Below are 72,089 nucleotides of genomic sequence, written 5' to 3' on the forward strand. Positions count from 1 at the left end.
TAAAATGGCTATATTTTATTATGAGTTATGACTTATAATAAATCTTTTATGGGTAGCAAGCTATGAGTGGTAAACAATATAGAGGAGATAAAGAATAAAATATTCAAAAACTAAAATATGTTATTAAGGTTTTAGTATTTCTAATTATGATTAAGTGAAATGATTATCTTAAAAGAAATAAATGATAGTATGTGGTGGGGACTATACAATTATCATGCATATAAACAAATCAATATATCATATATCATATATATAATATATTTATATATGATATGTACTATAAAATCGGGTTCAGATTGGATTGGGTTGCCTGAGGAGTTAACCCTAAGTCAACCCGAAGTAAAATTGGGTTCATAAATATAGTAGGCACGTCAAAGAAAACATGTTAAATGAGCAATTTATAGGAGCCCATCCACGTCTCCTTAACCCCCAAATCCTGTTGACCTTGGAATTTGATCCCCTATCTCCGCTACTGCGCTACAAACATCGGGAAATCCCACCAGTTGAGCGACCATCAGTATGACAAATGTCTACCTTGGGTGAGTTGGATTTAGGGATGTAAAGGAAATGGATTTAGATGAGAGCACCACCATCCGAGTTGGATTTGGTCATATATTTATAGGATTACTTGACAGAGGTCATTAATTAATGTTGGAAGAATCATGCACGAATCGTACACTAATTTGTAATTTTATATAATTTACCTAGAGGAACCACCACTGCCAAGGGAAGACTTCGTTTGTCTGGTACTGGTAAGCAACCTTTTCCTAGTTTGATTCCGTCTCCATGGTAACCACTTGGGCAAGCACAATAATAGCTTCCTTCTGTGTTAATGCAAGTAGCTGCCGAATGGCAATTCCTTTTGATGTTTGGGTCTTTACACTCGTCAATATCTGTTTGCAATCACAGAAAGCCAAAACCATATATATAAGGATATAGAAGAAGAAGAAAGAAGAAGAAGAAGTTGACGAGTACCTTGACATCCAGAAGGCAAGTAGGGGTTTCCATGAAAGCCCTGAGAGCAATAGCAGTTGTACCCTGAGCCACTATCGGAGTCAATACAGTAAGTATTGGCATCACCACATGCATAAGTCGAAGAGTTTTTACTTTTTCGAGATTCTTCACATGTGCCGTTCCCTACCCCCCAGTCCAGAACCACAGGATATTTTTGATTGTGGAGCTCTTTATTATTGATGGAAAGGAATTTGTTGAAATCAGAGAAATCTCGGGCTGCCAGGAAAGCTACGCTGCAGTTTTCGGAGGACCAAGTCCTCTCATTGGTGTTGATGCTATGGATATACAAGTTGTAAAAATAGATTCCCTTGGGGATAGAAGTCCGACAGCATCCCAAGCCCGAACAGGAAGAAGAGGAAGAGTTGACATCCGGAATGGTGGTTGGGCAAAGAGAGACACATCCGGCCGTGTAGTTCCCACTATCATCGGCAGAGATGTAGGCAAGGATATCACAGCCGATGGCAATGAACTTATTGAGAGTGGCGGAGAAGGTAAAAGGCGTATAGTTGCTACTATGTGAGGAATAAATGGAGCCCTGCCCAGAATGACTATCGTAACAGTTTTGAGTTACAAAAGTACGAAAGATACGCACATAGTGTTGTTCCAGTGACACTTCAATAACCTCTTTGGAAGTGTGAGCTGCCAGGAAGGGTCTCGGGGGGTTAAAAGCAGAGCTGTTGCATATGATCTCGAACGGCTCGTCCATGAAACAACCACTCCCCATGCCAAATGGGTAGGGAATGCTCACGTTCCCACATCTATCTTCGCAACCAGGCTTTACCAGTTTTGCTGCTACTGCATCTCCTGACCCTAATAAGAGGAGAGACGATAGCAACGATGCAAAGAAGACGACAGCCTGGTGTTGTTTCGGCTGAAGAAAGACAAACAACATACCGAGAACGAAAAGAATCGTGATGGTGGGTGAGGGTGTCCAGTGTCCTAGCAAAGTGCAAAGCCAAGATAACACAGGCCGTCTTCTGCGTTCTGTATAAATCACTTGGATTTGACCAAACATGTGTGACGGCCGGGTTGTATTTTCCTGCTAACCCAATCAAATTCCACATGTTATTAGCTAGAAGAGGGTTTGGCTGGTGTAAGGAAATTAATAAATTAATAATAAGGACGAAGACTTGATCTTGACCCAGTTTAATTAAGAGGATTTTTTTTATCCATAAATGACGAATCTTCTTTATATAATATAATAGCCACTTGAGTGGGTGCCTATTGCTCTATTTTGTTTTTTTTTTTTTTGTAATTAATAGGAAAAAAAAGGCACTAACTGGCTCAATTTGGGGGGTATGGGCTTTGTATATGGCTATGTATATATGTCAAGACAATTTCTTAGGAAAGTGGGACACTTATATAATAGCTAGTTGAGTGGTGCCTACTATTTCTAAAAGAAAAAAAAAAAAAAAAGTCCCGACAGGCTCAATTGGTAAGAACTAGCTGATTGTAGCGGAGATTTTGGAAAGAGTTAAACTGTTGACTTTTGGCAACCTTGCAGCACAAGGGCGACGCCTCAAGGTGGATCCTTAGGCGGCTGCATATGGAATCAGTATAAAAATATATTGATGACATTTTATATTGAATAAAAAAGTGATTGTTGCTTTTTTTTAATAGTGATGGGGAAGAATGTAAAGTTTTACATCGATAAAATTAATATAATTTTTATATCAATTTTATCCATATAAAACTTTAAAGTTGATGAAAATTTACGACAAATAATTTTACCTTCTTTCTAAATACATACAAAACCAAACCAACGAAAAATTTATATTGATTCATCACATCCAAATGCAGCCTTAGAGAAAGAATCTCTGATGCTCAAATCAATAACTGGCTAGGCCGAGCTAAATTGGGAAATTGATCTAACTGAAAGCGCTACTAGTCAACGAGAGAAAGAGAGCTAATTGGAGTTATGAGGAGAGTTAGAATGCAAGTGTGTAGAGAGAATTTTATTTTATTTTTATTTTTGGCATATCCATACCAAACAAGCTTATCGAATCAATTTCTATTCCAATGCCTTCCAAGGTACGTAAGTTGAAATAACTAATATGAGTATACACACCAAACCAAAAGAGCAATTAATATTTATTTCCCCCAAAAACCCCTAAACTCATCTTATTTGGATTATTCTACCCCTGAAAAACCTCAAAGTAACTAAAATACCCCACATTTTTGTCCAAAATACCCATGAACTCACTTCATTTAGATAATTTTACCTACGAAAAACCTCAAAATAACCAAAAAACCTCTCATCCTTCCTCCTACCCAAATTACCCTAAATTCACCTTTCTTAGACTATTTTACCCTTAAAAATCCTTTAAATACCCAAAATGCCCTCACCCTTTTGCCCAAAATACCCCTAAACGTACTTCATTTGGACTATTTTACCCACGAGAAACCTCAAAATACCCAAAAACCCCTCACCCTTCCTCAATTTCTCCTACCATAAATTCACTTGGACTATTTTACCCCTAAAAACCCTCAAAATGCCCAAAGTGCTCCTCACCCTTGATTTTACCCAAAATACCCCTGAACTCCCCTCATTTTGACTATTTTACCCCCAAGAAACCACAAAATACCAAAAACTCCTCACCCTTCCTCCTACCCAGAATATCCATAAATTTACCTTTCTTGGACTATTTTACCCCTAAAAACCTCAAAATACCCAAAATGCCCCTCACCTTTCCTAATACCTAAAATACCCTTGACTTCACCTTTCTTGGACTTTTTTTACCCTATGAACTCCTAAAATACCTAAACTACCCCTACTTGAACCCTATAAATAGGGGGTGAGGGGGCCCAAGGCATAGAAGCAACCTTAGGAAGTGGTCCTCTTTCTCAAACATTCTTGCTACATCACCCCTTCTTTACTCTCCCCCATTAATTTCTTCCTCTTTTATATCTTTTCTTTACTTTTTTATTTTCTCTTTTGCCAAAAAAGGGAGGGAAGCTTTGAACGTTAGGAAAGAGGGCAGCCATGGAAAAACTCTAAACAATTTGATCGAATGCTTTCTTTCATCCTCCAGTTTCAGTCCGCCATTGAAGTACTTTAACAAGTTGCATTTCACGTCTTGGTACTGAGTCCAGGAGCTTTACAAAGTAATTCAAGATGAACTGAAGGGTATCAGACGCCCAAAAGCTTCAGTATTCATTGTAGTGGTTCTCTCGTCCTCTCATAAGGAGCTCGCGGTCGTTGAATCCTCCCACACTGTAGCTTGAGTACAGGTAGGTTTCTTGGCTGTTACCATTGTTTTGGGATCCCTCCTTTCTTTTTCGTTTATTCTTAGCGGTTTCTTTTAGGTTTTCAACTCGGGAGTGAAGGGGGTTAAGCTCCGGCTTTGTGTTTACTCTTGTCGAGTAGATTGCTGACTCCAAGAGAGGTGTGAAGGGGGAATTTAGTACCACCCCACTCATTGGAGTTCAGTTCGAACGGATGAGCTCTAGCCACTTACGCTTAATCACTGGAAGAAAAATGACTTTTAGCAACAGTTGACTGCATTAAAAATCTCAGAAACTGCGGCAAGAGACTTTACCAGCAGCCAGCAAACCACCGATAAAAGAACTTTCACTAGACGTTCTAACAGCAGTTTTCTCGGCTGCCGGTATAAATTTTAAACTGCCGCCAAAAATATACTTTTCTTTTTCAAATAACCTTTTTTTTTTCTAATTTTCTTCAAATTACCTATTTTCTCTATATTTATTTAAATCGAAATGAAATACAAAAATAAAAATAAAAAAAAAACATCAATTACAAATAAAATCTAAAAATCCATTTTCCATTCAAACCATTCAAATCACAAATACATCTTAATTTCAATTAGGTAAATTCTTGGTTTGTACAAGAAATGTTCTCTTCACAGTGCAATCAGTTCTAGAGTCAGATTTGTCACTGCCTGATGTTGATGCATTTTCAATATCTTAGCTTTGTCATTACTGTAATTTCTCTCAGCTGAACAGAGTCATTACTGAATAGATTTGTCACTGCCTGATGTTCTAGAGTCAAGAGTCAGATTTGTCATTACTGAACAGATGAAGTACCCTTATACTTCACGATAAATTCATTTTCCATATCTTATCTTGCTTCTGTTGATGCAATCTCAAGCTCTGCCCACCAAAGAGGAGATAGTTTAGGTGTTTCTCCATCAGGCCCCATTGCTGTAATTTCTATCAATCGAGCAGTAACCTCTCTCATTGTTGGTCTGTGCTTTGGGTCAGGATGAACATAAGATCTTATAACCTTTAACAGTTTCTTGAGTTCCTCTTCTTGGAAAGCTTTCAGAGTTGGATCTACTATTTCCTTAAGGGACTTCTCCCCTCTAAATGCCCAGTCAATAAGTGGGCCATTGTCCACTGAGTATGGGAGTCTACCTCTTACCATCTCCAATAATATAACACTGAAGCTGTATATGTTACTCTCTGGACCAGATGGCATATCCAGGAGTTCCATGGTCGTGGATCCCATCTTGGAAGCAGTTGCCTCATTCCAAAAATTGAAATCTGAGATTTTGGCCGCATTGTCTTCAGTAAGATATATAATGGTTGAGTGCAGGTTCTTATGGATCACAGGTGGGGTCAGTTGGTGCATGTGCTCAAGGCAGTATGCCATTCCCATTGCAATCCTCAGACGTATTCCCCAGTCCAAGCGCTCTGCCTCTTTAATTGCATGTTCCCACCACAAATCTCGAATCGACTAAAATACAAAAGCATATAGGCTTCACTTACTGCATAACCAAATGATCAATACTTGAAGTACCGGACAAGTATAAATTGATCAGCAAGATGCATTATTTGAGAGAGAGACAATAATAAATCTAATTCATATCATTCTAGTCACACTACAACAACAAATTTATTATTTTCATATTATCTGGAAACTCAACTAGAGTGGTTACCTTGTACCAGACCTGAACAGGTTAAATATGGATATCTAGATTTTAAATCATGACATTAATGATTTCATACAAATCATAGTCTTACTACAAGCTGGGCTATAAAAAATTTAAGCCTAATCACAATTGATGGAATGGATGTCATGACCATCTAAATAGGCCATGATGGTCCCAGCCATCTGGGTCTTGGGAAGGGTGGACAGACTGGATACAGTCCTAACCTTTGGCATTTTTCTTTTCAAAGTGGCCTCTCAGCCTTGAACCTACGTTCTCACACTTGACAGCCCAAGATTTTACCATTACACCAAATAATGGCCCCTGATTGCTCATCTTCTTTCCAAGGAATATGTTGAAATAATTTAGTTATTTGTGTTAGGGTCTGTTTGGCTAGTTAAAGCATTTTTTTATTTTCTATTATTTCTGTTATTGTACTCACTTACAGCAGGGGCACAAGGGTCTTCTTCCTTTCTTTCTTCTCCTTTTCGCTCTTCTTCCCTTATCTTCTCTTCTTCCTCATATTTCAATTGGATTTATTGCCAAGATGGTATCAGAGCAAGGCTGTTGAATCTGGGCGACCAAGTTTTTTTCTCTTCAAGTTGCTGAATCTGGGCTGAACAGAGGACTGAATCAGGGCTGATCAAATCAGATCTGCAACTAGTACAACCCTAAAGTTTTCTTTCTTCTTTTAATACTTTCCTTGGTTGTGTACCAAGTGGAGAACAAATGAATCCAAACCATTGAATGTCGGCAGACTTCTGTGAGGGTTATATTTTTTATTTGTTGGATCGTGTGATCCTGTACCTATGAAAAGGTGATTGTAGGTCATAGATTACCTGTTTTCTCTACTCATTAGTCCGATTTCATGTGTGTTAGGATCTCTCTTGTTGATTAATGTTGTGGTGAAACCTACTGAAAAACCAATAGGTTGGAACTGTTCTTCATGCAGATCTAAAAATCAGTCTCGTCATAATTCTTCTTTGGAAATTGGTGCTGTTTTTTGTGTTCAGATTAAGTCCAGAACTGAATTGTTGTGTGTGGAGCTTTTGTCGATATAAGGAGGGATCCTAAGTTGAGAGTTTAGATAAAAAAACCTTATGTTTACCATGTCATCTGAGAATTTTGCTACTTCAGAGATTTCAGGGAGCCACAATGGAGTGAGTGGGGGAATGGATATGAATTTCCCCATGGCTGTTATTCCCTTTGATGGTTTGAACTACCTTGAGTGGTCTAGGGGAATAAAACTCTACATCACTGCTAGGGGGAAAATAGGATACATCAATGGGAGAGTGAAGGAACCAAAGAACGGAAGTGCTGAATATGATAGGTGGAAGACTTTTATGTGGGCTGAAACTGCTTGTGAGATATGGGAACAAGCAAAGTCCACCTATTCAGAGCAGAGACACTATGCCAAGATATACCAACTGCATGCCGAATTCTCTACTTGCAAGCAAGGGGAGAGGAGTCTCTTGATGTACTGTTCTGATTTGACATCGATATCGAAAGAACTTGATCACTACCAAAATGTGAATTGGAAGTGTGATGAAGATGCAAAGGTGTATAAGTCACTTGTATCTCAGCAATGGGTCTTTTCCTTCCTCCTAGGGCTGAATCCTTCATATGAGTCCATCAGGGTGCAGATCTTGGGTAGTAAAGACTTGCCATCAATTCAAGAGTGTATGCCTTAGTGCAGTCAGAAGAGAGTAAACGAAGTGTGATGAATTGTGTAGAGGGGGAGTCAGTTGCCCTAGCTATCTGGGGAAATTCATATACAAATGTCGGAGGTGCTTTTAAGAAGGTTGACTCTCAGAAGAGAACAGATGATAAGAATAAACTTTGGTATACTCACTACCAGAAGACAAGATACACTAGAGATACATGTTGGGATCTCCATGGAAAACCTAAATGGGCACAAGATTTGGGTAAGAAGTCAACACCTGATCAGGGCAAGAAACCAAGTCAGCAGAATCAGAAAAAGCATAACTCAGCTAATATGGTTTCGCCAAAGACTAGTCCATTGGTAACTCAGGAGAGGCATCCCAGTTCTGACCCTAAGGAAGAAATTATCAACTCCTTTCGTGACCATTTGGAATTGTATGGTAGGACTCTCCGCCAGATGGATTCTGGTCCTACTCCCTCTACTTCTTTTGCGTCTACATCAAGTAACGTTGCCGCTGCCTTCCATGTATCATCTCATACCACTGATTCTCCTTGGGTTATTGACTCTAGAGCCTCAAATCACATGACCAGTAAGTCAATTTTATTTTAGGCATATAACCTTCTCTCTGGGAGAGATAAGGTGAGACTAGCTGATGGTTCTTTCTCTACCATATCTGGCCAAGGTACCGTACCTCTCCCACTCGGCCTTACCCTTTCTAATGTACTGCACGTTCTAAAATTACCTATAAATTTGTTGTCCATTAGTAGTATAACTCACTCCTTGAACTTTTCAATCAATTTTTTTTCGTCTTCATGGGTGTTTAAGGATTTGGCCTCGGGGAAGACGATTGGTAGAGGAAGCCTAACAGATGGTCTTTACATGTTGGAGAATAAAGCTGGTTTTGTGGCTACAGAGTCCATGAGTTTGTCCAGTGAGAGTCAATCCTATTTATAGCATAGTCGTCTTGGTCATCTTTTTTTTGAGTCATTAAAAGTTATGCTCCCAAAGTTGTTTGAGTCCTTGTCAATGAGTCGGTTATAGTGTCAAACATGTCAATTGAGTAAACATTGTAGAAGTTTTTTACCTTTGAGAAATAAAATATTTGAATTTCCGTTTCATATTGTTTATTCTGATGTTTGGGGCCCTATTACTCTACCCACTAAGGCCAGATATAAGTACTTCATTACCTTGATTGATGAATACTCTAGATACACTTGGGTATACCCTATGTGATCTAGAGATGAAGTGCCAAAATTTGTGAAAGACTTTCAACACATGGTGTTCACTCAGTTCCAAACTAAAATCCATATCTTCTAGTCGGACAATGTGAAGGAATACTTCCATAGTGATCTCACGGAGTTTTTTGCTTCGAGTGGGTCACTTCAACAAAGCACTTGTGCCAGGACACCCCAACAAAATGGTGTTGCTGAACAAAAGAACCACCACCTTCTTGAAGTAGCTCGTGGCTTATTAATTCATATGAGTGTGCCAAAATGTTTTTGGATGGATGCAGTTTTGTATGCTACATACATCATCAACCGTATGCCATCTCGATTACTAGAGTATAAGGCCCCACATCACTTTTTGTTTCCTACAGCTCCGTTGTCCATCATTCTGATGCGTGTTTTTTGGTGTCGTTGCTTTGTCCATAACTTGTCCCCTACTCAAGGTAAGCTTGATTTTCGGGCTATTCCTTGTGTTTTCCTTGGTTACCCTTTATCTCAAAAGAGGTATCGTTGCTATGGTCCAACCTCTTGCAAGTACTATGTCTCCATTGATGTATCATTCTTTGAGAATCAACATTTCTTCTCGATTTCTCCTCAGGGGGAGAGTAGGGTTGAGGAGAATAGGCGGCTCAAACTCAACTACCTCCTTTACCCGATCCTCCTCCATTCCGGGTCTTTCATCATCGCCATAAAAGTAAGTAGAGTTTAAGAGCCGTGGAACTTGACACTATGCAACCAACATCATCGGATTCACCAGAGGCAGATCCGTCTCATCAGCCAAGTACACTTACTCCTATTGATATGCCCATTCCTCTCAATGTTGATTCCCCTGTCATCAATGATATTGATGTTCCTATTGCTAAGAGAAAGGGTGTTAGATCTTGTACCACTGATCATCCTATCTCCAATTTTGTGTCCTATGATCACATTTCACCTTCATTCTGTGCATTCCTCTCTTCTGTGGACAGTGTCCCCGTTTCTAAGAATGTGGCAGAAGCTTTATCTAAACCTTAATGGATAGATACAATGCAGGAAGAAATTGATGCATTACACAAAAATCGCACTTAGGAGTTGGTGGATCTTCCTGAAGGGAAGGAACCAGTGGGTTGCAAGTGGGTGTTCACAGTGAAACACAAGGCTGATGGAACTGTTGAAAGGTACAAGGCTAGACTGGTAGCAAGAGGTTTTACACAGGTATATGGAGTGGACTATGCAGAGACTTTTGCTCTAGTAGCCAAGATGAACTCTATTAGGATTCTTCTTTCATTGGTAGCAAATCTTGACTGGGAACTTTACCAATTGGACATCAAAAATGCTTTCTTGAATAGTGACTTGGAAGAGGAAGTGTACATGACCCAACCTCCAGGTTTTTGTGCCAAAGGCAGTGAATAAAAGGTGTGCAGGTTAAGAAAATCTTTATATGGGTTGAAACAATCACCTTGGGCTTGGTTTAGTAAGTTCCACTTAGCAGTTCAACAGATGGGTTCAAACAATGCCAGTCAGATCACACTATTTGTGAAAAGAGGTGAAGGAAAAATTGCATATCTAATTGTGTATGTGGATGACATAGTGATCACAGGAGATTAGGAGATTGAAATGCGAAGACTAAAAAAATTCTTAGCCACTCAATTTGAGGTGAAAGATCTAGGCCCCTTAAGTTATTTCCTTGGAATCAAAGTTGTCTGCTCTCACAAGGGCATCTTTATTTCCCAATGGAAATATGTACTAGATCTACTAGAAGATATAGGCAAGTTGGGGGTAAAACCAATTGACTCACCATTTGAATCTAATCATCAGCTGGGAGACAATCAGGGAGAGTTTTTGAAAGATGTGAAGAAGTTCCAGAGACTCGTAGGGAGACTCTTGTATTTGTCTATGACCAGGCCTGATATTGCTTATGCAATGGACGTCCTTAGTCATTTCATGCACAATCCTAGGACAACTCACTTTGAAGCTGCAGAGAGGATCCTTAGATACCCCAAGAAGTTTCCCGGAGCTGGAAGTATATACTGATGTTGATTGGACATGAGCAGTTGATGATCGAAAGTCTACTAGTGGATATTGTGCCTTTGTAGGAGGAAACCTGGTCACAGAGAAGTAAAAAACAAAGTGTGGTGGCTAGATCTAATGCTAAAGCAGAATATAGAGTGATGTCTCATGGGGTTGCTGAAATCATGTGGATAAGAAATCTGTTAGGTGAACTGGGTTTTGTAGTGAGCAATCCTATTTCACTCTACTGTGACAATAAAACTACCATCAATATTGCTGCTAATCCAGTCCTGCATGATAGGACGAAACACATTGAAGTGGACAAGCATTTTATTAGAGAGAAACTTGTAAATGGAGAAGTATGTACTCCATATGTCAGCTCAGAAGAACAACTTGCAGATATCTTCACCAAAGGTCTTCATCATGTATGGCACAATGATTTGTGTGACAAGTTGGGCATGATTGACATGTATGCTCCATCCAACTTGAGGATGAGTGTTGAAATAATTTAGTAATTTGTGTTAGGGTCTATTCTATTATTTCTATTATTGTACTCACTTATAGCAGGGGCACAAGGGTCTTTTCCCTTCTTATTTCTATCGCCCTATATAATATAATAGAAGATGGCACCACCAGCATTGTTCTATTGCTTTAAACCTTTTCCTCTTCCTTTCTTTCTTCTCCTTTTCTCTCTTCTTCCATTCTCTTCTCTACTTCCTCATATTTCAATCGGATTTATTGCCAAGAGAATACATGCTTGAAGAACTACAAGCTATGAGGTTGCTCTAAGATCTGCTTTATATTGTTATATTTTTAGAAACTTAAGTTCATATAATATACACAACTTCATGGTTACTGCCATTAATAGACAACTAGGATTCATGCTAATCGATGGCAGACATATCAATGATGTTCAGAGGAGAAAGAAAGAGAATGAATGGTTTGGTTGTGTCAAATCAAGCCAGCAGTGTCCCCAACCATTTCACAAGGTCTTGAACAATCCAGTAGACAATCATCAATATAAAATTTTTGTAATCATTCATGGAGAGTGGGAGATGAGAGAGAGAGAAAGTGAAGGAAAGGGAGATACGATTGAGAGAAAAAGAAAAACTATCTCTGGTTGCCGCCAGTTCACTATTTATATTAACTTAATTAAAAAGAATCTAAATTACAAGTATGCCCCTAGCGACACACCCTAGAAACAAACTAATAAGAAAAAAGGAAAAATAGCTGGCTGACAGAAGCCCTTTTGTGAGGACATCAATGAGTTGTTCCTTGGAGTTGACATATGGGATGCAAATTTCTCTTTTTTCCAATTTTTCTCTTATGAAGTGTTTGTCCACCTCAATGTGCTTGGTCCTCTCATGTAGGACAGGGTTGCTGGCATTGTTTATTGCTGCCTTGTTGACACAGTAAAGAGACATAGGATTATAAACAACAACTCCAAGCTCCCCTAGAAGATTCTTTATCCAAAGGACTTCAGCCACCCCATGTGTCATAGCTCTATATTCAGCTTTAGCGCTTGACCTTGCAACCACACTTTTTTTCTTGCTTTTCCAAGTCACTAGGTTTCCTCCACAAATGTGCAATACTCACTCGTTGACTTTCTGTTATCCACGGCACCTGCCCAATCAGCATCTGTAAAGACTTCCACCTTTAGGTGATTATGTTTACTGAATAGTAGACTTGTTCCGAGATATTTTTTCAAGTATCTAAGAAGTCTCTCTGCTGCCTTCATGTGTGGTTTCTTAGGAGAGTGCATGAATTGGCTTAGAACCCCAACTGAATAGGCAATGTCTGGATGGGTCATGGACAAACAAATCAGCTTTCCCACTAACCTTTGGAATTGTTTCACATCTTTCAAAGGTTCACCATCATAGTCACCCAACTTGTGATCAACATCCATGGGAGTATCTGTTGGCCTTGCACCTAATTTGCCTGTGTCATGTAATAGATCAAGGGTGTATTTCCTTTGAGAGATAAAGATATCCTTTTCTGAGCGGGCGACTTCAATTCCAAGGAAATACTTCAGGGGACTTAGATCTTTCACTTCAAATTTAAATGCAAGGAATTGTTTCAATTTTTATATTTCTGAACTCCAACTTCCTGTAATGATGATATCATCCACATACACTATCAAGACAACAACATATTCCTAACATCTCTTCACAAAGAGTGTATGATCAAACTAACATTGTTTGAAGCCCATCTGCTAAACTGCCATGTGAAACTTACTGAACCAAGCTCTGGGAGATTGTTTTAAGCCATAAAGAGACTTTCGCACCTTGCACACCTTATTTTCACTTCCCTTGGCACAAAATCCAGGGGGTTGAATCATGTATACTTCCTCCTCTAAGCCACCATTCAGAAAAGTATTCTTTATGTCCAGTTGATGCAATTCCCAATCAAGATTAGCAGCTAATGACAGGAGAACCCTAATTGAGTTCATCTTAACTACTGGAGCAAAAGTCTCATCATAGTCAACCCCGTACACTTGTGTGTACCCTTTGGCTACTAATCTTGCTTTGTACCTTTCAACTATTCTATCTACCTTGTGTTTAACCGTAAACACCCATTTACACCCCATGGGGTCTTTCCCCTTTGGAAGATCCACCACTTCCCAAGTTTGATTTTTGTGAAGAGCATTAATCTCCTCCTTCATGGCATTTGTCCATTCGGAGCATTTTAAGGCTTCTGCAACGTTTCTGGAAACAAGGATGCAATCAACTATAGATAGGAAGGCTCGGTATGAGGGTGAAATGTGATCATAGGAGACAAAATGGGCAATGGGGTGTTTGGTAGTACATGACCTGACTCCCTTTTGTTGAGCAATAGGAATGTCAAGGTCGTCCACAGTAGGAGCAGGGGTATCAATAGGTGCAACAACGATTGGACTTACCTCCAGGGAGTCTAACGGTGTCGGTTGCTCAATGTTTGGCTGCTCCACATCTCTATCACATTGTTGATGTCTACGACATATACATTGGAAGACACGAAAGGGAGCAAGGTTCAGAATAGAAGGAAGAGAGACTTTGCAGACTTGAACCTGCTTCTCCTCTTCCACACTACTACTCTTCCCCTAAGGAGAAGCAAGGAAGAATAGCTCAAACTCAAAGAATAACACATCCATAGACACAAAAAACTTATGACTAACGGGATCAAAGCACCGATACCCTTTTTGAGAGGAGGGATACTCCAGAAAGATACAAGGAATTGACCGAGGGTCTAACTTACCTCGAGATGGAGATAAATCATGGACAAATGCACGACAACCAAAGACTCTCATGGGAATGGAAAATAAAGGGGACTGAGGGTACAATAATTGATGAAAGGTCATGTAGTTCAGCACTTTGAAGGGCAAGCGGTTGATGACATAAGCAACTGCAAGTATAGCATCCACCCAAAACATTTTTAGAACACTCATGTGTAACATCATCCCGCTAACTACCTCAAGGAGATGTCTGTTTTTTCTTTCTGCAACACCATTTTGTTGTGGTGTTCTAGCGCATGAGCTCCTATGAATAGATCCGTGGGAGACAAAGAACTCATTGAGCTTACCATGGAAGTATTCTTTTGTATTGTCGGATTGGAAGATCTATATTTCAACATGGAAATATGTAAATACCATCTTCTGGAAGTCTTTCACAATCTTTGGAACTTCGTCTCTACTATGTATGAAGAATACCCATGTATAGCGAGAGTAATCATCGATCAATGCAATAAAATACTTATATCTACCCTCGGAGATTACATTAGTAGATTCCATACATCATAATACACAACATGAAAATGAACACTTGATCTTTTATTACTTGAGTGAAAAGTTGTTCTACATTATTTGCTCAACTGACACGTTTGACACTGTAACTCTGACACTAAACATGACTTAAATAAAACTGGAAATAATGACTTTACTATTTCAAAAGAAACATGACCTAAATGACTATGCCACAAAAAATTGACTCTTATTTGACTGAGTATGTGACTTTGAAGACGACACTAAGAGACCAGCTTTTTTGTCGAAAATGTAGAAACCATCCACTAGTCTCCCTCTACCAATCATCCTCCTAGAAGTTAGGTCCTGAAAAACACATGAGCCAGGAAAAAATGTTACACTACAGTTTAAAGAGCTTGTGATACTACTAATTGAAAGCAAATTTATAGAAAGTTTAGGGACATGCAATACACAATTCAAGTTAAGGCCATGGGGAAGAGATATTGATCATTAGCCTACAATGGAGGAGAATGAGTCATTTGCAAGCCTTACTTTATCCCTTCCTGACAAAAAGCTATAGGTCTGAAACAAGTTCCTGTTACCGGTCACGTGGTTAGAGGCCCCTGAGTCAATGATCCAAGGGGAACCTGTGGGAGTGACATGGGTTGCAGAAGTTGTATTACCTGATGTAGATGCAAATGAAGTAGAGAGAGTACTAGTGACTGAGCTATCCATTTGTCGGAAAGCCCTACCATAAGACTCCAGGTGTTCTCTGAAGGAATTCATTATATCTTCTTTGGGGTCAGAATTATTAAGGTGGTCCCGGGTAGTACCAACAACCTGAGTATCTTGGGTTGCCACATGTGTTGCATTCTATGTTGTGTTCATCTTCTTCTGACCTTGACCTTTACCCTGTTCTTGGTTATTCACTACCCACTTGGGTTTCCCGAGGATGTCCCGACATGTGTCACGTGTAACCATCAATCTTCTTGCTGTCACTTTTCTTCCCTGTGGAGTTATTATTCATCACAGTCAAAGCAATTTGTTGCTCCCCCTCAGCCTGTAACCATCACACTCCGTCTACTTTCTTCTGATTGAACAAGGGAGTATACCTCGTGAACTGACGGCAATTCTTTGCTTCCTAGGATCTGAACCCTCAAAGGTTCATAGGCAGGGTTCAGTCCCAACAAGAAGGCAAACACACATTGCTGAGAGACCAACTTCCTGTAGACCTTAGTATCATCATCATGTTTTCACTCTATAGCCTGATAATGATCCAATTCTTTCCATATGGAAGTAAGGGCTGAATAATATGAAGACAAACTACGATTTCTCTGTTTACAGGTTGAAGATTCAGCTTGTAACTGGTAAACCTTGGCATAATGCCTTTGCTCAGAATAGGTAGTTTTGGCCTATTCCCAGATCTCACTAGTGGTCTGCCCACATAAAGATCTTCTTCACATCAGGTTCCATGGCTGCAAGGACATCACCATACTGTTTTCTTGGTCCCACCTATCATGTTGAGTTGTCTCACCCTTGGGTTCTTTCACCCTTCCATTTATGTAACTAGCTTTTCCCCTTGCCGTTACATAGAGTTGTACAATTTTAGCCCACTCCAAGTAGTTCAGACCATTTAAAGGAATAATTGACATGGGAAACATCATGTTCTCAACTCCCATACCAGTTGTGCTGCAGGTCGGTGTAACCCCCGATGAAGTTGATTCATAATTTTCCATAGAATACTACTGAAAATAGTCCAAGTCCTACACAACTACACAACAGCTACAAGCAGAATACCAACCCTCAAAAAAACAAGAAACTGCAAAAATCATCTCTGTGATGGTTCAGTCATTAAACCAGCCCGGTAATCAGTCCAACACAACCAAGGCAAACGTTACTATCAGTTCGACTACAGCCCATACAGTCCAATAATCCAGCATCCAAACAAATGTATAGAACCAAGGAATAAGGCCTTTACACCATTGGCCAAAAAAAGACAAAAACAAGAACACACCTGTCTAGCACCTGTACAAAGGTGCCAACCAGAAATCAACTTCACAGCATCAAACAGAGAAGAAACAGTCTCTATCAACACCGCCCTTCTTCAACTAGGGTTTCTTTGATATTACGACCAAGGAAGAACCCATAGGAGGTGCCGCCAGTAATCTACTAGGGTTTCTCTGTCTTCCACATCCAAGAATTTAAAGAAGGGAAAAAAAGGCAAAGTAGATTCAAAACAGGAGGGACCGAAATTCTTTTACAGTCCAAAAACTTGCTCTGATACCATGTACCCATTCATGGAGAGTGGGAGACGAGAGAGAGAGAAAGAGAAGGAAAGGAAGATACAATTAAGAGAAAAAGAAAAACTATCTCTGGTTGCCGCTAGTTCACTATTTATATTAACTTAATAAAAAAGAATAGAAATTACAAGTATGCCCCTAGCAGCACACCCTAGAAACAAACTAACAAGAAAAAAGGAAAAATAGTTGACTGACAATATCTTAAGAGGACCACCTGCTAACAACAATTATAAAGTAACAATTAAATAAGCCTTACAACAATTTTATCAAGACAGTTGTCTAAGAACATTGGAGTTCGCAAGAGATAATTGACATAAATAGAAAAACGGTATACCGATAATAAATCTAAATTCTGTGTACCTAGGGTGATGTATCCTCCTCATAATTGCATATTCATATTGGTTCCAAGCTCATTAACCAATAAATCCAAAATCTACAAGAACAAAAAATTTGTATGATATGAGGAATATTTGCAGTAGGATGAGACAATATGAAGATGTCCCTTCTCTGCTGCAATTTGGCATACACACAGGTAGGCTTGCATGCATTGTTCCATTGTTTTAGCCAAGAAGACAATGCTTTCTGCAGCTGTACACTCAGGCCTGTGGACCAAGGTTTGACTGTAACCACCTTACTGCTCCAACAATAAAAAATGGCAATGACTGAAACAATGAAGAAAAGGGATGCTCGAGGATTGCAGACCAAACTAGAAAGCATTGAAGACTTCGATGAGCTGTCTTTGTCTTCAACAGTGTTCCTGAAGTAGATAAGAGTAGTTATCATGAACAAGATACAATATTCCATACAAGATTCAGCAAGCATGCTTTTAAAAAGATTCTAACAGAAAAAAAAAAAAAGACTTCTAAAAAGACAAAGACATGAAAAGTTTAGGTTAGAATGTGGGACATCTGGCACAAAATGAAGGTTTTGCCGACTTAATCAATGAGATAGTCTCCAATAAAGTATTTACCATAATAATGAATTGAATGAGATAGTCTCATGTATAAACACCCTCCGAGGACTTTTTTTTATGCTCCTGCAGGTGTTGAGCTATTTCCTTTAGAAGTTGCATCCCCTCACCATCTTTCTGAAGTGACCTAAAAGACTAAAAGAATGCTTTAAAAACTCTTGTTCTGTCTCAAGGGCCTCTAGCCTCTCATTGATCTGAGATATTTTCTCTGGTTAAGATGTTATTATTTTCATTTCCTGCCACCACAAAAAAGCAAAGCATTTGATCCTCAGATTATATTACTACCTTACAAAACAATGTGAGAACTCCAATGAAGTCAAACAGTACCTTTGTCTTCTTCATTAAGATTAATGATGTTGGAGCTAGGTACAAAATGGTGAACCCCATCACTTGACGATGAGTTATTAGATTATATCACCAGGTTAATCTTTGCTTCTTCTATTGGTTTTGCTAATTCCCCAGCCTCGCCATCTTCATTGTTTATGATCTAAACGTGGCACTTCCTAATAATATTAACAAAATCATTATAAAAACACCACTCATAAAGTTACATAGACTAGTGGAAAGCATCAAAATAGAACTGATCACTACTAGAAAGACTTAAAGGTTTTACATTCAATGATGGGTATAGGAAAGAAAAACTAACCTTATCTTCACTTACCTCTTCACTACCATAATACCATTGACCTCAATGTTGCCCAATTCTGCTAACACTTCAGGGTCAATATCATTGTAGAGACCACTAATGTGGTCCCCACCACTTTATTGACTCGTATACAGTTAGTTAGTTGTTAGTTATTTCAGTCAGTCTACAATTAGTAGTGTTAGTCTTTTATTAGTATTTTATTTTTGCCATGTAAGCAGTAAAGGTATTTCAGCCCTTTTATCTTTATTTAAGAATTAATATAAATAGAATGAGGGGGTGATAGATAAAGCATTCTCTCCTTTTCTAAATCTCTCCTTTTGGATTCTTCTCCTCTTCTCCCTTTCTCCTCTCATTCTCTCCTCTCATCTTCTCAGTTTCTTGTTAATTGTACATTAAGACTTGGACTGTTAGTAGTCTTATTCGACTACATGGTATCAGAGCCAACCTAGGAATTCTTATGGTAGTCTAACATGGCTGGCTGCATAAGAATTTCCTAGGATTGAAAAGTTTCCAGCAAATCAAGACCATCGACTGAGTCTTGGAGATTGTTGGCAGTGTGCGGCTAGCATTGGAGGATGACCAGCAATTAGGAAGAGTCAAACAATAGGAAGAACTTTCAAGATTAGGGTTTAGACTTGATTTTGAAGGTGGCAGCCATAGTTTTACTTGAAGTAAGTTGCATTTTTTATATTGATCTATTAAAAGAGCACATTTTCTGGTTATTTTAAGAGGTGCGGCTAAGAGGTTTCTTCTCCTGAACTGTTCTTTGTGATTGATCCATTAAAAGAATACTTTTTCTGGCTACTTTAAGAGGTGTGGCTGAGAGATCCCACCTTTTCTGGCTATTGATCTAGTTCTTTACTTGTTTCTTGACCTACGACTGGTTCTAGGTTTAAGACTCTAATTTCTTGACTGTCGCCAATTCTAGGCCAGCAGTTAGTTCAGTTTCAGCCCTGCACTCTAAGTTGCTTTTTGGTTCTTTGGAAGATTATCAAACCTTTTTTTTTTCTGATAGATTCCCAACCTAGAAGGGTAAAGTAGGTTTGGTTATTAACAAATTCTGGGTGAGATTACCCAGTCTTAGTGATAAAAGAAGTATTTTTCTTGACCTTAGGTTCGACTGTTAGCAAATTCTGGGTGTAATTACCCAGTCTTAGTGATAAAAGAGGCATTCTTGAAACTTTTTTATTGACAAAGAATGGAGTTTAAGAGCCAAGGGAAAAGTTTTTTGGGGCTGGTGATGCTAGTAGCATAGCTGAGAACAGTTTTCAGATTACCACAATCAAGTTTGATGGATGAAACTATTTGGAGTGGCCCCAATCATCCATGATGGCTATTGGGGGTAGAGGAAAGCTAAGTTATTTGCTGGGTGATGTGAAGGAAACAACCAAGGAGGACCAAATATATGCCAAATGATTTCAGGAGAACTATTTATGGTTATGACATAGCTGTGTAACTCCATATAACCACATATCAACCAAAACTATTTATGGGCAAAAACAGCAAAGGAAATTTGAGAAATCATGAAAGAGACCTACTCCCAACCTCTCAATGTTGCTAGGGCTTATGAGCTGAAATGTAAGGTGAATAACCTTAAACAAAGAGATAAGCCAGTCTCCGTTTATTTTTCAACCTTGAAATCCTCGTGGCATGAAATTGATACCTTAGAAACAATTGAGTGGGAAAGTCAGAAGAATGCACAGACTTACAGAAAGAAGGTTGAAACCAATAGGGTGTTTAAGTTCCTAGCTGGTCTGAATTCTAAGTATGACATTCTAAGACAGCAACTTCTAACAAGAGATAGTGTGACCTTATCACAAGCTTACTCTCTAGTGCACAATGAAGAGAGTAGAAGTTATGTTGCAGCATCTGCCACTTGAATCAGCCTTGGTAGCAACTAAACCCAAGTTTGGGGGGATAAGGAGAGAGATATGAAGAAGGAAGACAAGAGGAACCTAATATGTGAACATTGCAAGAAAGCTAAGCATACCAAAGAAACCTATTGGAAGCTATATCCTCATCTAGTTCCAGCAAAACTCAAAAATAAAAAGGGGAATGCTAATATGGTTGTTACTACTAATTGTGCATCCTCATTTGGCACAAAAACAGCACCACTAGACACTCTAGCTGATGTCTGAGCTGCTTTGACCTAGTTGGAAAATGAGGTTAGTAATTTAGCATCATCATCTTAGTTGCCAGTCACAACATCAGCCCCTCCCACCTTAGCTTTTGCTCATTCAAGTACACGACCTCAGCTTATCATGCTTTAGCTCCAAGTAACAGTGAACATTGTTGGGTAATAGACTCAAGTGCATCTGATCATATGACTGGCTTGCCCTCACTATTTACTATATATCACTTATCCTCTAGCAAAGACAAGGTGTCTATTGTTGATGGTTCACTTGTTCCCATCTCTGGAAAGAGAGACATCAAGTTGTCTAGTGCCATTTCCTTGTCTTCTGTTTTACATGTTCCTCAACTTAGCACTAATTTACTTTCAGTTAATAGCATTACTAAAAACCAAAATTGCTCAGTAACCTTTTATCCTGATCGATGTGATTTTTGGGATTTGGAGACAAGGAAGGTGATTGGGACTAGCCGTGAGACAAATGGAATCTATCTGCTTGGAGGAAATTCACAGTAGGAAGGCAATGAAGTTAGGGGGTCTTTTGTTTCTTAGTCTATTGGTCAAGTTATGCTTTGGCATAATCGCTTGAGTCATTTATCCTTTAGGTCTTTGAAAAGCTTGTTTCCTAGTTTATTTGAACCTATCCAGATGTCTAGTTTAAAGTGTGAAAGTTGTGAACTGGCAAATCATTGTAAAACTTATTCATTGAGTAATAAGAGAAGTAGTATTCCTTTTGACATTGTGCATACCGATGTTTGGGGACCTTATCACATCACTGCTATGGGGGGTACAGATACTTCTTACTACTTGTTGATGACTACATCCAGTTTTCTTAGGTCTATTTGATGCATTCTTGAAATGAGGTTCTTTGATCAAGATTCAAGGTGCTGACAGTAATTGATTAATCAAGTTTCAAGACTGAAGGTGGCAATCAGTTTTCTGGGCTTTTTTCTTCATAAAGTACCTTTTCTTGAGATTGATACTCAAAAGGACTTTGTTATTCATTCAAAGAGGTGCATATAAAAAATCTCAAGACTGATATCAATCAGTCAAGGACTGATATCATGAAGGGACGAGAGATCCATCGTATGGACGCCCAAATCTTGCGGAATAAAGGGGCGAATTTAAAAAATTTTTCTCTCACTTTCAACTGGGAATCGCATTCCCTATTTAGAAAATCATATTTTCAAGGATCAATCCTTAACCATAAACTGAACCAGATCTGAACCAAAAGTAGTAGGAGAAGATTATACTTGATACGGAGAAGTAATATCTCCCAATGAAGGTGTTCACGCCCAAGGAATGATCGAAAGACTGCTCCAACTGAAGATGGCGCAGTGCAGGATGGAGTAAATCAGCAGTATTCTTCTCCAAGATTTCTGTCCTTCGCAAGAAACAGCAGGATGGCACGTGAGCACAACTCCCTATCTATTCTTTCTCAAAGAATTGATGTCAAGATCGAATCTTGACTTCTCCCACAACTGGAGATCGAACTGGCAAACTAGGCGGCAAGAAAGAATTCTACAAGGTTGCTTAATTCTTTCTTCTGTGTTTTTCAGTACTCAAGAGAATGTGAGTATGTGTCCTCTCTTGGCTGCCGCCCCCTTATTTGTTTTTAACCCCAAAGGATCAGCTCCTAATCCAATTAGAAGTTGATGATCCAAATCTTATTTGGATCAAAACATCTCTTTAGGTGATAAGGATTAACCCCTATCTTATCTGCAGATTAGATTAGCTTTCTCCTAATCTCATTAGGAGGTTTCTAGATCTGAATCACATTCAGATCTGGACTCTCTGAGTGGATAGGGTTAAGACCCTGTCCTATCTGCTAATCCATCTCAGAATTCGCCCCATATTTAACTAATTAAATAGCCTAGTTTGAAATGGGCTTTAGGCCCATTAAGCTTATGTACTCACTTAACCTTCCTAACTGCTGCCCAGTTGGGCTTCCTTGTATGGCGTGGGACCCAAGTATTGATCTACACATCAGCCACATGGGTTCGGCCCAGCCCTTGTTATAAGGCCTGCCGAATACACTATTATGGACAGTGCACCCCCTGAAACCCATCAAATGGGCTCTATGGGCCCAATACTTACCCTAAGTGGTCCCTGGGCCAAGCCACCTTGTAACACCCAGGGACTGTGGGCAGATGCAAGATTAACCCATCAGGTATTATCCTCAATGGTCTTACACTCATAATGATCATACACTGCCCGACAAAAGATGACCTCTCCCTCGGCTACAAGGAACAGTGTTGCACTTTCTACTTATATGGATCCCGGGAATTAAAACCTTTTGCAAACCTTTTAGAAACCATAATATATATATTTTTATATCTCATATAAAATATACTTTGCAAAACAAATCTCAACGGTTGAAATCGGCTACCGGCAGTCTTGGTTTCCATCAGTGAGAGTGCATCCCCGATCATTACCTTTGTTCGACAAAGGGGCTGATCCTGTCACTATGATCACCCACTCAGATGAATTCTCAGACTGTCCCAACATACCCAGGTTTTGACCCCCGCTAAGGATCTCACTGATTGGTACATCAAAGACAGCCCAATCCGACACCTAGTGCAGTATCATAATCGAGTCTAGGGGTTGGGTGTAACTTTCTAGTTTTGCCCATCAATCTCCAAGGTCTAGGGCAATACTGGAAATCTGGTCTAGTTCAAAGATTCAATTAATCATACACTGTATGTGCCTAGGGTCTCACCCTGGCGGCTGAGACAGGCCACCCCAACCAACTTGGTGGCACAAAAGTGTCAGCCTTATCAGGATAGGTCTCCCCAAACTGACCCACTGGCTGTGAACATTCTAAACTAACACGAGTCTCATTAAGTGTCCAGTTTAAGGGTATTACACAGAAACATACCAAGGGAACATGAATCAAATATGTACTTTTATTCATTTACAATAAGCTCATAATGTACATCATTCTGATTGAAACTAAGGGCATACAAAACTGTCTAACAGCTCCCACTTGCACTTAGGTCCAATCAAGTACAAGCCGGAGTCCCATGCTTTCCACATGTTTCTCAAACACTTTCTATGATAGTGGCTTTGTCAATGGGTTTGCTACATTTTCCGCTGACGCTACCTTCTGAATCAGTACGTCCCCTCTACCAACAATCTCCCACAGTACGTGGTACTTCCTCTCGATGTGCTTTGACTTCGAGTGGGCTCGTGGCTCCTTAGCCTGAGCAATGGCTCCATTGTTGTCACACAACAATGGGATGGGTGGTGTGCTGGATGGAACTACTCCCAACTCGTGAACGAACTTCTTCATCCACACGGCTTCTTTGGCAGCCTCACTTACGACAATGTACTTGGCCTCGGTCGTGGAGTTTGCGATGGATCCATGTTTGCTGCTTTTCCAACAAATAGCACACGATCCTATCATGAAAACATATCCAGATGTAGACTTTCTATCATCTGGATCCGACAGGAAATCGGCATCTGTATACCCTTGTATCTATAGTGAGCTACCGTCGAATAGTAGACAAAACTCTTTTGTCCTTCGAAGGTACTTAAGTATGTTTTTTACAGCAGTCCAGTGCTCCTGCCCTGGGTTGGCCTGAAATCTGCTTACTACACTCACTGCCTGAGCAATGTCAGGACGAGTGCACAGCATGGCATACATGATGCTCCCTACGGTAGAGGCATAGAGGACGTCTTTCATGCCATCAATCTCCTCAGAAATCTTGGGAGACATCTTCTTGGAGAGAGTGACTCCGTGCCTGAAAGGAACATTTCCTTTCTTGGAGTTCTCCATGCTATATCTTTTGACTATTTTGTTAATGTAAGCAGATTGGGATAATCCTATTATCCGCTTCGATCTATCTCTGTAGAGTCGAAGACCCAATATTTAGAAGGCCTCTCCAAGATCTTCCATGGAGAATTGTTCTGAAAGCCATACTTTCACCGTAATTAACATTCCTACATCATTCCCAATGAGTAGAATGTCATCTACATACAAACCAAGAAGGTAACCTTATCTCCACTATACTTCCTATAGACACAGGGTTCATCCGGATTCTACTCGAAGTCAAACGATTTGACAACAGAGTCAAAACGGATGTTCCAACTTCTAGAAGCTTGCTTAATTCCATAAATGGATCTGCTAAGTTTACATACCATGTTTTCCTGACCTGCAGCAATGAAGCCATGCGGCTGCTGCATATAGATATCTTCAGTAAGATCTCCATTCAGGAATGCAGTTTTGACATCCATCTGCCAAATCTCAAAATCATGGTATGCTGCTATAGCTAGCAGGGTCCTAATGGATTTAAGCATTGCCACAGGCGAAAAGGTTTCTTCATAGTCGATGCCCTCTTTCTGAGTGTACCCTTAGACGAGCTTTGAAGGTCTCAACCCTACCATCGGGGCCCTTCTTCCTCTTGTAAATCCATTTGCAACCGATTGCTTTTACCCCGGAGGGCGGATCTACCAGAATCTAGACTCCATTGGTCTCCATTGAGTCCATCTCTGCTCTCATGGCCTCCACCCACTTCTGGGAATCTATGCCCAACATAACAGACTGGTGGCCTGGATACCCGAGTGGGTCTTCTAGGTTGGTCACTACCTGGAACTTGTGGGACATCTCCCACTGCTCTTGAGCCTTCCTCATCAAGAACTATTTCTTAACGATGGGTGTCCAGGATATAATCGGTTTCCAAGAACTGTGCATTTCGGCTACAGAGCACCTTCTGCTCACTTGGGTCATAGAATAGGTAACCTACAGAGCCTTTTGGGTAGCCTACAAATAGGCAATGACTGGTTTTGGATTCCAACTGCACTTGTTATTTTAACATGTGCTAGACAACCCCAAATCTTCAAATGTCTGACACTTGGTTTCTTTTCGATCCAAAGTTCATATGGAGTGTTCGGAACCGATTTGTTTGGAACCCGATTCAGCACGTAAATCGCAGTCTCTAATGCGTAACCCCAAAAGAATGTGGGTAACTCTAAGTGTATGAGAAGTGACCGGACCATATCCAATAAGGTCCTATTCCTCCTCTCTGAAAAACTATTAAGTTGTGGTGTAGAAGGAGGAGCTAACTGTGATACTATCCCATTGTCCTTCAAGTAGTCATTGAATTCGTCAGTGACTCAGGAGACCACATACATCAGTATGTATAAGGATTCAGACTTGCCGCAGTGCAGGATGGAGCAGAAACAGCAGGAAACAGCAGGATGGCACGTGATGGCGCAGTGCAGGATGGAGTAGAATTAGCAGTATTCTTCTCCAAGAATTGTCATTCGCAAGAAACAGCAGAATGGCATGTGAGCACAGCTTCCTATCTATTCTTTCTCAAAGAATTGATGTCAAGATCGAATCTTGACTTCTCCCACAACTGGAGATCGAACTGGCAAACTAGGCGGCAAGAAAGAATTCTGCAGGGTTGCTTAATTCTTTCTTCTGTGTTTTTCAGTATCCAAGAGAATGTGAGTATGTGTCCTTTCTTGGCTGCCGCCCCCTTCCTTATTTGTTTTTAACCCCAAAGGATCATCTCCTAATCCAATTAGGAGTTGCTGATCCAAATAAAATTTGGATCAAAACATCTCTTTAGGTGATAAGGATTAACCCCTATCTTATCTGCAGATTAGATTAGCTTTCTCCTAATCTAATTATGAGGTTTCTAGATCTGAATCACATTCAGATCTAGACTCTCTGAGTGGATAGGGTTAAGACCCTATCGTATTTGCTAATCCATCTCAGAATTCGCCTCATATTTAACTAATTAAATAGCCTAGTTCGAAATGGGCTTTAGGCCCATTTAGCTTATGTGCTCACTTAACCTTTCTAACTGCTGCCCAGTTGGGCTTCCTTGTATGGCGTGGGACCCAAGTATTGATCTACACATCAGCCACATGGGTTCGGCCCAGCCTTTGTTACAAGGCCTGGCCGAATACACTGTTATGGACAGTGCACCCCCTGAAACCCATCAAACGGGCTCTATGGGCCCAATACTTACCCTAAGTGGTCCCTGGGCCAAGCCACCTTGTAACACCCAAGGACTGTGGGTAGATGCAAGATTAGCCCATCAGGTATTATCCTCAATGGTCTTACACTTAACCTCTCAGCCCATAATGATCATACACTACCCGACAAGAGAGGACCTCTCCCTCGGCTGCAAGGAATAGTGTTGCACTTTCTACTTATATGGATCCCGGGAATTAAAACATTTTGCAAACCTTTTAGAAACCATAATATATATACTTTTATATCTCATATAAAATATACTTTGCAAAACAAATCTCAACGATTGAAATCGGCTACCGGCAGTCTTGGTTTCCATTAGTGAGAGTGCATCCCCGATCATTACCTTTGTCCGACAAAGGGGCTGATTTTGTCACTATGATCACCCACTCAGATGAATTCTCAGACTGTCCCAACATACCCAGGTTTTGACCCCCGCTAAGGATCTCACTGATTGGTACATCAAAGACAGCCCAATCCGACACCTAGTGCAGTATCATAATCGAGTCTAGGGGTCGAGTGTACCTTTCCAGTTTTGCCCATCAATCTCCAAGGTCCAGGGCAATACTGGAAATCTGGTCCAGTTCAAAGATTCAATTAATCATACATTGTATGCGCCTAGGGTTTCACCCTGGCGGCTGAGACAGGCCACTCCAACCGACTTGGTGGCACAACAGTGTCAGCCTTATCAATATAGGTCTCCCCAGACCGACCCACTGGCTGTGAAAATTCGAAACTAACACGAGTCTCATTAAGTGTCCAGTTTAAGGGTATTACAAGGAAACATACCAAGGGAACATAAATCAAATATGTACTTTTATTCATTTACAATAAGCTCATAATGTACATCATTCTGATTGAAGCTAAGGGCATACAAAACCGTCTAACATATCAATCCCAGAATTGTAGTTGAATGTTATCTAAGTACAAAATCATTGTCCTAGGTCGGTTGTTATCAGCCTTGAAATACAATTTTTTCTTGTCACAATAGTTTAAAGCCTCTTCTTAACTTAGAATGGAGTACAAGAACTAAGGGGAAGGTGCTTTTGGGACTGGTGGTTCAAGTAACATGACTGAAAGCACCATTCTGATTACAACTGTTAAGTTTGATGGATCAAACTACTTGGAATGGGCCCAATCAGCCATTATGGCTGGGGGTAGAGGAAAAATTGAATTTCATTCTAGGGTATGTGAAGGAACCCTCCAAGGAGGGCCCCACTTATGCTAGGTGGGTCCAAGAAAATCTTTTGGTGATGACATGGTTGTGCAACTCTATACAGCCACACATCATCCAAAACTACTTGTGGGTCAAAACAGGTAAAAAATATGGGATGTTATGAAGGAAACTTACTCCCAGCCTCTTAATGTTGCTAGGGTTTATGAGCCAAAATGTGAGGTTAAAAATCCGAGGCAAGGAGAGAAGCAGGTCTCTGTTTACTTTTCAACCTTAAAATCCCTTTGGCAAAAAATTGACCATCTTGAAACAATTGAGAGGGAGAGTCAAAAAGATGCCCAAACATATAGAAAGTAGGTTGAAATAATAGAGTTTTTGAATTCCTAGCTGGTCTGAACTCTGAATATGACATTGTGAGGCAACAGTTGTTGATAAGAGATAGTGCGACTTTATCACAAGCCTATTCCCTAGTGCATAGTGAAGAAACTAGGAGAAAGGTTATGTTGCAGCAACAACCCTTCGGATCAGCCTTGGTAGCAGTTAGACCTAAATATGGGGGGATAAAGAGAAGAAGGAAGCTAAGAAAGACTTAGTATGTGAACACTACAAGAAACCTAAACATACTAAGGACACCTGTTGGAAGTTGCACCCTCTTCTAATTCCAGCAAAACTCATAAATAAGAAAGGGAATGCTAATATGGCTGTCAACACTGATAGTACAACTTCATCAGGCACAAGAGGCACTCCTCTAGATACCCTAGCTATAGTCCGAACTGCTCTGACTCAGCTAGAAAATGAATTTAGTAATTCAACTCAGCCTACTTCAGCTCTTGCTCATATAGGTACAAGAGCTATTGCCTATCATGCTTCTGTCCTAGGAAATACTAGACCTTCTTGGGTAATAGATTCAGGTGCTTCAAATCATATGACCGGCATATCTACTCTATTTAGCACCTATTGTTTAACCTCTGGGAGAAACAAAGTTTCTATTGCTGATGACTCTCTTGTACTAATTTCTAGCAAGGAAGACATCAAATTATCAGATACCATCACTCTATCCTCGGATTTGCATGTTCCCAAGCTTAGTGCTAACTTTCTTTCAGTTAGTAGTATTACTAAAAATCAAAACTGTTCGATAACGTTTATCCCTGATCAGTGTATTTTCAGGATTTAGAAATGAAGGTGATTGGGATTGGCCGTGAGATGAATGGAGTCTACATGTTGGAACATTCACAGGGGGAGCAGAGTGAAGAAGGGAAATTGTTTGTTTCTCAATCTTGTAGTAAGATTATGCTTTGGCACAACCATTTAGGTCATTTATCTTTTGGGTCTTTAAAGAGTCTTTTTCCAAACTTGTTTGAGTTAGTAAAAGTGTTTGGGATAAAATGTGAAAGTTGTGAACTTGCAAAACATAGTAGATCATCTTATCCTTTAAGTAATAAATGAAACAACCTTCCTTTTGAGATTGTGCATACCAATGTTTGGGGGCCTGTCATACTCCCACCATGGGGGGGTACAGATATTTCTTATTAATTGTTGATGACTATACTAGTTTTTCATGGGTCTATGCTGTGCACTCTCGAAATGAGGTCCCCTCTCTGACCCAAGCTTTCCATCAGATGATCCTAACTCAATTTAAAACCAAGATCAAGATTCTTAGATCTAATAATGCTAAGGAATACTTTGCAAAACCCTTGGCATCCTATCTCCTTGATCATGAGATCATTCATCAAAGCACCTATCCTCACACACCTCAGCAAAATGGGGTTGCTGAGAGAAAAAAACAAGCATATTTTAGAGGTAGCTAGAAGCATCATGCTCAACTCCAATGTTCCCATACGCTTCTGGGAAAATGCAATCCGTACAGCCATATACCTCATTACCAGGGTTCCTTGGTTGCAAAGGGATTCACACAAACTTATGGCATAAACTATACAGAAACCTTTGCACCTGTTGCAAAAATGAACACTATTAGAATTCTATCCATTGCTGCAAACTTCTCATGGCCACTATTTCAGTTGGATGTTAAGAATGCCTCCCTCAACGGAGACTTGCAAGAGGAAGTATACATGGAGTTACCCCCTGTTTTTTATAGTACAAAAGCAAGAAAGAAAGTTTGCCTTTTGAAAAAGGCCTTGTACGAGCTGAAACAATCCCCGAGAGCTTGGTTTGATAGATGATAAAACTTAGACTAGATGTTCGTATAAGTTCAGATTAGAAGAAAGAAAAGGAGAAGAGAGAGAGGAGGAGAAGGAGAAAAGGTAACAGCCGAACTAGAGAGAAAAATTCAAATCCCTCTAGTCGGCCCTTCTTTTATTTATACTCTTCTAAGGTATACAAGAATTACCATTGTGCCCTCACTTAAGTGAGAGCCACATGAACACTACATATATAACTAAACATAAAAGGACTAAACTATCCTTGTACAGCCGGCTCTAACACTCCCCCTCAAGCTAGTGAGTATATGTTATATAGTCCCAGCTTGTTACATATGTAGTCCACTCTTCCTCAATTCAACCGTACCTGACAAAGAGGTCCGTACCCTGAAGCAGCGTGCCTGACTGATTAGGGATCTAACACATGACAACCGCACTCTAACGGCCACCTGCTACCACCATCTCAGCTGTTGCAGAGACGGCCCTGACAGAAAGGACAGTGGTGGTTATGCCTGCCACCCCCATAGAGGCGGTTACACCTGACCTGGCAGAGGCCTGGGAGTGAGTGCACTAGGGGGGTTATAAAAGGCCCTCTTCCCTTAGAGTAAAAGTAAGTGATATTTTGTGCCTTCTGGTCTTAGAATCTCTTATTTTCCTTGCCTTCTCAAGAGTACTAACTTGAGCATCGGAGCATCCCCACTGGGTTCCTCCCTCGAAATCTCTTGTTTCCTCCCTGTTTCAGGCATCTCCTACTCCCTCAGAGGCAAGGTTACCGACAGCTAGGACTGATCGAATCGTGCATCATCATTCAGCACCATCTGTGAGAATGCTTCTAAAAGCCTCCCCCAACCTCTAGCTCTTTTCTAAAGAAAGAAAACTTAGCATTCATGGCTTCTTCTGGCAGTGATAGACATAATGCCGACCTGAATGCCGTCGGGGAACACCCTCAGCCCCCCACTGTCTGCATCGGGCAGTTCACCATCCCCCTCTCGGTGGATGGAATCCCTAGCCTGAATGTGCCACGAACAGTGGCACCTGTGAATGTTCCCCTTCCCCCCTCTATCGAGACAACCTTCGCTGAACCAACCATTGTCCCCCTGGCAACTAGCCAGAACCAACTTGATGATTTGATGCAATGCATGCGGGCCATGCAAGCCCAAATGCAGCAACTTCAGCAACACCAACTCTACCAGCAACAGGTACTACATCACGTCTCTCAGTACCACTACCAACAGTAGTTACCCCAACTGCCTCAGAGCCAGCCATAGCTCCCACCTCGGCACTCTGCTATCAAGCAAGTCAAACCCTCTCCTCAGGGCGGGCACCTTCACCGAGGAGAAGCTTCCCAGGCTCAGAACCCCTCAAGAAGCCAAGCCCCATCCCCGGGCAAAAGGGAAAGACCAACTACCCCCGCTTCACAGCATGCCAGCGGATCAGGAACCTCCCGACCTATCAAGCCAGCGTCAGCTCAGCATTCTCAGTTTGGGCTCCCGCTCGTGAAAAACCAATTCGGCGTCATAGACGCGAACTACCACCAGCAGTCCGGGCCCGTTGAACTCGACAACACTGAAGCAAGCAACGCCAACATTGGGCCTTCCAAGCAACTGCGGAGGCGTCGACGAGCTCACTGAACTACCACCCGCATCCTACCCGAGTTCAGAGGTAAAGAGGAAGTGAGCTCGAACGAGGTAAAGATTACCCTTATTCTCTCAGTCCCTTCCCCCCTGTCATCAGAACTCCTCGTTGTCCCCATGCCCAAAGATTTCAAACTCCCCCCGCTAGACAAATATGATGGCTCCTTTGACCCAAGTGATCATGTAGATGCTTTTCAGTCCCAGATTCACCTAACGAGGGCCAGCAAGTCCTACATGTGTGTGGCCTTCACTACCACCTTCCGAGGAGTGGCTCGCACCTGGTATAGGAACTTGGTCCCCGTGTCGATAAGGAGTTGGGCCCAGTTCGTACAAGTCTTCACCGCGCACTTTGTCACCAGCAAGCGGTGCCCCCGAACTGAGGAGAGCCTCCTCGATATAGTCTAGAAGGAAGAGGAGTCCATCCGGGGCTATATCAAACAATTCAACGACGTGTGCTTACAGATACCACGCCTAGACCCCGCTGTACATCTCGCAGTGGCCAAGAGGGGAGTGACGCACAAGGAATTCAAATGGCACATGGTGGTCAACCAGCCCGCAACCATAGCTGAGTTTCTCAAACTCACAAATAGGTTCATAAGAACTGAAGAGGAGATCAATCAAAGAACTGAGGGCGGGTTTGAAAAAGGAAAAGGGAAAGCGAGCCTTCCAACCAAGAGGACGAAAGGAAGAAAGACTCAGCTCGGGGGGCGAAGCCAAGTCAGTCGTTCTGCGCTCTCGCGTCAAATCGGGTAGACTACACACCCTTGAACACGAAGCAGGCCGAGATCCTGATGACGATCAAGGATGCCCCATACGTAAAGTGGCCACCCCGCCTGAAAGGAAACCTGAATGAGAGGAATAGAAACTTGTATTGCAGATTTCACAGGGACCACGGTCATAGTACCGAACATTGTAAGAATCTCCACGACGAAATAAAGGAACTCATTCGTCGCGGATACCTAAGAAATTTTGTACAGAATAATGGTAATAATAATAATAATAAGGCAGGTCAGCAAGGGGAGCGCAGTAGGGATGCCCCTGAGTCCAACAACCGGCCAGCAGAGCAGTCACAGAAACAACCCCTGAAGGAAAGGCCAGTTCAGGGAATGATCCACGTGATCACTGGAGGATCGATTGTAGCGGGTTGCACCTCGATAGCAGCTCAAGCATCAACCCGTGAGGCCGCTAGAGAAGAATAGAATCCCCCAAAGTGGCTGAGGACAGAAGATCTCATATTCTTCATCGAGGATGACGCGCGCGGGGTTCACTACCCCCACGACAACGCGCTCGTCATAAAGGTAAAAATCAATGATTTTGAAGTCCAACGTGTACTTGTCGACTCCGGCAGTTCGGCAGACATCCTTTTCAAAGCAACTTTCGACAAACTCCAATTCCAAGAGAGTGACTTAAAGCCCGCGAACACCCCACTGGTCGGCTTCAGTGGAGAAGAAGTCAGGCCCCTAGGAAAGGTTACAGTACTTGTGGAAGTCGGCCCGTGTCCTAGCACGGTAAGACTCAAGCACGACTTCTTGGTGGTTGCGACCCCCTCCCCATACAATGCCATAGTAGGTCGACCAATCACCCACGCTTTAAGGGTTGTGGTGTCCACTTACTATTTAGCCATGAAGTTCCCCATGGACTTCGGCATTGGGGTAGTGCGGGGTGACCAGCTTGAGTTCCACAAATGCTACGTCGCCGCCCTCAAGGGAAAGTCTAAGGTGGCCAACGGCCTCGAGCTGGAGTGGCCCATGGAACAGAACGAGGAGCGAGTTGCACCCACGGAGGAGACCGTTCCCATCCCTGTCTTGGCAGAGGACCCGGCCCGAACACTTTAGGTCGGCGCTCCCTTGGAGGAGCCCTTGCGATCCGCGGCAGAAATGTCCGGCATAGACCCTAACCTCATAAATCACAAACTCAATACTGACCCTATAGTTAGGCTCATTAGACAGAAGAAACGCAACCTAGCCCTAGAACGATGGAGGGCGGTTGACGAGGAGGTCAGGAAGCTCCTCGCAGCAGACTTCATAAGGGAAGTTCATTACTCGAGCTGGGTAGCCAACCCCATTTTGGTGAAAAAGGCCAACAGTAAGTGGCGCATGTGCGTCGACTACACCGACCTAAACCGAGCTTGCCCGAAAGATTGCTTCCCCCTTCCCAGGATCGACTGCCTAGTGGATGCAACCTCGGGGCACGCGTTGCTAAGCTTCTTGGATGCCTACTCGAGCTACAACCAAATCAGGATGGACTCGGCCAACGATGAAAAGACCGCCTTCATAACCGAGTCCGGCCTATACTGCTACAAGGTTATGTCCTTCGGACTAAAAAACGCTGGGGCAACCTTTCAAAGGCTTGTGAATAAGTCGTTTCAACCCTTAATTGGCACTAAGATAGAATGTTATGTAGATGACATGGTCGTCAAGACAAAATTTTCTTATGAATTAATACAAGATTTGCACTCTGTCCTTCAAATTCTGCACAAATTTGGCATTAAGCTAAACCCAAACAAGTGTGTCTTCGGTGTCACCTCGGGTAAATTCCTAGGATACATCGTCAACCGGCACGGTATTGAGGCCAACTCGGATAAAATAAAGGCCATCCTATATATGAGACCATCCCCAAAAAGTAAAAGAGATTCAGAGGCTGAATGGCAGAATAGCTGCTCTGAGTCGTTTTATGTCCAAATCGGCAGACCGTTGCCTGCCTTTCTTTAAGGCAATGAAAAGCAAAGGGATCGAATGGAACCCAAGTTGCCAGCTCGCGTTTGACTAGCTCAAAAGGTACCTCGCCGGTACCCCAGTTTTGACCTGGCCCGAAGAGGGCAATGTCCTAGAGCTGTATCTCTTAGCAAGTGACAGCTCGGTACTAATAAAGGTAGTAGATCGGGTCCAGCGACCCATCTACTATGTTAGTAAAGTATTGCAGGAAGCAGAGACACGATACCCGAAGATAGAAAAACTAGCCTACGCATTGGTCATTGCAGCCTGCAAGCTCCGCCCATACTTCCAAGCCCATACCATTATCGTCCTCACTGACAAACCCCTGAGGCAAGTGTTACTCAGGCCCGAGGTCTCTGGTCGATTGACGAAGTGGGCCATCGAGCTCAGTGAGTACGACCTCCAGTTCAAGCCGCGAACTGCTATCAAGGCCCAAGCCTTGGCAGATTTTGTTGCGGAATGCACATTCAGCTCCAAAGCCCCTAACCCGGTTGAGGACGAAGCCCCTAGCCCGATTGAGCACGAAGCCCCCAATCCGAGTGAGCTCGGTGCTCCCAAGCCGGTTGAGTCCGAGCACCGTGAGGTCGCACCCAGTTCGGTATCTCTCCTGGTTAGGCCAAGCGCGAACTGGGATGAAGAGCCCTAGATCCTCCACATAGATGGCAACTTAAATCAACAAGGCAGCGGAGCCGAAGTAGTTCTTCATGGTCTGAGTGGCACAAAACTGGAGTATGCACTACACTTCGAGTTCACGGCATCCAACAATGAGGTGGAGTACAAGGCATTGATAGCCAGGCTAGCCCTAGTCCAAGAGGTAAGAGCAAAACACATCATCATCTACAGCGATTCCCAACTCATGGTCAATCAGGTTACAGGCGAATACGAAGCCCGCAAACCGACTATGATCGCCTACTTAGCCAAAGTAAAGGAGGCTCTACTTGACTTCTGGTCACACTTCATCAGACAAATCCCGAGGTCGGAGAATGCTGAGGCCGATGCCCTATCTTGGTTAGCCAGAACCGGTGATAACACCATGAGGACCGTGTACATAGAGAACTTACCTCGGCCTAGCATTCTCAGGGGGGGCAGAGGAGGTAGCACCTGTCGTCCAAGCAGAGCCGAGCTGGATCAATCCACTCGCGAGCTTCCTGCTACATGGGACCCTCCCCGCAGACCGCAATGCCGCCAGGAGGGTGGAGCGCCAGGCAGCCAAATACGTCATAATAGATGGACGGTTGTATTGAAGATCCTACATTCTCCCCTACCTACGTTGCTTGTGACCTCCCGAAGTCAAGCTTGTACTTCACAACATTCATGACGGCATGTGTGGCAGACACCTGGGGGGCAAGGCCCTCGCTCAAATAACACTACGACAAGGGTACTATTGGCTAACAATGAAAGCCGATGTCGTCGAGTTAGTCAGAAAATGCGACAAGTGTCAAAAGCACGCCAATATCCACCATCAGCCCGCCACTGACCTCATGTATCTCATCAATCCATGGCCCTTTGCGAAATGGGGCATCGACCTACTCGGGCCATTCCCACCAGCAACAGGTGGGAGGAAGTTCCTAGTAGTGGCGGTAGATTACTTCACGAAGTGGGTAGAAGCTGAACCTCTCGTGACAATCACAGCTCGAAATGTCCATAACTTCTTTTGGGAAGAGCATAGTGTGCCGCTTCGAGTTACCTCGGGTATTGATTTCCGACAATGGCAAGCAGTTTGAGGATATCAAATTCCAGGAATGGTGCCAAGACATGGGAATTCGGTAGAACTTCATGTCGGTCGCGCACCTGCAAGCAAAAGGTCAGGCAGAAGTCACGAACAGAGCTATCCTCCGCGGATTGAAGGTCCTAAACCGAGCTAAAGGACTATGGGCGGATGAGCTACCCAGCGTCTTATGGGCCTACCAAACTACAGAGAAGACCGCCACCAAAGAAACTCCCTTCAACCTCACATACGGCATAGAGGCAGCCATCCTAGCCAAAATCGAAATCCCCTCATTACGACTGGAAGCATACGGCGACAAGACCAATGACGACGAGTTACGTACCAACCTCGACCTACTCGACGAGGTGAGGGACCTCGCCTACATCAGGACTACAGCATACCAGCAAAGGGTAGCTCGGTACTACAATGCCAGAGTCAAGAAGTGGAACTTCCACGTCGACGACCTGGTTCTCCGCAAGGTCATGGTACCTGAGTCAGGCGTTGGCAAGCTCGGACCGAACTGGGAAGGACCCTATCGAGTAAAAGGAGTACTCGGAGGAGCGCACGAGCTCGAAACCATGGAGGGTAGACAAATACCCCGAGCATGGAACATCGTCAACTTAAGGCGATATTACCTGTAAATTACCAAACTAAGTGAACTATGAGCCGCCCCCAGAGCCAAAGAATTTAAGCGTCGAGCTGATAATGACCTCGGCACCATAAGACCCAGCCGCCTCTTCGTCATGGGCAAAGCCTAGGAAAGTATCCTATCCAAAGGGTTAAAGCGTCAAGCTGATAATGACCTCGGCACCATAAAACCCAGTTGCCTCTTCGGCATGGGCAAAGCCTAGGAAAGTGTCCTAGCCAACGGGTCAAAGCGCCAAGCTGATAATGACCTCGGCACCTCTTCAACGTAGAATCAAGTGTGAAACCTGAGGTGCATAGCCCACTCCGAGCTAGGCCTATTGAAGACAAACCGATAAAATCGACCCAGGCGGAGAACAGATCGGGCGTATAGCCTTACTATGTTAACTCGCTTCAAGAAACCCCCTCGTTTTGGGGACCTAATTCTAAGCAGTTCGGCAAAAGGAAAGAATTTGACTACACAACACTAAAACAACAAAGGTATTTCATTACTGATGTTTCCTTTACAGTATCAAAACGAGCTCGCAGGCTCGGTACATATCACCTCGGGCTTGCAAGCCCGGTGCATGTCACTTCGGAGTCACACCTCCCTTGCCCTCAGAAGGAACTTCAACAGCACTTGGGGGGTCAACTTCATCTTCAGAATCCGGATCATCATCAGCTGCAAGAGCCATCTCCAGAGTAATGCGCGAGGTGGTTATGGCACGAGTATCGAGTTCGGGGTACGCATGCCTTATCATCTATCGGCTCAGCTTAAAACCTCTCTGGTACGAGCCCACCATTAGATCGTCGAAACGCTCCGATGCAATGTACTCGTCGGCGGCCTTCACTTTGGTGTCCTCGAGAGCCTGGAAGAAGATCTCGGACTTCTCCTTGATATCGGCCTTGAGGTATTCCACCTCATGCTCCAAGACCCCTTTTGAGGTCGTGAGGTGCTTCACAACGAGGCTCAAGGCGTCGTTCTCTCCGAAGTCTCTCCAACTCACTCTTTTGAGCCGAAGTGTCGCTCTCAAGACGTTGGATCCGCTCCCGATTGAATGGTCAGGGCGTGGATGGAGGAGTTTACCTGCCACGCAAGAACAAGTCAGTCCGGCAAGAAAATAAAAACACAAGAAAAGTACAAAGGGAAAAACCACTTCGACTTACCACCATAGCATGAGACGCAGCGCGTGCGCTGATGTGGCCCAGAGGAAGTTCAGATCATTCCGCGACCTCCCCGGGATAGACGGCCTTCTTGCTCTTGCGGAGAGCACAGCTCGGAGTCAGCACGCTACCAACCCCCTCTTGGCTCCCCGAACTAGAAAATACAGTCTAAGTGTGGGAAGCCTCCATAGTTTTGGTATCCCAAGCCTCTGCGACCCCGGTCTCCGCCGCCACTTCCGGGATAGGCCCGGCCACCTCGGGTCCCCTGGGGGAATCCAGGTTAATGACCGGAGGATGGCTTGGGGCTTCGGACTTCATAGCCCGAGGAGACTCAATGCGGGCTCGCTTAGTAACCCGCTTCCTTCTCTTCATCCCATCAAGCAAGTTGACACCACGGGTCTTCTCTACCTCCATGATACCTACGAAAAGAGTTCGGCATCAGCAAAAAAAAAGCTGAGTAAAGAAACCTACCCGGACTCAAACCGACATGAATAAGCTTAGCCTCTGGTAAGGGAGTCTCAACACTCGAGCTCGGGAACAGTCGCCCTCCAAATAGTAGAAAATGGCCACCCCGTAGCACTTCGGACCACGAAGTAGTCTCGCTTCCACGCCAGGACCTTATTTAGAAGCTTATGTAGAAGTTTAAATCCTGGGTGGGGAGATAGGTAATAGGCCTACCTATGCCCGGGAAGGAAGCTCGCTTGCTTTTTAAGCATGAGGAGGGCTGAGAAAATTTCTAAGCCTAAGGGAAGAACGTATTCACAACAGAGGGAAATGGTCCCGACAACATTACAGATGGAGTTCAGGTGAAGCTGATCGACGGAGACGCCGAAATGATTCAAGACTTCGATGAGATTAGGGGATGGAGAGGGAGGCGCAGCCCGGCAATGAGTTGCTCCCGGAAGATCACGATCTCATCCGGACCGTGCTCCCAAGGGAAGTCGCCCGTGGGCAAGCTATAAGTGTACTCCCCGTGCAGGTTGAACTGAAGAACAAGAGACTGAAGTCTCTTAGACGTCATAGTGGAGGGTCTGAATTTGTCTGGCATCCGAACTCGACGGGAAGTGGATTCCAGGCTGCCACGGGTGACCCGGACTAAAGGCCCTACCTCGGGCTCATCCAGAAGGCTGTCGAAAGAGGCAACCCGACTCGAGGTCTCTCCCTCAGGCCCTCCTAAAAGGCTATCTAAACTACCCGAGCTACTCGAACTAGACATTAGAAAAGGAAAGGAAATTGAAAAAAGCTAAGGAGACTCACCAAGGAAAAGCTACCAAACTAGGGAAAGTGACGTGAGCTAAAGACTTTGGACGCGAGCTCAAGAAACAAGCACTGAATATTAGCGAAGGAAAAGTGACCAGGGCCCCCACTATTTATAGCCGCTATACCCGCACATCAACGGTCGAGATCAAAGCCATCCAACGGCTCTCAGGAAAATCGGCTACACGACCCCCGAGGTGAAATCAGTTTAGCATGAATTTTTTACGTCCGAAAACTGATAATTGTTTGGCGTCCATGCGTAAGCTCTACACGACATGGGCTGACTTTTGGTCAAGCCGCGCTGACCCTGGTCGAGCCAAGAACATAGTTAGGTCAGACCGGAGGATCTCCAAACTGGACGAAGCACGCCACGGGGAGACCTCAGGCACAGGGAGTGGGGGGCAATTGATGGAGGTAGATTTGGCCCGGGCATAAACTCCCCACGCTGGGTCAAGACCTCAGTCCGTGAACTCCCCACGCCGGGTCAAGACCTCAAGCACGGGGAGTGGGGGGCAATTGATAGAGGTAGATTTGGCCCGACCCCTTGGCTGTGGGACACGTGGAAGAAACCGGGTATGGCCTGGTTCGAGCGCCAGCTCGGCACAGCGACAGCCATATCCCAAGAAGAGTACCGAGCTTCCCGAGCTCCCGCAGGAAGAAGCTCGAGCTCCCGAGGAAGAAGCCCTGAGCTCCCCAAAAGGAACCTACACTTCCTGGGAGGTGAAGCCCGAACTCTCCCTAGAAATCTCGAGGCTAGCAAGGAAACCCGCGAAGGGAAAAACCCAAGCTAACCCACCTCGGGTCAGTCCGGGCCATACCCCGGCACCTCGGACAGTGAGCCATACTCCTGCCCGAACTCAAGACTTTCCCCCGTGCACCACTCCGGCACCTCGGCTCCAGGTCGCATAACTGCAACCGTACCTGACAAAGAGGTCTGTACCCTGAAGCAGCACGCCTGACTGATCAGGGATCTGACACATGACAACCGCACTCCAACGGCCACCTGTTACCACCATCTCAGTTGTTGCAGAGACGACCCTGACAGAAAGGACAGTGGCGGTTATGCCTGCCACCCCCACAGAGGCAATTACACCTAACTCGACAGAGGCCTAGGAGTGAGTGCACCAGGGGGGTTATAAAAGGCCCTCTTCCCTCAGAGTAAAAGTAAGTGATATTTTGTGCCTTCTGGTCTTAGAATCTCTTATTTTCCTTGCCTTCTCAAGAGTACTAACTTGAGCATCGGAGCATCCCCACTGGGTTCCTCCCCCAGAATCTCTTGTATCCTCCTTGTTTCAGGCATCTCCTACTCCCTCAGAGGCAAGGTTACCGACAGCAAGGACTGACTGGATCGTGCATCATCAATACTCTTCTATGGTATACAAGAATTACCATTGTGCCCTCACTTAAGTGAGAGCCACATCGATTGAACACTACATATATAACTAAACAAAAAAGGACTATACTACCCTTGTGTTAGATAGTCTTGTATGCCCTTAGCTTCAATCGGATTTGATGTACTTTTGTTATTTAGTGGAAATAAATTAAAGTGAATGTTTGATTCATGTTGTTTGGTATAATTCTGTGTAAGACCCTAAAACTGGACACTTATAGAAACTTGTGTTAGTTTTAAATGTTCACAGCCATTGGATAAGCTGGGGAGATTTATCCTGCCAAGGCTGATATTGGCATGCCACCAAGTGTTGGGATGGCTTGTTTCGGCCATCAGGGTAAGACCCAAGGCACATGCAGTATGGGATTGCTTGAACCCTTGAACCGGACCAGATTTCCAGTATTGCCCTAGACCGTGGAGACAAATGGGCAAAACTAGAAAGTTACACCTAACCCCTAGACTCGATTATGACACATCACTAGGTGTCGGATCGGGCTGTCTTTGATGTGTCAATCAGTGAGATCCTTAGTGGGGGTCAAAACCTGGACATGTTGGGGCAGTCTGAGAATTCATCTGAGTGAGTGGTCATAGTGACAGGATCAGCCCCTTTGTCGGACAATGGTAATGATTGGTAATGCACTCTCTCTGATGGAAACCAAACTGCCGGTAGTTGATTTCAATCGTTGGAATTTTGTTTTACAAAATAAGATATATATATATATATATATATATATATAAATATATATATGTATATGTACGGTTTCAAAAGATTTGCAAAATGTTTTAATTCCCGAGATCCATGTGAGTAGAGAGTGCGGCACTGTTCTTTGCAGCCGAGAGAGAGGTCTTCTCTTATCGGGCAGTGCTTGATCATTAAGGGCTGAGAGGTTAAGTGTAAGACCATTTAGGATAATACCTAATGGGATAATCTTGCACCTGCCCACAGTCCCTGGGTTTTTATAAGATGGCTTGGCCCAGGGACCACTTAATGTAAGTGTTGGGCCCATAGGGTCCATGTGATGGGCTCAAGGGGGTCACTGAGTCTTTCAGTGAATTCGGCTGGGCCTTGTAATAAAGGCTGGGCCGAACCCATGTGGCTGGTGTGTAGATCAATGCTTGGGTCCCACGCCATACAAAGAAGCCCAACTGGGCAGCAGGTTGGAAACTAGTTAAACACTGAACACTTAATGGGCCAAAAGCCCATTTCGAACTGGGCTGATATGATCACTAGTTCATAGGGCGAATTTGAGATTAGTGTTAGTAAAAGGATTGGGTCTTTGAACTTATCCACTCTAAGAGACCAAATTCAAATTAGATTTGAATCTGGTAAACCTCCTAATAAGATCAGGAGTTAACTAACTTGATCTGCAGATAGGATTAAGATTAACCTCTATCCAAATACTGATTTGGATTGGGATAACTTCCAAAATATTGGGAGGTTTTTTAATCAAGAAGAAAGAGGAGAAAACCCTAGCAGAAATATCAGATTTCGAACTAGGGGGTTTGAGTAAGCAAGAAACACATCCTGCAATCTGAGATTTGATCTCTCACAGACTCTAGAGAGAAGAGACAATTCTGCCCTCTTCGTCCCTGGAGTTCTCCTCCTTCAGCCGCCGCCACTACCTGTTGGAAGATTTGATCTTTGCAGCAACAAGAAGTCAAGAAAGCAGTTCTTGACAATAGTCTTGCAAGAAAGACACTAGGATTCGGTGTTCAAGGTTTCCAGAGGGTTCTTGTGAAGAATCCAGTGTGTAGGACGCACCCTGCTGGTTCCGTTCCATCCACAGTTGTGTCATCTTCAGCAGGAGCGGATCTTGGTTACTTCTTTGGGCGTGAACACCAACTTTGGGAGATATTATTTCTCCGGATCAAGTATAATCTTTCCTGTTTCCTTTTGGTTCAGATCTGGTTTGTTTATGGTTCAAGTAGGATCCTTGAATAATGTATTCTAAATTTAGGGAATATGATTCCCAGTTGGAAGAAGGTAGGAAATTTTTTTTGAAATTCACCCCCCCCCATTCCGCACCTTTCTTGGCGTCCATTAGATGGATCCTACCATTCTTTCACCTTGTACAGTTGGCTCTAACAATAGGTTTAGACTGGCTTTGGACAAATTCGGATACATACAAGCTCAGTCAGATCACACCCTCTTCTTGAAGAAGACAGGTCATTCCTTGACTCTACTTGCAGTCTATGTAGATGACATTGTGATAACAGGAAGTGACACTAGTGAAATTGAAACCCTTAAGCAGAACCTTAACAAGGAATTTGAAGTGAAAGACCTAGGAAAGGTATACTACTTCCTAGGAATTGAGGTAGCTCGATCTAAGCATGGCATTTTCATCTCCCAAAGAAAGTATGTTCTAGACTCATTGGAAGAAACTGGCAAGTTATGAGTGAAACCTGTTGATACTCCCATTGATCCTAACCATAAGATAAGTGCAGAAAGTGGAAAACTCCTTTAGGACAAGGCTATGTACCGAAGGCTGGTTGGGAAACTTCTTTATCTCTGCCTAACCCGACCAGATATTTCTTATGCCGTCAGTGTTGTCAGTCAATACGTACATTCTCCTAGGACCACCCATCTCCTTGCAGTAGAAAAGATCCTTTCCTACTTAAAGAGATGTCTAGGGAGAGGTATACTCTTCAAAAATAATGGTCATATGAAAATAGAAGTGTATATAGATGCGGATTGGGCTGGATGTGTTTGATGATAGGAGGTTCACCTCTGGATATTGTGCATTTGTAGGGGGAAATCTTTTTTCTTGGAGAAGAAACAAAATGTTGTTGCTCGCTCTAGTGTAGAAGCGGAATACAGATCCATGGCCAATGGTGTTGCAGAAGTGTTATAGCTGAGATCCTTGCTTAATGAATTGGAATTTGATTATAAGAAGCCTCTAACGTTGTAAGCATATCGAGGTTGACAGACATTTTATCCGAGAGCGGGTCGCATGTCAAGAAGTATGCCTTCCTTACATTGCCTCAGACATGCAATTAGCTGATCTCTTCACCAAAGCAGTCACAAAAGGAAAATTGGAGACAGATCTACGCAAGTTGGGCATGACAAATATCTACTCCCAACTTGAGGGGGAGTGAAGAAATGGTTAGAGCCACGAGTGTGGGGTTCCATACCCACACTCAGGCTCTAGTGTGTGTGGTTTCATACCCACACCTAGTTGTTTCTAATTTCTTTTATTAGTAGTTTCTAATTTCTTTTTAGTAGTTTTTGTAGAGAACACTGATGTGGGCCCCACGGCTGTGGTCTCCACTGTGTTCGTATGACAACATGTGTAACCTCTATTAGTTATGTCAGTGTTAGTTGGTAGTTATCTTAGACAGCTTGTTATTTTAGTTTGTTATTTGTTTCAATCTATTATTTGTTTTATTTGCCATGTAAGAATTAAGGGCAGTTCTGTCATTTCCTACATTTAGTGAACATAACCTATAAATATTAAGAGAGTGGTGGCAGCAGACTCATTCAATTTGTCCCTCCTTTCAATAACCCTTGTGTACTTCCGCTTCTTCTCCTTTCTTCTTCCTCTTCCTTCTATTTTTCTCAATCCAAAATCTATTGGGATTCAAGACTGACTATAGTCTTGATCGACTACTTGGTATCAGAGCCTATCTAGGGTTTCTCATGTGAGTCTAGTCCAGCTGGCCACATGAAAACTGTCTAGGGTTGGAAGCTTACAAAGGACTGTTCGTTGGCTGATTCTTGGAGGTTACCAGAAAAGTTTAGCAGTTGTTCGAAGACTTGTCGAGGCTTGCAGAGTGCTTTGGTAATCAGGAAGAATCAAAGGAGGTTAGGGTTCAGGCCACGATTGAAGGTAGCGATCAGAGTTCTCTGGGTAAGTCTTTATTTTTCCCTTGAGATTGCTATCAATCAAGATAGGTTGGACCTATCTAGGAGGAGCGGCCGAACTCTCCTATTTTCTCTCAGAGGTGATCGGTTTTTTAGGGTTTGTCATTAACCCTACGGCTAGATTTGACTGTGAATTCTTTTGGAAAGTGCAGCTAAGCACTGTTTATGTTCTCACAAAGGTCTTCCTAACCCTATGATTGAAACCCTAATTCTGCTTCAGCATTACAGAGTGCTTTCTAAGTGAGTTTCAGACCTGGTTTTGGCTTCCGAGCGTGTTTTGAGAGTGAGAACTGTTATCGGACTACATATATTCTAATTTCCGATTGGTTTTAGATCAGATCTGAACTGATTTCATACAGTTTTCTGATTGTGATCGATTGTTTCAGTGTTGTTTTCTAGTGTGGTAACCCTAATAGTTCTTAACTACTGATTCTTGACCAAGAATGGAGTTCAAAAATCAGGGAGAATGTGTGTTTGGGAACAACAGTTCTAGTAGTATGTCTGAGACTGCGTTTCAGATTACAATTGTGAGATTTGACGGATCCAATTACTTGGAATGGGCCCAATCAGCCATGATGGCTATTAGGGGAAGGGGAAAACTAAGCTATCTATTGGGATATGTGAAAGAGCCTTCCAAGGATGACCCAATGTATACCAAGTGGGTTCAAGAGAACTAATTGGTTATGACATGGTTGTGCAACTCGATGCAGTCACATATCAGCCGAAATTACTTGTCGGCAAAGACAGCCAAGGAGATATGGGATGTCATGAAAGAGACCTACTCCCAACCCCTTAATGTTGTTAGGGCCTATGAACTAAAGTGTGAGATGAATAACCTTAAATAAGGAGAGAAACCAGTCTCTGTTTATTTCTCTACCCTAAAATCCCTGTGGCATGAAATTGACCATCTAGAGACTCTTAAGTGGGAAAGTCCAAAAGAAGCACAGACCCATAGAAAGCAAGTCGAGACCAATAGGGTGTTTGAATTTCTGGCTGGCCTGAATTCAGATTATGACATTGTGAGATAGCAGATATTGACAAGAGACAATCTAACCCTCTATCAAGCATACTCCCCGGTGCATAGTGAAGAGACCAGGAGGAAGGTTATGATGCAACATCAGCCCTTTCCCCTAGCCCTGGCAACAGTTAAACCTAAGTCTGGGGATGATACAGAAAGAGACATGAAGAAGGAAGATAAACGGGATCTGCTATCTGAACAATGCAAGAAACCCAAGCATACGAAAGATACATGTTGGAAGCTCCACCCTCATTTAATCCCAGCAAAATTGAGGAATAAAAGGGGTAATGCTCATATGGCTGTGAATACTGATTCTGCATCCTTGTCAGGCACAAAAGGCACGCCCCTAGATACGTTAGCTGTTGTTTGGGCTGCCCTAATACAGTTGGAAAAGGAGGTTGGGAATTCAGCTCAGTCATCTTAGTCACCATCAGCCTCTACCACATCTGCATTTGCTCATTCAGGTACCCGAGCCTCAGCTTACAATGTTTCAGCTCTAGATAATACTGAACACTGTTGGGTAATAGACTCAGGAGCATCTGACCATATGACTAGCTTGCCATCATTGTTCACTACTTATCACTTGTCTTCTGGTAGAGATAAAGTATCCATTGTTGATGGCTCTCTTGTTCCCATTTCTGGCAAGGGTGACATCAAGTTATCTGATACTATCTCTTTATCCTTAGTCTGCATGTCCTTAAACTTGATACTAATTTGTTTTTAATCAGCAGTATTACCAAACATCGGAACTGTTCGGTAACATTTTTCCCTGACCGATGTGTTTTTCAAGACTTGGAGACGAGGAAGGTGATTAGGACTGGTCGTGAGACGAATGGGATCTACCTGCTTGGAGAGAGTTCTCATTGGAAAGAACCAGTGGATAAGAAGCCTTTTGTTTCTCAGTGTGTGAGTCCGGTTATGCTTTGGCATAATCGATTAGGTCATTTATCTTTTCATTCTTTGAAGAGTCTGTTTCCTACTTTATTTGAGTCTATTGAGATGTCAAATTTGAGATGTGAGAGTGGTGAGCTTGCCAAACATTGTAGAGCATCTTATTCCTTGAGTAATAAAATAAGTAATAATTCTTTTGATATTGTGCATACCGATGTTTGGGGGCCATATCACATCCCTTCTATGGGTGAGTACAAATATTTTCTGTTGTTTGTTGATGACCATACCCGTTTTTCTTGAGTCTACCTTATGCTTTCTCGAGATGAGGTTCCCGCTCTGACCCAAAACTTTCTTCAGATGATTTAACCCAGTTTGGGGTCAAAATCAAAGTCCTCAAATCTGATAATGCAAAAGAATACTTTACTAAGCCACTGGCCTCTTATCTACTTGATCATGGGGTTATTCACTAGAGAACTTGTCCTCATACACCATAGTAGAATGGGGTTGTCGAGAGGAAGAATAGGCACATTTTGGAGGTGGCTAGAAGCATTATGTTTACCTCCAATGTGCCTATCCGTTTCTGGGGTGATGCTATCCTCACGGCAGTGTATCTCATTAATCGGGTTCCCTCACGGGTTCATGATATGAAGTCTCCGTTTATCCTTCTATACCCAGACAAGGAGTTGTTTACTGTTCCTCTTAAAATCTTTGGTTGTACCTGTTTTGTTCAGATTCTTAGACCTCATCATTCCAAATTTGACCCTAAGGCCTCCAAATGCATTTTTCTCGGTTATGCACAAACTCAAAAGGGTTATTGCTGCCATGATCCTGTTTCAGGGAGGAGATTTGTCTCGATGGATGTCACCTTCTTTGAGGAGCACCCTATAATCCTAGGGTTTCTCCTCAGGAGGAGAGTAGTGAGAATGAGAATTTGGGTCTTTTTCCTTAAGGGGAGTGTAGTAAGAGTGGGGTTAACTCATCTGAGGTTGTTCCTTTACCCATTCCATTAAGTGGTGAAGGCTGTAATGGTGAGGGTTGTCAAAGGGATCAGGAGTTGAAAGTCTATCACAGGCAATGCAGGCAGGTTGATCTCGGTCATCAACAGTCCAGGCCAGCTCCAGTTCCTTCTGTGGATCCAGATCCAGGTACTACAGTCCTAGGGCCCATTGAGATACCTTCCACTGTTGCTACTTCCCCTCCTTTTTCAGATGACCTTGACCTCCCTATTGCGGTCCATAAAGGGAAACGGCGCTGCACCACATCCACAGCTCACTGCATTTCCCAGTTTCTATCCTATGATCGCATGTCTCCCTCTTACAGGTCCTATCTCACTTCCATTGTTGATATCCTTATCCCCAAAACAGTGCAAGAAGCCTTATCAGTTCTAGAGTGGAAAGATGCAATGAAAGTTGAAATGGATGCCCTTGAAAAATAATACTTGGAAGCTAGTTGACCTACCCAAAGGAAAGAAACCAGTTGGATGTAGATGGGTATTTACTGTGAAACGTAATATTGATGGTTCTATTGAAAGGTACAAAGCCCGATTGGTTGCAAAAGGGTTCACTCAGACTTATGGTATAGACTACTTGGAGACCTTTGCCCCAGTAGCCAAGATGACCACTATTCAAGTTCTATTAGCCCTTGAAGCAAGTTATTCTTGGCACTTGTTCCAGATGGACGTTAAAAATGTTTTTCTGAATGGAGACTTACAAGAAGAGGTCTACATGCAATTACCCCCTAGATTCTATGATAGAGACACGTAAGAAGGTTTGCCGACTGAATAAGGCATTGTATGGATTAAAACAATCCCCTAGAGCTTAGTTTGATAGATTCAGACTAGCCCTTTGAAAATTTGATTATGTACAGGTCCAATCAGATCATACGCTGTTCATTAAAAGGGTGGACTCTTCTTTGACACTGCTTGTTGTATATGTCGATGATATTGTAATGACAGGGAATAATAGTGGTGAGATTGAGTCCCTCAAATAGCTCATTCATCAAGAGTTTGAGGTGAAAGATCTTGGTGCACTGCAATATTTTTTGGGTATTGAGGTTGCTAGATCTAAACAGGAGATCTTTATCTCTCAAAGGAAATATGTTCTAGATCTGTTGGCGGAAACTGCAAAGTTAGGTGTCAAGCTTTCCGATACACCCATTGAACAGAATCACAAGATCAGTGTAGAGGGTAGGGAGCCTCTTAAAGAAAAAGTTATGTTCCAACGGTTGGTTGGAAAGCTCCTATATCTCTGCCTCACTCGGCCAGATATCAATTATGCAGTCAGTGTTGTCAGCCAGTACATGCATTCCCCTAGAACTACTCATCTTCTTGCAGCAGAGAGAATATTAGCATACTTGAAGAGATGCCCAGGTAGAGGTATACTGTCCAAGAACAATAATCACATGAAGGTGGAGGCCTATACAGATGTTGATTGGGCTGGAAGTGTTGATGACAGGAGGTCTACCTCTGGATATTGTGCCCTTGTAGGAGGTAACCTTGTCTCTTGGAGGAATAAGAAACAAAGTGTTGTTTCCCGCTCTAGTGTCGAAGCTGAATACAGGTCAATGGCTAATGGAGTGGCTAAAATCCTATGGCTGAAGTCACTACTTGAAGAGTGGGTATTGATTATGAGAAGCCCTTGATGTTGTATTGTGATAATCAGGCGGCTATTAATATAGCTCACAATCCGGTGCAGCATGACAGAACTAAGCATATCGAAGTTGATCGACATTTTGTCAGAGAAAGGGTCTCATCATAGGAAGTGTATCTCCCATATATCACCCCCAACATGCAGCTCGCAGATCTTCTCACCAAAGTTGTACCAAGGAAGAAGTTAGAGGCAAACCTATTCAAGTTGGGAATGACAAATATCTATTCCCAACTTGAGGGGGAGTGTAGAGAACACTGATGTGGGCCCCATGGCTGTGGTCCCCACTGTTTTCGTATGACAGCATGTGTAACCTTTGTTAGTTACGTCAGTGTTAGTTGGTAGTTATCTTAGACAGCTTGTTATTTTAGTTTGTTATTTGTTTTAGTCTATTATTTGTTTTATTTGCCATGTAAGCATTAAGGGCAGTTCTGTCATTTCCTACATTTAGTGAACATAACCTATAAATATTAAGAGAGTGGCAGCGGCAAACTCATTCAATCTGTTCCTCCTTTAAAAACCCTTGTGTACTTCTGCTTCTTCTCCTTTCTTCTTCCTCTTCCTTCTATTTTTCTCAATCCGAAATCTGTTGGGATTCAAGACTGACTGTAATCTTGATTGACTACTGTTTCTAATATCTTTAGTTTCTAATTTTTGTTATTAGAAGTTTCTAATTTCTATTAAGTTGGCCTGGCTGCCCTTATTGTTTCTATTTTTTGTTTATTTTCTATTCTTGTAAGGATCCTAAAAGCTATAAATAAAGTAGTGTATGGGGCAGCAGATTATTCACCACTGAACCCCTCCTTTATTTTCTCCTCTCTCTCTCTCTCTCTCTCTCTCTCTCTCTCTCTCTCTCTCTCTCTCTCTCTTTTCTTCTCTTCAAACCTGTAATACAGTAAACAGTTCTTCTTCTTCTTCTTTCAAGTGTGGGTTTTGACCATATATTTTTTGGACAAGGTTTTGACTTGAATTGTGCTTTATTTAATGTTATTAACTAAAGAACCAGACAAGTTTTTTGAAAAACAGTATCAATAGAAAAAGTTTCCTTAGAAACAGTGTTATGCAGGAATAGTGATAGATTGGAAGGAATATATCATCTTATCTTCCTAAGTATCTGCTAACCAAATTAATAGATTTTTCTGATACTTAAGTACAAAAAGTAAACAAATCTTTGAATGACCATCTTAAACAAGAAAATAACCTAAACTTTATAGTTCAAATCAGAAAAGCCATAAGATAGCAGAGGACAAATGTAAATGCCAGCATTAATCACTACAAACCTTTTCTCCCAATCATATAGGGATCACTACTACATTTAAGGTAGAAAAAATAGATTAAATATACCTTTGAGATGCAGTAACTTTTACTCTCCTTGTCTCAATGATCCAAAACCTTCAAGTGGCCATATCTGGAGATGCCAATTCAAAGGAAACGAAAGAGGGACGACTGAGAGGGAGACAAAGAGAGAGACAAAGAGAGAGGGAGAGAGAGAGACGAATGAGAGAGTAAGAGAGAGAGAGAGAGAGAGTGAACGAGCAAGCGAGAGGAGAGAGACGACTGAGCGAGAGAGGGACAATTGAGAGAGAGAGAGGGAGAGCGAGAGGAGAGAAACGATTGAGCGAGAGAAGGACGACTGAGAGAGAGAGAGAGGGAGAGCGAGAGAAGGAGAGAATGACTGAGCGAGAGAGAGACGACTATGAGAGAGAGAGAGAAGGCAGTAACTTAGCTCGCTATTTTTAGCGACAGTCATTTGGTCTCTAGTGGCAGTTTTAATCAACTGCCGCTAAAGATCAGCATTTCTAGCGGCACCTGCCAAATAGCCAGGCCGAAAACTGCCGCTAGAAATGTAATTTCTTGTAGCGTCTCTCATGGGAAAAGAAATGGTTGGATTTTATCACAGCTATTGATGGATGCAAATTAATTGAGCTGCAAAGTGCAAGTGTCCACACATTATGGTTTTGAGCAAAGTTTTGTTTAACAGAGATGTCAATAGCTATCATTGTCGAGTTTAAAACAAAACAAACAAAGCATTATAGAGCTGATCAGGCTACAAAATTAACAGCTCAAGATGCATTTTTTCCGTACCAATACCAGAAAACATGTGCTCCTGTATCATTTATTAATGATATGAAGCTCTAAAGTGATTAATGTCCTAATAATCAATCTAGAACCAAGTTATGGTATTTGGCTGCTATTTCAGTCTAATGGGATACTTAATTAATCAGTTGGCACAGGGTTATGGGCATGGAATATATTCAAGCTACCCAACTCCAAACAATATGTTTTACCATTTGAAAATGAACTTTGCATTGACTACTCTATCAGCCAATTAAACCACAAAGTTACAAGAAATAACCAACACTCACATCTAATAAACCATTTGATTCAATCCAACCTGCACAGTTCAGAGCTAGTAGAATCTCCCCCATGATCTATGTCTGGACCCTTGAATTTTGACCTGGTTACTAGTTAACCAATCCATGAACTCCATGACCCATCACTCCATCAACATTCTGGTCTCTTTTTCTGTGCAGTCCAAGTCTGAGAACACTGTTTTGACTAGAAGCTTTACCTTCTTTTTTCTTTTCTTTGTTAACCCAAAAGTACCATTTTTGGAGTGAAATCCTCCTTTGCTTTATGGGAAAAAAGAAAAGGCTCCTCCTACTAATAAATCGGCTTAGTTGGCTTTCCAGGAAGGTAAGATCAAGAGGTAGCTGGTTTTTTTGACATCTACCAGGAAGGATTTCCATTGTTTCAGATATGCACATGGTTTGAACATTTTCTCCATGTAAGGTTAAAATTGTTGCCAAGGGTAGCATATAGAGTTCTAATCCAGTTTTTCTACTATGGATATAATTCTGGTTATTTTTTTTATCAGATGCATAATTCTAGTTCCTTATTAGTAATACAACATTGTAGACATAACCGCATATGATATAAGAGGTATCCATAGAGCATTACTACTAAAGTCACAATAGATATATAATATGGATTAACAAGTTACTACAGAAGTATATAAAGAACATATAAATATAAATATATATCATATATATCATTCAGATTGTTAATGTCATTGTTGTCATCAATTCATCATAGAGGAGGTAATGCGCACCTCACCTGGCTGGTATACATTTACAATTAATTGATCAAAGAAAGGCTCTCTCCACAATAATTCTGATGGAAAAGGGCAAACTATTTCCCTATCCTGATCACAAATTGATGAATCTCCACACTTAGAAATATCACAAAACCAAATTTCTTTATGAATAGATTCCGAAAGCTCAACTGCCCATGCAGGAATATCTCCAAACCTCATTGGGTACAGGTAAAGCAGATTAAGCACAGTTAATTTTCAAATAGAAAAAAAAAAGAAAAAAAGCTAAAAGAATTAATCTGTCAAGCATATCAAGCAGTAATGACACCCTGCTCTACAACACGGAATGCAGAACTCAGATAGCCAGCAACATATCCCAAGAGGAATATGTAATTCAGATTTATTTTATTCTGTTCTTATTAAATTAGTTGCAACTATTTTATTTCTAAATGTGATGATTTACATATAATTTGATCAAGTTAGGGTGCTTCTTCTAGAAGATCAAGTTATTAGAGACAACTCTCCTTTGGTGGAATATTTATCTTACTTTTCTATTTCTTTTGCATTAGCAGTATAAATGAGTTTCTTTGATTCTTATACTTATTAGTTCTTTCTTTAACTATGCTTCTACTTAACAATTCAGAACTTTTATTGCATAACGTTAAGGAGAACATGCTTAGAGTGAGCCAGCAAGTCACAAGATATATACATTGATGACTTATTTGACAGTCCTAATACAAATTTACAATTGTCTACCTCTTAAGTCAGGATCCCAATAATCATGTCCACTAGCCCATTTCCTCACAAGTGAGTCAACTAAGGAGCTTGCACACCTAGGGATCCATTCAAACAAGATGTTCAGTCCAGATGCTGAGCATCTTGTTTCCCTCGTGTGATGCGTATGGATCAAATGGACTGTCCCTAAATCAACCAATTACAACTCTTCAATCCCCTTAAAAAACAAGCTCTAAGTAATCTAACGAGATAACCAGGTTCAGACCCTTTATAACAGAGGACAATTCAGCATGAGTTGAGTTACCATTTCCAATTAGATCAATTTGAATCTCAACCTGGATTGGATTGGACTGGTCCAATCCACTATCTATTGAACTGGTCCAATCCATTATCTTATTGGACTGTTCAATCTGGACTGGATTGGACTGGACCAATTGTTGAACCTGGACTAGATTGGACTGATCCAATCCACTGTCTTATCGGACTGTTCAATAGGCTGGTACAATCCACTGTCTTATTAGACTGTTCAACTGGACTGGATTGGACTGATCCAATCCAATCTACTGTCTTATTGGACTATTCAACATGTTCAACCTGGACCGGAATGGACTGGTCCAATCCACTGTCTTACTGGACTGTTCACCCTGGACTGGATTGGACTGACACAATCCACTGTCCACTGGTACTAGCTAATCTTGGTATCCACCTGAACAAGTTCAACCTGGTAGCCAAAATACTTTTCTTCCTCCAAGAGGTGTGTAATGACTCATGGATCTTCTGATTGAGAACCTATCCAGCTAGTGATAATATGAGAACCCCTTCAATAAAAAAAAAAAAAAAGAAAGAAAAGAAAAACTGTTCAAACACATAACTTCCTGAATCAATAATGTAAAAAACAACAGGATGAATTGATAAAAAGGATTAAACTTGTTTCCTTCTTAAAAATGAAGTTTGAATTGATACAGCTTATAGAAGCTATGTTTTTTAGTGACAAAATAATGCATTACCTAGGTTGATCAGCAGAATGTCCATTCAAATCTGACAAGCATGGCTGAGTTAACCGGATTCCTATTATTAGTGACAAAATACTCTATTTGGTTGAATTTATGATTACCTAATTTCCAAAATTGACAACCTGAACTAGACCCTATTCTTATCTGTCCAGGATGTAGACAAGGTACCTGTAAATGAGAGAAGGGTGTGGGTTTGATGGTCGGGTTAGTAACTGCTACTTTTTCTTGTCAATCAAATGCCTGAAAAACTTGAACAATCCTGTTTTTTACTTTTTGGGTTAAGCAATATCTTCATTACAAAATAGGACAAATGCAACTAAACAAAAGCAACACAACAACAGAAAACTGTTCTTGAACTTGTGATCTCAGAGGTGTTTTGGTCTTGCAAGCACTACTGTGATCTCAAAGGATTCTGCTCTCCAATACCAAAAGTTGCACCATCTTTACATTGATTGGATTGCTAGAGAGAGGAGATCAGTTTCTTGGGTGTGAACGTCAAAACTGTTCTTGAACTTGTGACGACTCTTCTATCAGGTAAAGTCCTAACCCTTCTCTAGTTTTTGAATCTAATATGACCTGGTTCAAATCCCAAAACTGATCTTGAGAAAATTAAGAAAGTTTTCTCCTATGCGATTTTGCTATTCTCTTGTTATATTGTTGGGTTCTTGAACCCTAGTTTGGAAAAATTGTGAATAGAAAAATCCAACTTTGTGCTTGTCACAACTTTCATGTTAGGGAGATTTGGTATGGAACACTGGGAGAAGCTCTCCAAGCAATTATCTAATGCTAGATTTGAGGACAAGGCTACTTTGAAGGTAGGAGGGATGTTATGTATCAAAATTCCAGGAGCTAGCACAAGAGACATAAAGGCCAACCTGACCGTTGATGTCGCCACATATGATCCTTCGTAGCTGTCGTTATGTTATGACGGCTATACTCAATCACATATAATCATGAACAATCATTATGTGTATGCTTGGAGGCCATACACCTAATAGCATGAACACCTACTCCGATCTAAGAGCTCCAAACAGGAGGCCATAGATGTGCATCCAAAACTCACAGAATCAAAGAGAAACCTAAGACACATTAGTGTTCTAATGAGCTGATTGGAGGAGGGTCAGCTGGTTTACAAAGTTCCAAGGGTTGTTCTTCAGAACTTTGTGCATATCTTTCTTGTGGTTGAAATGAACTAACAATTATCGTCAATCGATGTCTTTTGAAGGATTCCAAATCTGAGACAAGGACCTGGCTAAGGCTATATGGTTAATCTTCTGTTTTGTTAGAACCTGGCAAATCAAGGCAGTTTGCTAGAAAGGGTCTTCTTCCGTTTGTATTTCAGTTGGAGGGCTAATATTTGGGGGAAAACCTTCTGCCATAGAAAGGGGGAGATGGAAAACCAACTAGAGAAAGGGAATAAAGGGAAGGATTAGGAGACAAGGAAAAAATTCCTAAATAGGAGAGGTAGTAAACACCACACCAGGGTTAGGAAAAGACCCACATCTCCAAGTACAACAGAAAATAGGGTCATCTAGATCTAGGAAAAGGAAGGTGGGAGTGGTGTGCCACAGCCGATCCCGAAGATCATTCTGAAATAATCTGCATGACCTCCTCCCTGATGTAGAGTTTTAGAGAAGATCACTCTGCCTTAGCTCAAGAAACTCATGAAGAATAATAGAGCTTCAAAGAAGTTAAGCTTGATTTGAAGATCAGAAAGGGAAAGGGAAAAGAAGAAAGGAGAGAGGGAGAGGATTTGAGAGAAGGAATTTGTATTACAATTTGCATGCCCAGTACAAAGAGATTTTCAGCTTTTATACAATTTGGTTCAAGCTTAACAAACTGCTGACATCACCTAACAAACTTCTAACATCATCTCCTTTATCTAATTAACTGCTAACAGAAAATAAAATGGACTGTAACACTCCCCCACCACCAGAACCACCTAACCCCACTCCGGTGCCAGTGCTAGTTCTGGACCCACCACCATTGAAAGCCGGGTATATTATTCAACCTCTTCTCCAATTTCTCAAGTTCCAAGAAGATCTCCTTGGACCTCGGATGTGACTTGTCTCCCACACAAAATGCTTGAAGCTTACCATTGACCTCAATCATACTATATCCTAAATCCTTACTCAACCCCTTTTCCCTAATCAGTACCCTGACCTTTGCTACATGATCCCACATCCTGGCTGAAGCATAAAGATTTGACAGCTGCACGTAGTGCCCTGCATTTAGTGGGTCAATTGAGAAAACACGCTCCGCAGCATATTCTCCCAATGGCACATGACGGTGGACCTTGCATGCACTCAACAGTGCTCCCCACACAGTTATACCTGGTTCAATTGGCATGTTCATGATAAAATCATATGCTTCATCCAAATACCCAGCACGACCAAGAAGATCAACCACACAAGCATAGTGTTGGTGCCGAGGCTCAATCTTATGGTCTCGCTTCATGCAATGGAAAAGCTCCCACCCCTCTTGTACAAGTCCTGAATGGTTGCAGGCCGAGAGGAGTCCAATAAAGGTGACATCATTTGGTTCTATCCCTGCATGTTTCATCTCATGGAAAAGTTGAATAGCATCTCGACCTCGACCATGTAAACCATACCCTACAATCATGGCACTCCAAACCACGACATCTTTATCTACTGTCCGATCAAATACCCTCCTTGCAAAATCTATACTACCACATTTTGCATACATGTCAATAAGTGCAGTGTTGACAAAAACATCAGCTCTATACTCTGTCTGTTCAACATAATCATCCATCCATCTTGCTAATTCCATAGACCCCACTTGTGCACAGGCTAAGATTGCAGAGCGTATGGTAATGGAATCTGATCTAATGTTCTTGGATAGCATTCCACGGAGGAGCTCCACAGCTTCTTCTGCATAACCATTCTTTGCAAATCCAGATATCATTGCATTCCATAGAATTGTATTTGGCATTTCCATCTGATCAAACAATGCTTTAGCAGTCATTACTTCCCCACACTTTGCATACATGGATGTAAATGCAATTAGCAAGTCAGCTTCCAATTCAAGCCCCATTTTGATGACAAAACCATGGACGGACTTCCCCTGCTTCAAGTCCTCAACATCAGTGTAAGCTTTAAGGACACTCACAAGAGCAATCCAGTCTGGTAGCACATTCAATTGTCTCATCTCTCTGAATATCCTCAAAGCCTCTAAAGGTTGGCTATTCTGGGCATACCCTGAAATAATCGAAGTCCATGAAACAATCGTTCTATCAGACAGCCTATCAAACACAGCCCTGGCCCTGCTGATTTCCCCGCATTTGGCATAAAGCGCCACCAAACCATTCTGCACAAACACATCTGACTCAAACCCATGCCTGAATATCTGAGTATGAATCCTAAAACCCATTCTGAGGTCCGAGAGGCTGCTACAAGCTTTGAGCACATAAGGAAAAGTGAACCTATCAGGGTTCATTCGTTCCACCTGCATTCTCGAATACATTTCAAGAGCATCACTGAACAAATTGTTCTGGGAGTACCCCCTGATTATTGCATTCCACAGAAAGACATTTGGTTCAGGAATTTCTTCAAACAAGGAACGAGCGTAGTGAATTTCCCCAGCATTAGAGCTTGCATGAACAAATTTGGTTGCCAAGTAGTTGCTGTTTTGAAAACCCGCCACAATGAGCTGAGCATGAATCTGAACCAGATGCTTCTTGTGGGTCAAATTATCCAAGAGAAAAGCATAGAATGAGTCAGAAGAAATGCTGGAAAGGTTGTTATTTTCGTCAGGGTAATCTAGAGGCATCATTAATGAACAATATTCCTTACGAAATTTAAAGGTTGACGCCACAAGCTCAAATGGCACAACTGTTGCAAGTGCCAACGCTTGTAGTTTCGCGGGAGACGTGGAGAGGAGACAACAACGGGAGGTTCTTTGACCGAAAGCCATGTTAGAGTCACATGATTCTGTGATTACAGTCCTCTCAGCTTATTTGACCTGTATGACTGTACAAATTAGTCCGAATTGATCACAAGGTTACTTTTGTATATAAATCTAGCCTTTTTACCAGAGATGCTCATGATTTGGCTCAAAAAACAAAAGATATAAAAGATATAAAGGATATTTTTATTGGTGGAACGGAAAAAGCAACAACTGGCCGGAACAGCCACTTAACAATCAGACAGTCTTTCTGTTTAATTAATTTAATTTCAATTTTCTAAAAAAAAAGAAACAAAAAAGACTGGCACTACCTATGACAAAGCAACAAACACAACCACACGAACCAAACAACAAACTAAACTACAAGACAGATGAGCTGCCTAATTGCCCAAGGAAGCCAACTGAGGGGTGGTATATTACCTATTCAACAATTGATTGCAGTTCACAAAAGAGAGATGGCCGTTGGAGAGAGAAAACTGCCGGAAAGAAAAAGGCTAGAGAGAAACTGACGGAGAGAGATAGATGCCGGGGGAAAACAAAATCGTTGAGGTTTTTATCACTTTTATAAACAATGATGAATCATACGGAAGTAGAGAGAGTTCACCGGTGAGAAATGTTGTGAAATGCTCAGAGATAACCGCTCTGTACACGCAGCTCAACCAAACGGACAGAGATAATCGCCGACTTGCCGGTGAGAGAACCGTCGGAGAGAGTTCACTCAGAGAGAAACCCTAAGTTGGAGTACGAAGTAACTTCAATCGATCCTCAGTCCTCAGATGGTTTGGACGGGGTCCAACCCGAATCCAGTCCATTGACAACCCTCCACAGCTGCTTCTGCTGCTACTGCATTTCCTGACCCTAATAAGAGGAGAGACGATAGCAACAGCCTGGTGTTGTTTCGGCTGAAGAAAGACAAACAACACACCGAGAACGAGAAGAATCGCGATGGTGGGTGAGGGTGTCCAGTGTTCTAGCAAAGTGCAAAGCCAAGATAACACAGGCCGTCTTCTGCGTTCTGTATAAATCACTTGGATTTGACCAAACATGTGTGACGGCCGGGTTGTATTTTCCTACTAAACCAATCAAATATGTGTGACGCCTAGATTTCACGAAACATGGATAACACAGGCCGTCTTAGGCCGAGTGCCTAGTATCCAAACTTTAAAACGCCATAATCTAGCACCCAAACTTTCCAAATGCTATAATCTATCATCTAAAACACAAATATTTTTCAAATGTCATTTAATTTTGTTTATGAACCTCTGCAACAACTATACAACCATAGAAAGGTACAGCCGTAGAACCATCAACCAAGATACCGGTGGCCAGCCTGGAATGGCACCCACCAACCGCCGGCACATCCCTATAAAAAATAAATCTTACAGTTTTTCTTAAAAATGAAAAGCTCAGGGATTTAAAAAATAAAAAATAATACTTGCGGTTACAAAATGACCAAAGAATAAGCCATGAAGAAGAAGAAGCTTTTTGATGAAAGAGAAGAAACTGAAGCTTTCCATGTTTTATAATTTAAATCATTTGTGTTTAGTCTGTAACTTTGTATACGTTAGTTCTTCGTCGTAACAAAGATGAAACAAGAAGAGGAGCAGCACCATCACTACTACAACAGACGAACCCCAACCTCCCATAACCGTCGTCCCGGAAACGACCGGAGACCAACGACGAAGACGACCGTTCAATGTCTTGTAACAAATGCCGGCCCACCTCCCGTGAGAAAATTTCGGTCGTTCCTATCGACATCAACGGCTCCAACAAGCATCCGAACGCAAGCTCCAGTGGCCACTTCAGATTTATCTTAACGAGAAAGAGCCCAGGTCATCAAAGTCGCTGTCTTCAACCGCCAAGGAAGAGCAATGGAAGCTCGTCGTCGCGGACCTGTCGCAGAAGCTCATTCAAACCACTCAGAAGGGAGACCAAGCTCTCCAAGAAGCACCCTGTTTTACCTAGAAGCACTCTTTAACCGAGCATTCTACGAAGACTTCGAATCCATTGAATTTAAAAAAAAAAAAAAAAAGTGGGTCCGAGCGAATCCTCAACCCAATACAAAAATGCGAAGCGAACTACGCTTCCTTCACTCTTCTCAGGGGATTCACCTGGGACGAGGTGTTGAACAAAGGAACCAGACACTTCAGCGAGGAGTTCAGCCGGTTTTGCAATCGAAAGATGAGCGAGATCGTGGCGATGTTGGAATAGAACCGGGCGTGGCCGGAGCCTCTGCTGAAAGCATTCTTCGGTGCGGCGAAGAACATCTGGCCGGTTCATCTATTGTCTTGTTCGGTGCACCCAAGAACAAATGGCATTCAAGTTAATTACATCTCGCCGTTTGCCATTCCGACCCCGTTTGTGATGGAAGAAATGGGCAAGGCGTTTCCTCGCGTTGACCGGGGCCAACTGTGAAGTTGAAGACATTGCAAATGCCGCACTGTACCTTGCCTCTGATGATGCCAAATACGTGAGCGGCCATAATTTGGTAGTGGATGCCTCCATCGCGTTGATGGAGGTCAGTAGTCGATTTTCATTGTCTATGAAAGTGTATTTTATTTAGAAGGGTAATTTCGATATTTTAAGAAATATTAAATCGTACATATGGTCACGTGATATACATAAACGACGGTTCATTAACGGTATTAACGGTAGGTATTAGATTGCGCATTTCGAAAATTCGGATACTAGATTTTAAGGAAATAAAGTAATAATAACGACCAACACTTGTTCCTGACCCGATTTTAAGGTTTTATCCATAAGGTATGACGAATTTGCTTTATCTCTCCATAAGGGCATCTTTTGGGCCCTAATATTCTTTTTTAATATAATTATTAAAACTAGGATCCGATGCATAGAAAATCTAAAAGATTTAATAATTTTATTTACTATTAATTAATATTAAATTAATAATCAAAATTTGTTGTTAATTAATCAAAAAATTCAAAATTATTTTTAATATTTAAAATTTTAATAATTGTATTTTTTATTTAATATTGATTTATAAAAAATAATTATTGTTAATTTAATATGAATAAATATTTTTTAGTAAATTTAATTTTATTAATAATTTGTAGTAATTTTAATAATTGTTATTATTTTTATTATTTTTAAATGAAATTTTGATTAACTTTAAATAAATAAAAATAATTACAAAAGTTAGCATTTTTATTAATTTCACTAATAATTAAAAATTATATAGGAATGACAATGGGGTGGGTTCAGGGCAAGGCACCCCATCCCTGTCCCTGCCTCATAGTCAAGACACTCTACTCCATCCCTACCCTGTCCCTAGTGTCAGGCAGGTTTAGGGCAAGGCAACCACACCCCAATGTTAGGCGAGTTTAGAGGCAAGGCACCCCACTCCTCATCAAGGATGGGGAATCATCGAATTTCTCCTCCTCGTCCCCAGTATTGGGCGGGTTCAAGTAGAGGTGTAAATCAGGTCATGCTAGGCCAATAAGCACGACCTACATGTGGCCCACATAAAGCGTAGGTCGTGTTGTGCTGGCCCACGAGGCATCCTGGGTCGTGCCTCCCTCCCCTAGGATAATTTGGGGGGTTAATTTGGTATGGCCCATGGCCCAAGCCCACACGGGCACGTGTCGTGCCATGAGCCTTGGGCCAGGCCAAATTGCAAACCGAGCCAAGCTATGAGAGGTCTGTTTTTAAAAAAATTGAAAAAGATGTTTAAATCTTTATTTCATATGATTTTTTATGTATACAATTGTTTATATATACAATTAGACCAATTCATGGGCCAGGTAGTCTGACGGCCCGACTCGGCCTGACCCATTATTTTTTAAGATTTGACAAAATTTTAGGCGCGTGGGCTCGAGCTTGAGCTTTCTCAAATAAGCCCGACTCGATACTATTACATATATAAAAAGTAATTATGTTATATATAATAAATATAATATATATATATATATGCTTCTTAAATTATTAATAAATATCAATTTACTATTAGGAAATATAAATTAATTTATTAAATTATTACTAAATTAATATAATATTACTTTATAAATGTATATTGAAAATAAGACATTTTGTGTACAGATCAGGCTTTGGGGTCGAGCTCGAGCTTCAGGCTTTATATAAGGACTGGGCTTGCCGGGCTCAAGATCTAGGCCCGATGGTCGAGCTAAGCTTGGGCTCGGACTTGCACATTTTCTGTTGATAAAGAGGCCCATGTTAATTATAAACATATGATTTTTTACAATTTAAAAATTTTATTTAATTATAGTCTAGTATAAAAATATATATAACATTTCTAGATATATATATTAATATAAAATATTTTATTTAAATATTATATAATAATATTTACCATATATGTATATAACTTCAAAGTTGAACTTATTAGGGGTTATTTAGCTTGGGCCCTATTCGCTAAAGCCATCATTGGACTCCAAAAGTTTGAAACCTAATTAGACTTCAAATCTGATTATCCCTAATAATGTGTGGGCATGGTGCATATCTCACCTAGACCTAAATCAAAAGAAAATAGTTGCTTGAGCCTGCAAATTTATAGATCTAATAGTTGCTTAAGCTATAAACGATTTATTACTTTTTATTAAATATTAAGATATTGTTAGTTATTAAAACATTATATTTATTAAATTACTATATTTATTTAAAATACAGTAATTTCTAGAAATTATCATATTTTCAAAAATATTACTAATCTCTTGGCTAAAACTAATTAAATGTAATTTTCTAGTAATTAAATGTAATTTTTTACTATTTATAGATTAAATTATAATTACTATTAATTACAATACAAAAATAATTATTTTTAATTATATTACAATTAATAATTAAAATGCATTATTTTTTTCATTACTATTCAATATTTTTTGCAATAAAATACAATTAATTTAATTTTTTAATTATTTTTAGTGTTTTAATTAAGCTTTAGGTTTTTCAGAATTTTTGGTGTTTTTTCATTATTATTCAATAATTTTTGCATACGAGTATTTATCAATAATTTTTGGTATTTTTAGCATTTATTTTTTGCATATTAGTCACTACAAATTTAATTTGCATTTGTTTTCAGTAAAAATAAATTAAATAACTAAATAAATACCATAGTTAATAAAAAGTACAACTAATTTTCAATATTTTCAATAATTTATGGTTTGGGTATTGCTTTATAATTTTTGGTACTTTTTAATAATAAAATACTATTAATTTTACTTTTTAATTATTTTCAATAAATACCCTTATTAACATAAAATATTTAAAGTTATTGTTAATATTTAAAATTTTAATAATTACATTTTTCATTTAATGTTGATTTATAGAAAATAATTATTGTTAATTTAATATGAACAAATATTTTTTAATAAATATAGTTTTATTAATAATTTGTAGTAATTTTAATAATTGTTATTCTTTTAAAATGAAATTTTGATTAACTTTAAATAAATAAAATAATTAAAAAAGCTAACATTTTTATTAATTTCACTAATAATTAACAATTATATAGGAATGACAACGAGGTGGGGTGAGGGTAGGGCACCCCATCCCTATCCCTACCTCATAGTTAGGACACTCTACTCCATCCCACCCCATCCCTAGTGTCAAGTAGGTTCAAGGCAAGGCAACCACTCCCCAATGTCGGGCAAGTTTAGGGGCAAGGCACCCGACTCCTCATCAAGGATGGGGAATCCTTAAATTTTCCACCCCGTCCCCAATATTGGGCAGGTTCAAGTAGAGGTGTAAATTGGGTTGTGTTAAGCCGGCACGACACGACCCGCATGTGGCCTGCACAAAGTGTGGACCATGCCTCCCTCTCTTGGGATAATTTGGTGGGTTAGTTCAGCACAGCCAACGGGTCGAGCCTACATGGGCCTATGCCGTGCCATGGGCCAGGCTGGTCCATGGGACGAGCCTTGGGCTAGGCCAGGTAGTAGACCGGGCCAAGTTATGGGAGGTCCATTTTTAAAAAAAATTGAAAAAGATGTTTAAATTTTTATTTCATATGATTTTTTACGTATTTAATTGTTTATATATACAGTTAGGCCTATTCATGGGTCAGGTATCCCTATGGCCCGGCCTAGCCTGTCCCGTTATATTTTAGGCTTGGACAAAATTTCAAGCATGTGGGTTCGAGCTTGAACTTTCTCAAATAAGTTTAATCCGATACTATTACAAAATTTGTGTACAGATTGGGATTCGGGCTTAAGCTCGAGCTTTGGGCTTTATATAAGGGCTAGGCTTGGGCTTAAGATCTAGACCCGATGGTTAGGCTGGGCTTAGGCTCGGGCTTGCACATTTTTTGTTGATAAAGAGGCTTGTCTTAATTATAAAACTATGATTTTTTATAATTTTAAATTTTTATTTAATTCTAGTCTAGTATAAAAAAATATATAACATTTTTATATATTAATATAAAATTTGTTATTTAAATATTATACAATAATATTTACCATATATTTATATAAATTCCAACTTGAGCTTATTAGAGGTTATTTAGCTTGGGCCCTATCCGCTAAAGTCATCATTGGACTCTAAAAGTTTGATACCCAATTAAACTTCGAATCTGATTATCCATGATAATGTGTGGGCATGGTGCATATCTCCGCTAGACCTAACTCAAAAGAAAATAGTTGCTTAAGCCTGCAAATTTATAGACCTAATAGTTGCTTAAGTTATAAACGATTTGTTATTTTTTATTAATTATTAACATTATAATTATTAAATTAGTATATTTATTTAAATGTAATTTTCTAGTAATTAAATATAACTTTTTTGTAATTAAACGTAATTTGCTATTATTTAAAGCTTAAATTATAATTAATTCTAATTATAGTTTAAAAATAATAATTATTAATTATATTACTATTAATAATTAAAATGTATTATCTTTTCATTAGTATTCAATATTTTTGTTCAATAAAACATAATTAATTTAATTTTTTTAATTTTTTGAATATTTTAGTTAAGCTTTAAGTTTCTCAGAATGTTTGGATTTTTAATTGGATTTTGGTGTTTTTTCGTTATTATTCAGTAATTTTTGCATATGAGTATTTTTCAATAATTTTCAGTATTTTTGGCATTTATTTTTGCATATTAGTCACTACAAAATTAATTTGCATTTGCTTTCAATAAAAAATAAATTAAATAACTAAATAAAAAACATAGATAATAAAAAATACAGCTAATTTTCAATATTTTTCAAAAATTTGTAGCTTAGGTATTTTTTTAATAATTTTTGGTATGTTTTAATAATAAAATACTAATAATTGTACTTTTTAAATTATTTTCAGTAAATACACTTATTAATATAAAATATTGTTAATTTTCAATATTTTTGATTATTTTTAGTATTTTATTTCTGTTTAGATTATTTTTCAGAACTTTCCAGATTTTTAATTAATTGTTAGTATTTTTCATTATTTTTTAGTAAGTTTTGCATATGAGTAATTTTGAAATAAAATAATGTTAATAAAGCATGTTCTACATTTTAATTTTTATATTTTTAATGAGCTCATTATGCACAATAAAGTTCTCAGCTCATAAAAATTATTAATTAATTAAAAATACATTAATACAAAGTTATCTAATTATATTATTAATACTATCAATTAATATTTTTATATTTAAATTTCTTATTTTTAATTAATTGTTGGTATTTTTTCATTATTATTCAGTAATTTTGCAATAAAATAATGTTAATAAAATGGGTTCTTCATTTTAAATTTTCTTTAATTTTTATCATTTAAATTTCCTATTTTTATTAGAGCTTATTAAGTTTGATTTTTAAGTGGATATGAAACATATTTTTAATATTTACTAATTTTTGTTAATATTTATTTTTAGTGAAAGTTTAGTGGATTTTTAAATTAATAATTTTTTTATTGTTTAACCTCAATCTATTTATATTATTACTATTATCTCTCTCTCTCTCTCTCTCTCTCTCTCTCTCTCTCTCTCTCTCTTAAATGTAATAATAAGATGCATTAAAATAAGAGGCCTTGGAAAACCCAAAGGTCTCTCTCTCTTAAATGTTTTTTTTTTAAACGTAATAATAAAATGCATTAAAAAAAAGAGGCATTGGAAAACCCAAATGTCACTCTCTAATAGTGTGCAACTTTATTAATCTAATCAAGATAAGCAATGGTTATTGTTTTATATTTTTAAAACAAAAGAAAATAAGAAAAAATGGAAAAAATAGATAAATAGCTTCTCTAAAACTAAATACATGCTGACATGGACAAACCCATTTTAATATATATATATATAGGTTAACTTAAAAAAAATATATATCAAATAGGGGCAGGAACATTATTTATCTCCTTCCTCCTTCAAACCATCGAACAAATCTCCCCCAATCCCAATTTTTAGGCTTTATCGGCTATAAACCCAAAATAAAACTATTATTACTGTAAAGAAAGTAATCGAAGAAGTTTGAAATTTTCCTAACCCAAGCACCCAATAGCTGAAGGTCCTCCATGAAGGCTTTTCAATCAGCACACCCATATACCGAATTCCATATTTAGAATTTGTCAACATGGGAAACGTAGAGAGCCTTCTCACTGATTTCTTCTTTATTACGTTGATCAAATTCCTCTATTTTACCCGTGAGACTCCGAAACTAGAGCTTGCTCTTAGGGAGGGATTAGTATCTTCATAGAAGAGTGGCTACAACTGCTACTACTACTACTATTCTCTGAATCCATTCCTATAATAGGGATTTCTAGCACACCTCTTGGAGAGTTGTGACCCTCATGGAAATATGGTTTTCCAAGACCTCCGTCCTGAGATTCTTTCTTTACACTTTCCTAGGTTGTTCCTATTTCTATAGGAAAAAAGAAGTTAAAAGTTAAAACCATTAATCTTCAGAAGAAAACAAAAGAGAATTTTGTAGAATCAGAATCATGCTCTTATTTTGGAATTTTTGGGATTCCTCAATCACAGAATTCTATCATTTGAAATCAAAGAGAAGACTCGGTCTTCATGATGTTCAGGAAGAGTGGCAATGAAGAAGAGAAGGTTTAAGGAACAATTAAGATGTTTTTTTGTCATCGTTTTTCCTTTTAAGATGGTTATTCTCTCAATTCTCGAAGCAAAGAGCAGGTGATTTCTAGATTTTATATTTGGAATGGCGTCCAAAACTGCTTCAACCTCTAACAGGCTTCTGAGAGACCAGAATATTTACATCCCCCACTATGCCGCTCATGTCATTGGTTCCTACACTATGAACAAGGTCGAGTTCACAAAGGAAGCTGTGAAATCTAGCATAATTTCACCATTAATGGAGCATCTTCGAGGGAACATAAGTTGGGTTGAACAAAGAGTCGTCGTTCGAGCGCTAGGTCACTTGGCCAGTTACTAAAGAACATTCGAGGCTATTGCACAACATGAAGAAGAGATAGTCCAACTAGCCATGCAGTTGGCTTCTACCTGCCTTGATGTGGTGTATGTTAAGTTCGCCTACAAGGTCGATTTGGTTGAATTGCGAAGTCTCACAAGAAGATCAAGAGTAGGAGACTCAATCGCAAAAGTGCTCTTAATGGATTACAAAGAAAACAAGAGGAGAGAGAGAGAGAGAGAGAGAGAGAGAGAGAGAGAGAGGTGGAGATATTGTCTGGTGGTTTGGAGGAAGAAGATGATTAACAATGTTTCTACCCCTATTTGATATTAAAAAAAAATCAACCTATTCTAGAAATTGTATTAAAAAATTATTTTTATTGATATTAGGGCCCAAAAGTTGCCCTTATCAGCTAGAATCCCTTATCTATACTACTTTAAAAAGTACGAATAGTCTTAAGAATATTTCTAGAATTTTTTGATGACAAAATTTACACCTCTATATTTAAAATTTTTGATAAAAAATGAGGGAAAATAGGATAGTTAGTTATTAATATTAAATGAGTTGAAAATAGTTAATTTTAAGATATCCAATGCATTAAATGATCTCTCATTAAATCCAACATTTAAGGTATTAATTTGCATTCACCTTCATTGAATCATATATTTAAGGCTTCTTTATTTCTTCTGATCATTAAATTGTATAATTAAATACATACATAATAAATTAACAATTTCAATAACATAAAAACTTATACTTTTAAAATCTACTTGAAAATTTTTTTGCAAAAATAACAAGGCAAGGAACATAATGCCCTTGGGATGTATAGATCATGAAATGTTACTCAAAAAAAAGATAAGCCCAATTGGACATCGGAGTGCAAAGTTATGGCTTCCAAAAGTTTGCACATAATTAAATGCGCAACCTGCGACTTGGTTACTGGGTCGAACAGGTCAATGGTTGAACTACCCAAGTTAGACAGTTCGAACGGTTCAATCGAGCAAGCTAACAACAAGTTGAAAACATTTATTATAAATAAGAAATGTCTTTATTAATGATGGAAATGAAATGTAAAATTTAAAACCAATTGGAAGTAATACTATTTCCCTATTATCTCTCATTAAATCTCATATCTAAGGTATATTTTCTTATTAAAATCCTATATTTAAGATATATTTTTCTCATCATTAAATTATACTAATTAATTTAATAACATTGATTTTAATAATATAAAAATAAATAATTTGAAAATAAAACCATTTTCTTCCCTCTCGGTGGTGGGTAAGAAATTCAACCATCTGGGGTCAAACCCATTAATAAATAATGCCATAATTAGATAATAAAAAATTAAAATAAATAAAATATATAATACAAAAAAAAGAACTAGCTATGTCATTAATATTTTATATTCATTATATTGAACAAAAATAAGTATGAAATGTAAGAATTATTTTTGTAAATGAGAAAAATGGAATGCCAAAGTTAAAATCAACCTATAAATAAAATGATGTTATAGTCAAATAATATATATATATTTTTTAAAATAGAGAATATAAAGAATCACAAAAATAAGTATTATACATAAGATATAATTTTATCAATAATGGAAATGTAATACAAAATTTAATGTCAACCTAGAAAGCAAACTATTTTTCTTTTTGGGTCGTGGATTAGTGGTTTGGGTCAAATGAATTAATTAATGATAAAATACTTAAATAATAAATACTTAAAAATTAATAAAAGAAGTACAAGTAATCAAAAGAATATAACAAAAATTATATATTAATTATGTCAAACAAAAATTAAGTGTGATAAGTAAAAATTATATATATTATGTAGATTAAATATATAATTTAAATCTAATCCTAAAGCAAATCCATTTTCTTATTTAAATGGTGGGTCAACGATACAACTTTTCAAAGAAATTCATGATGTCATAATTGAATAATAAATATTTAAAAAAGATAGAACACAAAGATAAAAAAGTACAAGTTTTGTCAAAGACATTTCAGAGCATTTTTAATGTTATATAGTCATCATATTAAATAAAAATAATTGTTAAAATAAAACTTATTTTTATTTAAGATAGAAATGGAATACAAAATTTAGTAGTAGTAGTAGTAGTAGTAATTGTTATTGTAATTTAAAATTTCTGCAAGTGCACATTTAGTACAAGTATTTAAGTTTATTTTTAACCATATTGTTACTTTTATTAATCTTCAATTTCTATCTCAACCATGATATATCTAAAATTAAAGTAATTAATATAAAAAAATCCAATACGTGCAACACACATGCTTAATTACTAGTATAATATAATAGCCACTTGAATGGGTGCCCAATGGTTCTTTTTTTTTTTTTTTAATTTAATAGGAAAAAAGGTGCAACTGGCTCACTTGGAAAGGGTGGGGTATGGGTTTTATATAGGGCTATGTATATATGTTGAAGCAATTTCTTAGTATAGTGGGATATTGTTTTATAAATAATAGGCCTACTAGTTATTTGCCACATGTCTGTAAGTAGAAGGATCTAAAAGGGGACCTTTCCTATTAGGAAATGAGATCTTTATGTCATCTATTAAGGGAACACCATTGGGATTTTGCCACGTGTCTAGCAAGATCCTTTAAAGACAAAATTTTCTTTTTCTTAAGGATTATCATGTGGTATATGTAGGCTACATCCCCTTACGGGTTCCCTAGTGGCCACATGTTAAAGAACAAGATCTAACTAGTGATGTTATTGCAAATCTCAAGCGACGCCCATTGTTCACCATGGGTCTTAAGAGGTGCTCTATGCTCACTACAAGTCTTGGCTAGCCTTCTATACTTATCATAAATCACGAGTAGCTTTTAAGCTCATCGCAATTTCTACGATGGATATTAAGCTCATCGTAAGTTTGCGATGGTTATAAGCCCATCATAGGTTTTGGGAGATTCCATGTGTTGTTAGATTTGTGCTCGTGACCTTATTTTGGCATCTGCAATGTAATTGGGGTAATAAAGAATTGCATGTACTTACAGATATAATGAGGTGAATGATAATGATTAATTGTGTTAATTTAATTTTGATAATTTGCAATTTGTTTAGTTACTTTTGTAAAAAATAAACGGGGACAAAGTCATATTAAATGAGCTTAAGGGGGTGTTCTTTTTTGGACTTTGAGAGGGGGGAAAGTAGGTCAATGGGATTTTGGTTCCCATTGACTAAGAATCTCATGTTCATTTTTCAGATTTATGTGGGGACCAAAGTTTATTTTCCTAGGTATCATGGGTAAGTGATACCCATCTCCTAGGTGGGAAAGTTTCTAACACATGAATGGGACAAAAATGTCCCTTTCAATAATCGCTTTGTATGGATAAAATGGTCATTACCTTACTTACCTAGGGAATAAAAGAACATAGGTAAAAATACTTACCCAGGTAAGTATTTCCTAAGAAAAACTTACCCATATAATTGCATTTACCCAGATAAGTAACTTACCGAAAAAAAAACGGGGCCTAAGAATAATAAAATTAGGATATAGGGAAGTTAATTGTACAAATTTAACATAATAATTTATAGCATATTTGTATATGTTATTTAATACATATTTATATATGTTAGTGTGGCCTGGCCTACCCCAACCTGCACATATTTATATATGTTATTCATAAATAATTATTTTATGTTATTCTAAAATAATATGTCCCCCACCTTACATAGCAAGAATTATACTAAAAGAAGGGAGGTGTAAATTTTGCACCCATTTTTGAGATGCTAAACTGATTGGCCACATAACCAGGTTCACAAACTTGTGTTCACACCAAATCCAAACTCAGAGAAAAAAACCACCAACAAAATTAAACTTCCACAAATAAGAGAGAGAATAACAATCCCAAACCAAACAAAATAAAACCATTCACAACCCCACAACCTCAACAAAGCAACACCATAACCCACTCTCATTCCGCCTTTTTGCCCTAGCTACCAAATCTACCTTTACGTCTTACACTTTTGGATGGACCCTCTCCCACCTTTTGCAATCCACTTATCCATGTAAGGGGTATTCAATTTTGGATTTTGAGAGGGAGGAAAGTTGGCATTGGGATTCCGAATCCCATTGACTATGAAACCCACCTTCTGTTTTTATATTTATATGGGAACATCACTTACCCAGCCATCTCCTTGGTGGATAAGTAACTTTGCCACCTAGGGGAAATTGCCAATACTTGGATGAGACAAAAATGCCCTTTTTAATATTGGATTTTTTATGGCTAAAATGGTCATTGTTTTATTTACTTGGGAAATAAAAGAACATGGGTAAAATGAACTTTTTGGACTTACCCAGGTAAGTAACTTGCTAAAAAGTGAACAAGACCTAAATATCCACCAATTCTCTAGTTTTCTTGCAACCTAGGATACCACAACCAAGATAATATGCCTCATGTTAAACGTTTGCTTGTTTTAGAGAATACACTTCACTCTCTAGTGATTGGAAAATGTCCCTTCTTCTCTCTTTGCACCCCTTACAAAGAACAACCTTGCTATTATTCATAGGTAGTAGGGTGGATTCGAGTTGAGCCAAGCCGAATACTTGGCTATTTGAGCTTGGCTCACTAAAATTGTGTTAGGTTTGAGCTTGAGCTTGAGCTTGGCTTGGTTCAAAGCTCTCAAGTTCGAGCTTGGCTTAGCTCGAGTTCAATTGCAAGCCAAGCTTTTTTTTTTTCTAAAAAATAAAAAGTATACATATAAAAATATTTTTTATTTTACATAGAAAAAATTAAAATTATAAAAATAATTTACTATTATACATAAAAAAATATACATATAAATAATGTTTTTATTTTACATACAAAAAATAAGAATTATAAAAATTATTTACTAGTATACATAAAAATAAAAATATTATACATAAAATATTATTATATAATAAAAATTATTTATTATATATATTTATATATGTATATGTATGTATGTAATGTATGTATATATATATAATAAAAAATTATTTATTTATTATATTAGGCTTGTGAGCCTCACGAGCCGAGTTTCACTGGGCTCGAGCATGGCTCAATTAGCAAATGAGCCTACATATTAGGCTTGAACTTGGCTCAAAGCTCGGTTTGAACCGAGCTCTTCACGAGCCGAACTTGAATAGCTTGTAAAAAACATGGCTCATGGCCACCCCTAATAGGTAGGGGTGTCAATAGACTGAGTTTGGGATGGTCGGATCCCATTCAAAATGAATTTAAACAGGTTGGA

The 72,089-nt window shown here is 40.0% G+C and overlaps 2 protein-coding genes across 9 annotated transcripts in view; both read right to left on the minus strand.

Annotated features, from left to right (window-relative positions):
- The window catches only part of LOC148866147 (wall-associated receptor kinase 2-like), a 9,183-nt gene extending 7,159 nt beyond the window's left edge, over positions 1–2,024 (minus strand). Inside the window, exons 1-2 of the mRNA XM_088980507.1 lie at positions 976–2,024; positions 705–893 (exon numbers count right to left, since the gene is read on the minus strand). Of these exons, the coding sequence (XP_088836633.1) occupies positions 705–893; positions 976–1,906 (1,120 nt within the window). The 5' untranslated portion in view covers positions 1,907–2,024. The remainder of the gene's footprint in view (positions 1–704; positions 894–975) is intronic.
- A 2,744-nt stretch (positions 2,025–4,768) lies between these two features.
- LOC148866148 (pentatricopeptide repeat-containing protein At3g12770-like) lies at positions 4,769–58,751 on the minus strand. 8 transcript variants are annotated; one of them, XR_016110656.1, is made up of 5 exons: positions 58,134–58,751; positions 18,094–18,269; positions 17,767–18,002; positions 17,157–17,553; positions 4,769–5,710 (listed from the first exon to the last, which is right to left on the minus strand). XR_016110656.1 is itself a non-coding variant. In XM_088980703.1 (2 exons), exon 2 carries the CDS (start codon positions 57,536–57,538, stop codon positions 55,571–55,573), a length of 1,968 nt encoding a protein of 655 aa, XP_088836829.1. In that variant the 5' UTR covers positions 57,539–57,586; positions 57,950–58,587; the 3' UTR covers positions 55,441–55,570. The 8 variants fall into 8 exon arrangements, 1 of the variants encoding a protein (XP_088836829.1); XR_016110654.1 differs by having other exon boundaries at positions 4,769–5,741; positions 58,134–58,665; XR_016110653.1 differs by having other exon boundaries at positions 57,950–58,591.
- Between the last annotated feature and the right edge of the window lie 13,338 nt (positions 58,752–72,089).

The sequence above is a fragment of the Nelumbo lutea genome, chromosome 3 (genome assembly GCF_056320005.1).
Source record: "Nelumbo lutea isolate HS-2025 chromosome 3, American lotus-T2T, whole genome shotgun sequence".
Lineage (NCBI taxonomy): Eukaryota > Viridiplantae > Streptophyta > Magnoliopsida > Proteales > Nelumbonaceae > Nelumbo > Nelumbo lutea.

Bases quoted from the DNA above. Each gene is read 5' to 3' on its own strand.
- LOC148866148 (XM_088980703.1), bottom strand. From the start codon at position 57,538: ATGGCTTTCGGTCAAAGAACCTCCCGTTGTTGTCTCCTCTCCACGTCT.